Source organism: Impatiens glandulifera, chromosome 4 (genome assembly GCF_907164915.1).
Source record: "Impatiens glandulifera chromosome 4, dImpGla2.1, whole genome shotgun sequence".
Classification (NCBI taxonomy): Eukaryota; Viridiplantae; Streptophyta; class Magnoliopsida; order Ericales; family Balsaminaceae; genus Impatiens; species Impatiens glandulifera.
In genome coordinates this window covers 54,625,079-54,697,167 of record NC_061865.1, presented here as the reverse complement: position 1 = coordinate 54,697,167, position 72,089 = coordinate 54,625,079, and the positions used below count along the sequence as shown (strand labels likewise).

General features: G+C 30.1%; 4 protein-coding genes across 5 annotated transcripts; all 4 read right to left on the bottom strand.

Moving 5' to 3' along the window:
• Positions 1-29,157: 29,157 nt before the first annotated feature.
• Positions 29,158-32,781, bottom strand: LOC124934208 (probable magnesium transporter NIPA6). Of its 2 annotated transcripts, none has more exons than XM_047474701.1 (9): positions 32,447-32,781; positions 31,992-32,048; positions 31,819-31,909; positions 31,582-31,742; positions 30,706-30,833; positions 30,478-30,615; positions 30,298-30,390; positions 30,079-30,193; positions 29,158-29,468 (listed from the first exon to the last, which is right to left on the bottom strand). In XM_047474701.1, exons 1-9 carry the CDS (start codon positions 32,568-32,570, stop codon positions 29,389-29,391), a joined length of 987 nt encoding a protein of 328 aa, XP_047330657.1. In that variant the 5' UTR covers positions 32,571-32,781; the 3' UTR covers positions 29,158-29,388. The 2 variants fall into 2 exon arrangements, with proteins under 2 accessions (XP_047330657.1, XP_047330656.1); XM_047474700.1 differs by having other exon boundaries at positions 29,158-29,474; positions 32,447-32,780.
• An 8,324-nt stretch (positions 32,782-41,105) lies between these two features.
• LOC124936068 (peptidyl-prolyl cis-trans isomerase) lies at positions 41,106-41,824 on the bottom strand. Its single transcript, XM_047476524.1, has one exon. The coding sequence runs from the start codon at positions 41,791-41,793 to the stop codon at positions 41,278-41,280; it is 516 nt and encodes a 171-aa protein (XP_047332480.1). The 5' UTR covers positions 41,794-41,824; the 3' UTR covers positions 41,106-41,277.
• A 1,385-nt stretch (positions 41,825-43,209) lies between these two features.
• Positions 43,210-62,602, bottom strand: LOC124937067. Its single transcript, XM_047477578.1, has 32 exons — positions 62,295-62,602; positions 62,038-62,211; positions 61,483-61,578; positions 61,216-61,285; positions 60,865-60,998; positions 60,147-60,287; positions 59,916-60,073; positions 58,917-59,085; positions 58,740-58,838; positions 58,502-58,579; positions 58,357-58,416; positions 58,107-58,264; positions 56,384-56,585; positions 55,697-55,816; positions 55,496-55,581; positions 55,284-55,394; positions 54,567-54,665; positions 52,809-52,894; positions 51,805-51,953; positions 51,208-51,351; positions 51,013-51,120; positions 50,785-50,895; positions 49,682-49,789; positions 49,476-49,586; positions 48,929-49,095; positions 48,386-48,839; positions 47,405-47,512; positions 47,191-47,249; positions 46,673-47,057; positions 44,432-45,928; positions 43,632-43,839; positions 43,210-43,528 (listed from the first exon to the last, which is right to left on the bottom strand). The coding sequence occupies exons 1-32, from the start codon at positions 62,430-62,432 to the stop codon at positions 43,425-43,427; spliced, it is 5,892 nt and encodes a 1,963-aa protein (XP_047333534.1). The 5' UTR covers positions 62,433-62,602; the 3' UTR covers positions 43,210-43,424.
• Positions 62,603-65,417: 2,815 nt separating this feature from the next.
• On the bottom strand, positions 65,418-69,047 carry LOC124936299 (translocon-associated protein subunit alpha-like). The gene is made up of 8 exons (XM_047476788.1): positions 68,851-69,047; positions 68,078-68,248; positions 67,925-67,975; positions 67,551-67,639; positions 66,720-66,797; positions 66,439-66,642; positions 66,221-66,292; positions 65,418-65,755 (listed from the first exon to the last, which is right to left on the bottom strand). The coding sequence occupies exons 1-8, from the start codon at positions 68,909-68,911 to the stop codon at positions 65,705-65,707; spliced, it is 777 nt and encodes a 258-aa protein (XP_047332744.1). The 5' UTR covers positions 68,912-69,047; the 3' UTR covers positions 65,418-65,704.
• Between the last annotated feature and the right edge of the window lie 3,042 nt (positions 69,048-72,089).

Genomic DNA, 72,089 nt, shown 5'->3' with positions numbered 1-72,089 from the left:
TTGGACTTACAACATTTAGAATTATGTGTCACTATTAAACTTTTAATTATAAAGACATGTAATACGTTCTTGACAAAAATCCATTTCTGTTATGGAAAAACTTTATTTTGTACAAACCTGAGAATGCAGAGACCCAAATTGTGAGGCTCGAAATAAGATGTCTCAAATTGCATTTGGCCCAATAAGAAGCCCATATTGTGAGATTCAAAAATAGAGGTCTCAAATTGCATTTGACCATAATATTTTTATTGGGAACTCTAAATTGACCCTAAAAAAGCCACGTGATTGGAAAAATGTGTGGAATTCAAATTTTCGAGCAATTTTTGAAAAGGCAGACTAATAAGACTATCTCAAACCCAAAAAATTTATTTACAAACTTAAAAGAATATTCTTAGAAAGTTCCTTTTTCACACTAAGCCACGTGACTGGAAAAATGTGTGGAATTCAAGTTTTTTAGCAATTTTCGAAAAGGCATGACTAATTAGACTATCTCCAACCCAAAAAAATTATTTACAAACTTAAAAGAATATTCTTAGAAGGTTTCTTTTTTACACTAATCATTTAACCTTATTAATATTATCTATATATTTGTCAACTTTATATATATATATATATATATATATATATATATATATATATATATATATATATATATATATATATATATATATAATCCTAATCTTTTCTCATTCATTTAATAAAATTAGGATACAATTAATTTTATATATTAATAATTCATACACAACAAGATAATTCAATAATAAATTTAAACAAACATTATTAATAACCTATATGATGATATCCTTTTATGTCGGGTTTATATAAAAAAAACTTGAGGACCCAATTATTGGAATTAGTCAAACAAATGACCGATTATGATCTTTTATTGAAGAAACTTTCAATAGAGAAATACTAGAGCATTGGGAGTTTCGTTCTAAAAGATTATGCAAGCCCGACTGGAGACTATAAAAAAAAGCAGGAAGAAGACTTCATGCATGCATAAAACAAATTGAGAATATGCATCAAAGAGGTGCTTCAAAGGAAGATAATGTGAGTATTAACATATTTCGGGACCCGTTTTTTTTTTGGGACACGAATTTTTTTTGTTGATAAAAAAATTAAGATTATAAATATTTAAAATATATATACATTGAAATTGTGTCAATCCCTATCAATATTATTAATGTTAATAAAAAAGTATAACATGAAATCTTTTTAAAATTTCTTAATAATCATAACAGAGAGTATGGTGAAAAAGATGTAGCCATAGGGTTGTGTGATACCGTCCAAAAGTGCTTTCAAACTTTCTTGAACAAGGGGTTTACAAAGGGAGGAAGATGTCATGTAAGGAGTATCACCCATCCCTTCCCTATTATATCGTGTGATTGTATTTCTAACTGATTGCTCCAATCTTTCTCTATTGAAAGTTTCTTCAATACGGACAATAATCGATCATTTGCTTAATTAATTTCAATAATTCGGTCCTCATAAATTTCGATATAAACCTGACATAAGAAGATATCCTCATCTATTTATTAATAATGTTTGTTTTAATATAATATGTTTGTTTATTTAAATGTATTATTTAATAATTTTGTTGTGTACAAATCATTAATATATATAATTAATTTTATCTTAATTTTATTAAATAATTGAGAAAAGATTGGGATTAAATATGTAATATTGATAAATATATAGATAATATTAATAAGGTTAAATGGTTAGTGTAAAAAACAAATATTTTAAAAATATTTTTTTAAGTTTTAAACGTTTACTGTACTTTTTTGGTTTGAGAATGAATAATTGGGTTGGAGATAGTCTTATTGGTCATGCCCTTTTGAAAATTGCTAAAATATTTGAATTCCATACATTTTTCCAGTCATGTGTCTTTTTTCCGGGTCAATTCAAAGTTCCCAATAAAATTATTATGGTTTGAAGTTCTAAAAAAAATTAAATTAGTTTAATTTGATTAATTTTTAATTAATTCACGCTTAAGAGACAAAAAGTCACGGGTTCAATTCCATCTAAAAGCACTTTAAGTTTAAACAGTGATATTTCTTCTTTAATTCAATTTTTTTTAATTAATTCACTAGATTCAAAATATTTCTAGTGAAAGCTCAAAAGTGAAATAAAATGAATTTTATTGAAATTAAAATTAAAAATGCAAATAAAATAGCTCAAGGCCAAGATTCCTAACCGGGATGATGGAGCTCTTTCGAAAAAAATTGCAAAAGAATTAAGCAAGAATTAGAATGAGAAGATTGATGAGACAAACTCGGTATTCTTTCCCGAAAAAATATTTGGGGATTCAATACGAGCTTCTATGGTTTTTAGGGTTATGAGAATGTTGAGAGTCATTATCCTTACAAGGCTCCTATATGGTATTTATGTCCCTATAAGAAAAAAGTGGCCAAATTCTAACCCTAGGCGGATCACTAAAATATTCTAAAAATGCACCGATTAATAAAAAACGAATTAGGGCATCTCCAACGGGCACTCATAATTAAAGAGTTTTGCATGCCCTTTTTTCCTCCATCCTTCCGACAAAAAGAAATGCATAATACGTTTATACCCCTCTCTCCCCTCCGGCCAAACGCATATATGCCTATACAATATTCATTTCACCGTTTTGACCATTTTTTCAAAATGGCCCTTAAACTATATATATATATATATATATATATATATATATATATATATATATATTTTTTGATTTCTTTATATGCAAATTGATCCTTCAACTTATTTTATGAATCTTCCAAGTTAAGAGAAAAGGAGGAGATACTAAGGGATGTTGTCCAACTAAATTTGGAGTTGGATTTTCTGATTCGGAAGAGGCATAGTTGAAAATTTGATTTCTCCTACTACTTGTGAAACAATTTTAAATTTTTAAAAAAATTTAACAATGTTTCACACATGAACGAACTTTCAACCTGTTTTGAATTTATAATCTTTCGTGAACAACACTTTAGATTTGAGCATATGTGAAGTTCAAATAATTAAATACAATATGCATAAGTAATAGTATATTAAACAGATGAATGATAAAATCAGCGGAAAAAAATCGGGTCCCGAAAAAAAATCGAATCCCGAAATTTATTAATATTCACAATATCTTCATTTGAAACACCTCTTTGATGCATATTCTCAATTTGTTTTATGCATGTATGAAATCTCTTTGCTGCTATTTTGATAATATCCAGTCGGGCTTGCATAGATCTTTTAGTACGAATCTCTTAATGCTCCAGTCTTTCTCTATTGAAAACTTCTTCAATACGAGAGCATAATCGGTAATTTGTTTGATTAATTCCAATAATTATTTTCTCAATAATTTCATATAAACCCGACATAAGAGGATATCCTCGTCTAGGTTATTAATAATGTTTGTTTTAATATAATATGTTTGTTTATTTAAATGTATTATTGAATTATTTTGTTGGGTATGAATTATTAATATATATAATTAATTTTATCTTAATTGTACTAATTGAATGAGAAAAGATTGGGGGTTAAATATGTAAAATTGATAAATATATAGATAATATTAATAAGGTTAAAGGGTTAGTATAAGAAAGGAATATTCTAAGAATATTCTTTTAAGTTTGGAAATAATTTTTTGGGTTGAAGATGAATTACTGTTTAATGTGACGTTTATTGCATTTTGGGTTTCAGAATAAATTTTTTGATTAGAGATAATCTTATTAGTCATGCCTTTTTAAAAATTGCTAAAATATTTGAATTCCACACATTTTTTCGGTCATGTGGCTTTTTTTCGAATCAATTCAGAGTTCTCAATTAAAGTATTATGGTTTGAAGTTCTAAAAAAAATGAGTAGTGTGCAAAACAAAAATATGACTTGCATTAAAAAATAAAATAATTATAATGATAAAAAAAAATAGGCTATAGTAATTGTGTTGAGTTTCTCACATCTGAGCATTGTATCTTCAATGATCGATATAAATGATTATAAGTGAGAGTATAACTTAAATTTTCTTAATTGATTAATATTGTTCAAAAGTATCATGTCCAAATAAATGTATATATATATAAGGTAGAAATAACAAGGTTGGACTCCTTATTGGGGCTTATGCATCTTCTTTTCAATCTCATAATTTGGAGCTTCTTATTGGAGGTCAATTGAAATTTGAGATCTTTATTTTTGAACCTCATAATTTGAGTTTCTTATTAGGGCCAATTGTAATTTGGGATATTTTATTTTGAGCTTCACAATTTAGGACTCTACATTGTTAAGTTTGTACAAAATGAGGTTTTGCCATAACGGAAATGTATGTTTGTCAAAAATATATTACGTGGCCCTTTTAATTAAAAATTTAATAGTAACATAAAATTCTGAATGTTATAAGTCCGACTCAACTTAATTTCATCGCTAAGTAAAGAAGTGGATAGTTAGTGTAGGGTGAGGGTGGTTGAGCGTCACGAGATGATAGGTAGAGGAGTCAAACTAGGGATGAAGTTTAATTTGAGTTGAGATGAATGTAAGATTTGTTTGTTGAAAGATGAATTAAAATTTATTTTAAAAAAATATGTGGCATTTAGAAGTACATGTCACCATTAACATTTTTTTAAGAAGTTCATGTGTGTTATGAAAAAATCTTATTTTGTACAAACTTGACAATGTGGTGCTCCAATTTATGAGATTCGAAAGAAAATGTCCCAAATTGTGAAGTTTGAAAAAGTTATCCCAAATTGCAATTGGTCCCAATAAAGAGCTATAATTTATTATTTTAGCCTATATCATTCAATTTGGATTTGAAAACTTTTAGATTATTAAGATTTTAAAAATTTCATGTTATACTTTTTTATTAACATCAATAATATTGAAAGGGATTCACACAATTTCAAAAAATATATATATTTTAAATATTTATAATCTTACTTTTTCTATCAACGTTAATGATATTTTTTATTATAAATAATATTATATTAGGTTTATATCTAATCTTCACCTATAAATAGTTGAATTCATCTTATATTAATTTACAAGTACAAAGAAGTAAAAAAATCCTAGAGAAGGAGAATATTTGGTCATGGCAATTTCACAAATAAGATCTTCTTTCTTCATTCTCTGTCTATTGTGCATTTGTGTTGGTTCAGTGTACAGCATAACAGAGTATGGTGAAAAAGATGTAGCCATAGGGTTGTGTGATACCGTCCAGAACTGCTTTCAAACTTGCTTGAACAAGGGGTTTACAAAGGGTGGAAGATGTCATGTCAGGAGTATCACCCATCCCTTCCCTATTATATCGTGTGATTGTATTTCTAACTAATTGCTCCAGTCTTTCTTTATTGAAAGTTTACTTCAATACGAGACAATAATCGATCATTTGCTTGATTAATTTCAATAATTGGGTGCTCAAAAATTTCAATATAAACGATATCCTCATCTATTTATTAATAATGTTTGTTTTAATATAATATGTTTGTTTATTTAAATGTATTATTAAATTATTTTGTTGTGTATGAATTATTAATATATATATTTAATTTTATCTTCATTTTATTAAATGAATAAAAAAAAATTAGGATTAAATATGTAAAATTGATAAATATATAGATAATATTAATAAGGTTAAATGGTTAATGTTCAAAATAAATATTCTTAAAATATTCTTTTAAGTTTTACTGCATATTTTGAGTTTTGAGTTTGAGAATGAATATTTGGATTGGAGATATTCTTATTGGTCATGCCCTTTTGAAAATTGCTAAAATATTTGAATTCCATACGATTTTTCCAGTCATGTGTCTATTTTTGGGTCAATTCAAAGTTCCCAATAAAATATTATGGTTTGAAGTTCTAAAAAAAATAGTAGTGTGCAAAATAAAGACATGACTTGCATTAAAAAATAAAATAATTATAATGATAAAAAATATCTTAGACTAAAGATTAAATATCTTCATTAACTATTTGTTTCCTTGCTTCCTCATTGACGGGTCTTCTCTGTCATCTTCTCCGTCATATGTTCTTCTTACATCTTACATGTATTTTCTTCTTCATCTATGAGATCCCAAAATGAATCTATTTGTATTTATAGTCCACCCAAACCAAGGTCATTGATAACAAAATCAACTTGCTCAAATTTCTCATTATTTGTTAATTTTCCAGGAAGGCGGAGCAAGGCTGCGTAGGTTAATGTTTCTAGAATCGTAAGATGGAGATAGAGAACATCGTCCTGCAAAACGAATTCGATCTTCCATTTCATTGATCCGTTGAAAGGGCGTTTGTTGTAGGTAATAGTACCGGAGATTTTTCCGGCGAGGTAACGGCCGGAAAGGGCAGTGAGGAGTGTTGTTTTGCCGCTGCCAGATGGGCCAAGCATAGCCATGAGTTTGCCTGGTTTGACCATTCCTGTGAACCCGTTGAGTACGGTCTTGGTGGATTTCGGTGACCACGAATCTTGAAACTGTAGAGAAATTGTAAATTAGTTTTGAAAATGTTTGAATTAGAGAAATAGTAAAGTAAAGATTGTACCTTTAGGGTGATTGGGCGAAGGGATGTTTTTAGAATTGGATGATCTAAATTGAGATTGGTTGTTTTTGGTAAAGGGGATATTGGGTTTGCATGGATGAAGTAGGTTCCATTGTCGGTCGGATGGGTGATGATATTGTTGAATGGGATAATTAATATTAAATAATAATAAAGAAAGAAATAAAAGATTTAGGTTAAATAATAATAAAAAAATAAAAAAAAATCAAATTAATGTTAAATAGTTAACGACATTAATGGAAGTATTAAATATAATTAAACAAGGAAATGAGAGTTCTATAAATGATAAAATATTAGGAGAGTCCTAAATTTGAAAAATCGCTCGAACCACAGTCTCAAATTTATCATTATTCCCAAATATATTATATACTAAGAAAATTATCATAAAAACATGAATAATATAAAAATATTCACTTAAATATAAATTACTGTAAAACTGAAATTATACAAATCTGGTAAGAAAATGAATTTCAATCTAAGCCGATAGAATACGACCTTCTGTTTTAGCTTACAAATTATAGAGACAAATGGCTAGTGAGAAAAAATTCAATTTTTTCGAATTATGATTGTGAGTATTTTTGATTGGGACATATTTTTTATTTAAGCTAAATAAATTATATATATAATAACTGAATTTAATTAATCGTTTTTCTCGAGAATCTACGGGTTCAATTAATATGATTTTATTATATATATTTTTATGTCATATTTTTTCGTTATTTTTAATTTTTTTTTATAATTTTGAATATAATGAACCATTTAAATATATATTATTTAAGTATGGACTCACAACTTTGACTCAATGGGCTCATTTAATGTATTAGTTTTTATGTTTTTTCAAGATTTTATCCCCCAAAACTAATCAATCATTCTTTCGTCCATCATTTAAACATCTAATCATCATTTTATATATTTAAATACCAAAATTATCATTTAATTATAATTTATCTTTAAAAATAAAGAATATTTTTTACTTTTAATCATAAAAAACTGCTTTTTTTTTTAATTTAATCAAATATGATTTTTAGGAAAAAAATACCACTGCATCAAATAAGCCCTATATTGTGAATGATATGTTTCTTCCCAAGGACTATTGGTATTGTCACGCTTGTATGGGATTAATTATTAAGTTTTCCTATGATTTGTTATTTCATGAAATAATTTTGATTTTGTTAAACAAAATAATAGCAATAATGGAAGCTTAAGAGACTAGTGATGAATGTCAGAGACTAAGATGTCACAAGTTTATTTCTATATAAAAATGCTTTGAATAGAAGGGAAAGACGGTGAGGTATCACGTTAGTTTTCCTTAATTAAAATATAAATAATTAAATATTAAAAAAATATTCTACACGAATTGTGTTGGTTTCTCACATCTGAACATTGCACCTTCAATGATCTATATAAACTATTATAAGTGATAGTAAAACTTAAATTGCTTAATTAATTAATATTGCTCAAAAGTATCATATTCAAATAATTATATATATATATATATATATATATATATATATATATATATATATGCCAAAATAACAAAGTTGTACTCCTTATTGAGGCTTATTGTAAGTTGAGACATCTCCTTTTGAATCTCACAATTTGGAGCTTTTTATTGGAGGTTAATTGCAATTTGAGACCTCTATTTTTGAACCTCACAATTTGGGCTTCTTATTGAGTCAATTGCAATTTGGGACATCTTATTTCGAGCCTCGCAATTTGGGGCTCTACATTGTCAAGTTTGTACAAAATATGGTTTTTCCTTAACATAAATGGATGTTTGTCAAAAATATATTATGTGATCTTTATAATTAAAAATTTAATAGTGACACATAATTCTAAATATCATAGGTCCGACTCAACTTCATTTCATCGTAAGTAAAGAGAATGAGTCAAACTATGGTGTGAAAGTGATGAAGTTTAATTTGAGTTGGGATGGATGTAAGATTTTTTGTTTTCATTTTTTTGTTCAAAAATGAATTAAAGATTATTTTATAAAATAAGTGGCATTTAGAAGTATATGTCACTATTAACATTTTTTTTTAAGACGTTCATGTCCATTATGACAAAATCTCATTTTGTACAAACAGACAATGCGGAGCCCTATTTATAAGGTTTGGAAGAAGAGGTCCCAAATTGTGAGGTTCGAAAGAAAATGTTTCAAATTGTGAAGTTTGAAAAAAGATATCCCAAATTTCATTTGGTCCCAATAAAGATTTGTAATTTGTTATTTCGGCCTATATAAATATAAATATATTAACTAGTTAAAAGTAGGATTTGAAAAAATGTGACATAGATTGAGATTGAAATCTTTAGATTATTAAGAAATTTTTAAAAGATTTCATGTTATACTTTTTTTATTAACATTAATAATATTGACAGGGATTCACACAATTTCAATGTATATATATTTTAAATATTTATAATCTTACTTTTTCTATCAACAAAAAAATTCGTGTCCCGAAAAAAAACAGGGTCCCAAAATATGTTAATATTCACAATATCTTCATTTGAAGCACCGCTTTATGCATATTCTCAATTTGTTTTATGAATACATGATGTCTTCTTCCTGCTTTTTTTTATAGTGTCCAGTCGGGCTTGTATAAATCTTTTAGAACGAAACTTCCAATGCTCTAGTATTTCTCTATTGAAAGTTTCTTCAATACAAGATCATAATCGATCATTTGTTTGATTAATTCCAATAATTGGGTCCTCAATTTTTTTTATATAAACCCGACATAAAAGGATATCTCATATAGGTTATTAATAATGTTTGTTTTAATATAATATGTTTGTTTGTTTAAATGTATTATTGAATTATCTTGTTGTGTGAATTATTAATATATAAAATTAATTGTATCTTAATTTTATTAAATGAATGAGAAAAGATTATGATTATATATATATATATATATATATATATATATATATATATATATATATAAAGTTGATAAATATATAGATAATATTAATAAGGTTAATTGATTAGTGTGAAAAATGAACCTTCTAAGAATATTCTTTTAAGTTTGTAAATAATTTTTTTGGATCGAAGATAAATTATTGTTTAATGTGATGTTTACTATATTTTGGGTTTGAGAATAAATTTTTGGGTTGGAGATAGTCTTATTAGTCATGTTTTTTTGAAAATTGCTAAAAAATTTGAATTCCACATATTTTTTCACTCATGTGGCTTTTTTCGGGTCAATTTAGAGTTCCCAATAAAAATATTATGGTTTGAATTTTTTTTTTTAAAAAAAAGAATAGTGTGCAAAACGAAGATACGACTTGCATTAAAAAATAAAATAATTATAATAATAAAAAGATGTTATACAACAATTGTGTTAGGTTTCTCACATCTGAGCATTGCACCTTCAATGATCAATATAAAGTATTATAAGTGAGAATAGAACATAAATTGCTTAATTAATTAATATTGTTCAAAAGTATCATATCAAAATAAATTTATATATATAAGGTCAAAATAACAAAATTGGACTCTTTATTGGGGCTTATTACAAGTTGAGACATCTTCTTTTGAATATCACAATTTGGAGCTTCTTATTGGAGGTCAATTGCAATTTGAGACTTCTTTTTTTAATCTCACAATATGGACTTCTTATTGGGGCCAAATGCAATTTGAGACATCTTATTTCGAGCCTCATAATTTGAGTATTTGCATTGCCATGTTTGTACAAAATGAGGTTTTTCCATAACAGTAATGGATGTTTGTCAAGAATATATTACGTGTCTTTATAATTAAAAGTTTAATAGTGACACATAATTTTAAATGTCATAAGTCTAACTCAACTTCATTTCATCACTAGGTAAAGAAGAGGAGAGTTAGTATAGGGTGAGGGTAGTTGAGCGTCACGAGAAGGGTAGAGGAATCAAACTAGGGTGAAGAGATGAAGTTTAATTTGAGTTGAGATGGATGTAAGATTTTTTGTTTTCATTTTTTTGTTCAAAAATGAATTAAAATTTATTTTATAAAAGATGTGGCATTTAGAAGTACATGTCACTATTAACATTTTTTAAGACGTTCATGCCCGTTATGACAAAATCTTATTTTGTACAAACTTGACAACGTGGTGCCCCAATTTATGAGATTTGAAAGAAGAGGTCCCCAATTGTGATGTTCGAAAGAAAATGTCCCAAATTATGAAGTTTGAAAAGGATATTTCAAATTGCAATTGGTCCCAATAAAGAGGCTTAATTTATTATTTTAGCCTATATCATTAAATTTGAATTCCAAAAAATGTGACATAGATTGAGATTTGAAAACTTTTAGATTATTAAGAAATTTTAAAAAATTTCATGTTATATTTTTTTATTAACATCAATAATATTGAAAGGGATTCACACAATTTCAAAAAATATATATATTTTAAATATTTATAATCTTCCTTTTTCTATCAACAATAATGATATTTTTTATAAATAATATATATTAGGGTTTATATCTAATCTTCACCTATAAATAGTTGAATTCATCTTATATTAATTTACAAATACAAAGAAGTAAAAAATTCCTAGAGAAAGAGAATATTTGGTCATGTCAATTTCACAAATAAGATCTTCTTTCATCATTCTTTGTCTATTGTGCATTTGTGTTGGTTATGTGTACAGCATAACAGAGTATGGTGAAAAAGATGTAGCCATAGGGTTATGTGATACCGTCCAGAACTGCTTTCAAACTTGCTTGAACAAGGGGTTTACAAAGGGTGGAAGATGTCATGTCAGGAGTATCACCCATCCCTTCCCTATTATATCGTGTGATTGTATTTCTAACTAATTGCTCTAGTCTTTCTCTAATGAAAGTTTCTTCAATGTTTGATTAATTCCAATAATTGGGTCCTCAAAACTTTCGATATAAACCCGACATATGAGGATATCCTCATCTATTTATTAATAATGTTTGTTTTAATATAATATATTTATTTATTTAAATGTATTATTGAATTATTTTGTTGTGTATGAATTATTAATATATATTTAATTTTATCAAGGTTAAGTGGTTAATGTTCAAAATAAATATTTTTAAAATATTTTTTTAAGTTTTACACGTTTACTGCATTTTTTTAGTTTAAGAATGAATATTTGGGTTGAAGATAGTCTTATTGGTCATGCCCTTTTGAAAATTGCTAAAATATTTGAATTCCATACGATTTTTTCAGTCATGTGTCTTTTTTCGGGTGAATTCAAAGTTCCCATTAAAATATTATGGTTTGAAGTTCTAAAAAAAATGAGTAATGTGCAAAACAAAGACATGACTTGCATTAAAAAATAAAATAATTATAATGATAAAAAAATATCTTAGACTAAAGATAAAAAAAAACATAACATTTATTATTTAATTTGGGATTTTACGATTTTTTGAAATATAATATTCATCTAAGGATTATCAATTCTTGGATTAAAAAAAAATTAATATTATTTTCTCTCTTTTTATTTGAATTTGACATTAATAAATAGTTGAATTTCAAGATTTTTAACCTTGAAATATATTATATACTAAAAAAATTATCATAAAAACATGAATAATATAAAAATGATTCACATAAATACAAATTACTATAAAATTGAAATTATATAAATCTAGTGAGAAAATGAATTTTAATCTAAGCCGATAGATACGGCCTTCTGTTTTAGCTTACAAATTATAAAGACCAAATGGCTAGTGAGAAAAAATTCATTTTTTTTAAATTATGACTGTGACTATTTTTTATTGGGACATATTTTTTATTTAAGCTAAATAAATTATATATATAATAAATGAATTTTAATTAATCGTTTTTCAGAATCTGCGAGTTCAATTAATATGATTTTATTATATTTATTTTTATATCATGTTTTTTCGTTATTTTTAAACATTTTTTTTATTATTTTGAATATAATGAATTATTTAAATATATATTATTTAAGTATAAAGGACTCACAACTTTGACTCAATGGGCTCATTTAATGTATTAGTTTTTATATTTTTTCAAGATTTTATCCCAAAAACTAATCAATCATTCTTTAGTCGTCATTTTAAACATCTAATCATCATTTTATATATTTAAATACCAAAATTATCATTTAATTATAATTTATCTTTAAAAATAAAGAATTTTTTTATTTTTAATTATAAAAATCTGTATTTTTTAATTTAATCAAATATGATTTTTAGGAAAAAAATACCACTGCATCAAATAAGCCCTATATTGTAAATGATGTATTTCTTCCGAAGGACTATTGGTATTGTCACGCTTGTATGGGATGAATTATTAAGTTTTCCTATGATTTGTTATTTCATGAAATAATTTTGATTTTGTTAAACAAAATAATAATAATAATGGAAGCATAAAAGACTAGTGATGAAAGTCGGTTTGAGAGACTAAGATGTCACAAGTTTATTTCTATATAAAAACGCTTTAAATAGAAGGGAAAGACTGTGGGTGTGTCACACTAGTTTTCCTTAATTAAAATAAAAAAATTAAATATTAAAAAAATATTCTACACGATTTGTGTTGGTTTCTCACATCTGAACATTACACCTTCAATGATCTATATAAACTATTATAAGTGATAGGAGAATTTAAATTGCTTAACTAATTAATGTTGCTCAAAAGTATCATATTCAAATAACTATATATATATATATATATATATATATATATATATATATATATATGCCAAAATAACAAAGTTTGACTCTTTATTGGGGCTTATTGCAAGTTGAGACATTTTCTTTTGAATCTCTCAATTTGGAGCTTTTTATTGGAGATCAATTACAATTTGAGACCTCTATTTTTGAACCTCACAATTTGGGCTTCTTATTGCAATTTGGGACATCTTATTTCGAGTCTCACAATTTGGGGCTCTGCATTGTCAAGTTTGTACAAAATAGGGATTTTCCTTAACATAAATGGATGTTTTTCAAAATTGTATTACGTGACACATAATTCTAAATATCATAAGTCCGACTCAACTTCATTTCATCGCAGGTAAAGAGAATGAGAGTTATGTAGGGTGAGGGTAGTTGAGCATCACGAGGTGAAGGGTAGATGAGTCAAACTAGGGTGAAATTGATGAAGTTTAATTTGAGTTGTGATGGATGTAAGATTTTTTGTTTTCATTTTTTTGTTCAAAAATGAATTAAAATTATTTTAAAAAATAAGTGGCATTTAGAAATATATGTCACTATTAACAATCAATTTTTTAAGACGTCCATGTCTATGTTCATTATGACAAATTCTCATTTTGTACAAACAGACAATGTGAAGCCTCATTTATGAGGTTCGGAAGAAGAGATCTCAAATTGTGAGGTTCGAAAGAAAATGTTCCAAATTGTGAAGTTTGAAAAAAGATATCCCAAATTGGGATTGGTCCAAATAAAGAGTTATAATTTGTTATTTCGGCCTATATAAATATAAATATAAATATATTAACTAGTTAAAAGTAGGATTTGAAAAAATGTGACATAGATTGAGATTGAAAACTTTATGTTATGCTGTACACAGAACCAACACAAATGCACAATAGACAAAGAATGAAGAAAGAAGATCTTATTTGTGAAATTGCCATGACCAAATATTCTCTTTCTCTAGGATTTTTTTACTTCTTTGTATTGGTAAATTAATATAAGATGAATTCAACTATTTATAGGTGAAGATTAGATATAAACCTAATATATATTATTTATAAGAAATATCACTATTGTTGATAGAAAAAGGAAGATTATAAATATTTAAAATATATATATTTTTTGAAATTGTGTGAACCCCTTTCAATATTATTGATGTTAATAAAAAAGTATAACATGAAGTTTTTTTAAAATTTCTTAATAATCTAAAAGTTTTCAAATCTCAATCTATGTCACATTTTTTCAAATTCAAATTTAATGATATAGGCTAAAATAATATATTATGGCTTTTTATTGAACCAATTGCAATTTGGAATATCTTTTAAATATCACAATTTGGGACATTTTCTTTCGAACCTCACAATTTGGGACCTCTTCTTTCGAAACTCATAAATTGGGGCACCACATTTTCAAATTTGTACAAAATAAAATTTTGTCATAACGTCTTACAAAATGTTAATAGTGACATGTACTTCTAAATGCCACATCTTTTATAAAATAAATTTTAATTCATTTTTGAACAAAAAATGAAAATAAAAAATCTTACATCCATCTTAACTCAAATTAAACTTCATCTCTTCACCCTACTTTGACTCCTCTATCCTTCATCTCGTGACGCTCAGCTACCCTCACCCTATACTAACTATCCTCTTCTTTACATAGCGATGAAATGAAGTTGAGTTGGACTTATAACATTTAGAATTATGTGTCACTATTAAACTTTTAATTATAAAGACACGTAATACATTCTTTTCTGTTTTGGAAAAACCTCATTTTGTACAAACCTGACAATGTAGAGACCCAAATTGTAAGGCTCGAAATAAGATGTCTCAAATTGCATTTCGCCCCAATAAGAAGCCCATATTGTGAGATTCAAAAATAGAGGTCTCAAATGCAATTGACTTCCAATAAGAAGCTCCAAATTGTGATATTCAAAAGAAGATGTCTCAATTTGTAATAAGTCCCCAATAAGGAGTCCAACTTTGTTACTTCGACCTTATATATATAAATTTATTTTGACATGATACTTTTGAACAATATTAATTAATTAAGCAATTTAAGTTCTATTCTCACTTATAATAGTTTATACTGATCATTGAAGGTGCAATGCTCAGATGTGAGAAACCTAACACAATTGTTGTAGAACATTTTTTTATTATTATAATTATTTTATTTTTTAATGCATGTCATGTCTTCGTTTTGCACACTACTCTTTTTTTAGAAATTTAAGCCATAATATTTTTATTGGGAACTCTAAATTGACCCGAAAAAAAGCCACATGATTGGAAAAATGTGTTGAATTCAAATTTTTTTAGCAATTTTCAAAAAGGCATGACTAATAAGACTTTTTCCAACCCAAAAATTTATTCTTAAACCCAAAATGTAGTAAACATCACATTAAACAATAATTCATCTCCAATCCAAAAAATTTATTTACAAACTTAAAAGAATATTCTTAGTAGGTTCTTTTTACACACTAATCATTTCACCTTATTAATATTATCTATATATTTATCAACTTTATATATATATATATATATAATCCTAATATTTTCTCATTCATTTAATAAAATTAAGATATAATTAATTTTATAAATTAATAATTCATACACAACAAGATAATTCAATAATACATTTAAACAAACATATTATATTAAAACAAACATCATTAATAACCTATATGAGGATATCCTTTTATGTCGGGTTTATATAAAAAAAAATTGAGGACCCAATTATTGGAATTAATCAAACAAATGACCGATTATGATCAATAGAGAAATACTAGAGCATTTGGAGTTTCGTTCTAAAAGATTTATGCAAGCTAGACTAGACACTATAAAAAAAGCAGGAAGAAGACTTCATGCATACATAAAACAAATTGAGAATATGCATCAAAGCGGTGCTTCAAATGAAGATATTGTGAGTATAAACATATTTTGGGACCCGATTTTTTTTCGGGACACGAATTTTTTTGTTTATAGAAAAAGTAAGATTATAAATATTTAAAATATATATATACATTGAAATTGTGTGAATCCCTATCAATATTATTAATGTTAATAAAAAAAAGTATAACATGAAATCTTTTTAAAATTTCTTAATAATCTAAAGTTTTCAATCTCAATCTATGTCACATTTTTTCAAATCCTACTTTTAACTAGTTAATATATTTATATTTATAAAGGCCGAAATAACAAATTATAACTCTTTATTTGGACCAATTGCAATTTGGGATATCTTTTTTCAAACTTCACAATTTGAAACATTTTTTTTCGAACCTCACAATTTGGGATCTCTTCTTCCAAACCTCATAAATGGGGCTCCGTATTGTCTGTTTGTACAAAATGAGAATTTGTCATAATGGACATGGACGTCTTAAAAAAATGTTAATAGTGACATATACTTCTAAATGCCATTTATTTTTTAAAATAATTTTTAATTCATTTTTGAACAAAAAAAATGAAAACAAAAAATCTTACATCCATCCCAACTCAAATTAAACTTCATCAATTTCACCCTAGTTTGACTCATCCACCCTTCACCTCGTGATGCTCAACTAACCTCACCCTACATAACTCTCCTCCTCTTTACCTACGATGAAATGAAGTTGAGTCGGACTTTTAATATTTAGAATTATGTGTCACTATTAAATTTTTAATTATAACGGTCACGTAATACAATTTTGACAAACATCCATTTATGTTAAGAAAAATCCCTATTTTGTACAAACTTAACAATGCAGAGCCCCAAATTGTGAGGCTCGAAATAAGATGTCCCAAATTGCAATAAGAAGCCCAAATTGTAAGGTTCAAAAATAGAGGTCTCAAATTGCAATTGATCTCCAATAAGAAGCTCCAAAATATGAGATTTAAAAGAAGAAAATATGAGATTTAAAAGACGATGTCTTAACTTGTAATAAGCCTCAATAAGGAGTCAAACTTTGTTATTTTGGCATATATATATATATATATATATATATATATATATATATATATATATATATATATATATATATATATATATAATTATTTGATACTTTTGAGCCATATTAATTAGTTAAGCAATTTAAGTTCTACTATCACTTATAATAGTTTATATAGATCAATGAAGGTGCAATGTTCAGATGTAAGAAACCAACACAAATCGTGTAGAATATTTTTTTAATATTTAATTATTTTATATTATAATTAAGAAAAATTAGTGTGACACCCCTACAGTCTTTCCCTTCTATTCAAAGCGTTTTTATATAGAAATAAACTTGTGACATCTTAGTCTTTCAAACCGACTTTCATCACTAGTCTCTTAAGTTTCCATTATTGTTATTATTTTGTTTAACAAAATCAAAATTATTTCATGAGATAACAAATCATAGGAAAACTTAATAATTCATCCCATACAAGTCGTGACAATACCAATAGTCCTTGGGAAGAAACACATCATTCACAATATAAGGGCTTATTTGATGCAGTGGTATTTTTTTCCTAAAAATCATATTTGGTTAAATTATAAAAAACAGATTTTATTGATTAAAAGTAAAAAATATTCTTTATTTTTAAAGATAAATTATAATTAAATAATAATTTTGGTATTTAAATATATAAAATGATGATTAGATGTTTAAAATGATGGACAAAAGAATGATCGATTAGTTTTGGGGATAAAATCTTGAAAAAACATAAAAACTAATACATTAAATGAGCCCATTGAGTCAAAGTTGTGAGTCCATACTTAAATAATATATATTAAAATGGTTCATTATTCAAAATTATAAAAAAAAAATAAAAATAACGAAGAAACATGACATAAAAATATATATAATAAAATCATATTAATTGAACTCCTAGATACTCGAGAAAAACGATTAATTAATTTCAGTTATTATATATATCAATTTTATAGTAATTTGTATTTATGTGAATCATTTTTATATTATTCATGTTTTTATGATAACTTTCTTAGTATATAATATATTTAGAGGTTAAAAATTTTGAAATTCAACTATTTTTTAATGTCAAATTCAAATCAAAAGAGAGAAAATAATATTAAATCTTTTTTTAATTTTTTTTTTATCTTTAGTCTAAGATATTTTTTTATCACTATAATTATTTTATTTTTTAATGCAAGTCATGTCTTTGTTTTGCACACTACTCATTTTTTTTTTAGAACTCAAATATTTTAGCAATTTTGAAAAGGACATGACCATAAGACTATCTTCAACCTAAATATTCATTCTCAAACCAAAAAAAAATGTAATAAACGTGTAAAACTTAAAAGAATATTTTTAGAATATATATTTTTTACCCTAACTATTTAACTTTATTAATATTATCTATATATTTATAAATTTTACATATTTAACCCCAATCTTTTTCTTATTCATTTAATAAAATAAGATAAAATTAAATATATATATTAATAATTCATACACAACAAAATAATTCAATAATACATTTAAATAAATAAATATATTATATTAAAACAAACATTATTAATAAATAGATGAGGATATCCTCTTATGTCGAGTTTATATTGAAATTTTTGAGCACCCAATTATTGAAATTAATCAAGCAAATGATCGATTATTGTCTCGTATTGAAGTAAACTTTCAATAAAGAAAGACTGGAGCAATTAGTTAGAAATACAATCACACGATATAATAGGGAAGGGATGGGTGATACTCCTGACATGACATCTTCCACCCTTTGTAAACCCCTTGTTCAAGCAAGTTTGAAAGCAGTTCTGGACGGTATCACACAACCCTATGGCTACATCTTTTTCACCATACTCTGTTATGCTGTACACTGAACCAACACAAATGCACAATAGACAGAGAATGAAGAAAGAAGATCTTATTTGTGAAATTGCCATGACCAAATATTCTCCTTCTCTAGGATTTTTTTACTTCTTTGTACTTGTAAATTAATATAAGATGAATTCAACTATTTATAGGTGAAGATTAGATATAAACCTAATATAATATTATTTATAAAAAAAAATATCATTAACGTTGATAGAAAAAGTAAGATTATAAATATTTAAAATATATATATTTTTTGAAATTGTGTGAATCCCTTTCAATATTATTGATGTTAATAAAAAAGCTTAACATTAAATTTTTAAAATTTCTTAATAATCTAAAAGTTTTCAAATCTCAATCTATGTCACATTTTTTCAAATCCAAATTGAATTATATAAGCTAAAATAATAAATTATAGCTCTTTATTGGACCAATGGCAATATGGGATAATTTTTTCAAACTTCACAATTTGGGACATTTTCTTTCGAATCTCATAAATTGGAGTACCACATTGTCAAGTTTGTACAAAATAATATTTTTTTTCATAACACACATGAACTTCTTAAAAAAAATATTATTTGTGACATGTACTTCTAAATGCCACATATTTTTTAAACTAAATTTTAATTCATTTTTCAACAAAAAAAAATCTTACATTCATCTCAACTCAAATTAAATTTAATCCCTAGTTTGACTCCTCTACTTATCATCTCGTGACGCTCAACCACCCTCACCCTACACTAACTCTCCTCTTCTTTACATAGCGATGAAATTAAGTTGAGTCGGACTTATAACATTCAGAATTTTGTGTCACTATTAAATTTTTAATTAAAAGAATTTTGTGTCACTATTAAAATTTTAATTAAAAGGACCACGTAATATATTTTTGACAAACATCTATTTCTGCTATGGCAAAACCACATAAATTGTACAAACTTGACAATGTAGAACCCTAAATTGTGAAGCTCAAGATAAAATATCCTAAATTGCAATTGGCCCTAATAAGAAACTCAAATGATGAGGTTCAAAAATAAAGGTCTCAAATTTCAATTTACCTCCAATAAGAAGCTCCAAATTATGAGACTCAAAAGAATATGTATAAGCCCCAATAAGGAGTCCAACCTTGTTATTTTGACCTTATATATATACATTTATTTGGACATGATACTTTTAAACAATATTAATCAATTAAGCAAATTTAAGTTATACTCTCACTTATAATAATTTATACCGATCATTGAAGGTACAATGCTCAGATGTGAGAAACTCAACACAATTACTGTAGCATATTTTTTTTATCATTATAATTATTTTATTTTTTAATGCAAGTCATATTTTTGTTTTGCACTCTACTCATTTTTTTTTTTAGAACTTCAAACCATAATACTTTAATTGAGAACTCTGAATTGATTCGAAAAAAAAGCCACATGACTGAAAAAATATGTGGAATTCAAATATTTTAGCAATTTTTAAAAAGACATGATGACTAATAAGATTATCTCTAATCAAAAAAATCATTCTGAAACCCAAAATGCAATAAATATTTAATAACAGTAATTTATCTTCAACCCAAAATTTTATTTCCAAACTTAAAAGAATATTTTTAGAATATTCCTTTCTTACACTAACCATTTAACCTTATTAATATTATCTATATATTTATCAACTTTACATATTTAACCCCAATCTTTTCTCATTCAATTAGTAAAATTAAGATGAAATTAATTATATATATTAATAATTCATACATAACAAAATAATTCAATAATACATTTAAATAAACAAACATATTATATTAAAACAAACATTATTAATAATCTAGATGAGGATATCCTCTTATGTCGGGTTTATATGAAATTTTTGAGAAAACAATTATTGGAATTAATCAAACAAATGACCGATTAAGCTCTCGTATTGAAGAAGTTTTCAATAGAGAAAGACGGGAGCATTGAGAGATTCGTACTAAAAGATCTATGCAAGCCCAACTAGATATTATCAAAATAGCAGCAAAGATATTTCATACATGCATAAAACAAATTAAGAATATGCATCAAAGCAGTGTTTCAAATGAAGATATTGTGAGTATTAATAAATTTTGGGATTCGATTTTTTTTTCGGTTTGTATTTAATTATTTGAACTTCACATATGCTCAAAGTTAAAGTGTTGTTCACGAAAGATTATAAATTCAAAACAGGTTGAAAGTTCGATCATGTGTGAAACATTGTAAAAAAATTTAAAAATTTAAAGATTGTTTCACAAGTAGTAGGAGAAATCAAATTTTCAACTATGACTCTTTCGAATCAGAAAATCCAACTCCAAATTCTGTTGGACAATATCCCTTAGTATCTCCTCCTTTTCTCTTAACTTGGAAGATTCATAAAATAAGTTGAATGATCAATTTGCATATAAAGAAATTAAAAATTATATATATATAGTTTAAGGGCCATTTTGAAAAAATGGCCAAATGAATAGTGTATAGGCATATATGTGTTTGGCCGGAGGAGAGAGAGGGGGTATAAACGTATTATGCATTTATTTTTGTCGGACGGATGGAGGAAATAAGGACACGCAAAACTCATTAATTATGAGTGCCCGTTGGAGATGCCCTAATTCGTTTTTTATTCATTGGTGCATTTTTAGAATATTCTAGTGATCCACCTAGGGTTAGAATTTGGCCACTTTTTTCTTGTAGGAACATAAATACCATATATGAGCCTTGTAAAGATAATGACTCTCAACATTCTCATACCCCTAAAAACCATAGAAGCTCGTATTGAATCCCCCAAATATTTTTTCGCGAAAGAATACCGAGTTTGTCTCATCAATCTTCTCATTCTAGTTCTTGCTTAATTCTTTTGCAATTTATTTCCCAAAGAGCTCCATCATCCGGTTAGGAATCTTGGCCTTGAGCTATACCTTGAGCTATTTTATTTGCATTTTTAATTTTAATTTCAATAAAATTCATTTTACTTCACTTTTGAGCTTTCACTTGAAATATTGTGAATACAGTGAATTAATTTTAAAAAATTGAATTAAAGAAGAAATATCACCGCTTAAACTCAAAGCGCTTCTAGATGGAATTGAACTCGTGACTTTTTGTCTCTTAAGTGTGAATTAATTAAAAATTAAACAAACTAAACTAATTTAATTTTTTTTATAAATTTACAAAATCCCTTAATTTAACTTCAATAAAAAGGTAGAAATTGAAAAAAAAAAAAATTTATTTGTTAAAATTATGTTCTTGAACCTTTTCTTAAGAATTGTGCAAAAACATTTATAATGTTGTATACTAAATAAATTACGAGCTTAGATCACCTAAAAACATTGTTTAGATTGAAATAAAAAAAAATTAAAAAAATAAAAAAATAAAAAATGCATGAAATTAATTTTCATAAAAGATAAAAAAATAATAATAATAATTTCTTGATAATGGCATGTTTGGCCGAAAAACATAATTTTCTCAATTTTACGGAGTCATAACTCCTAAATTATGTTTCATAAAATTAAGAAATCGATATATTTGTGAGCACAAAATAATTTACTACCGTCTTTTTATCATGAATTTATGAACGTTTTTTAGATGTTGTGTTTGTATGTACCATTATCTTATGATTTCATTATTGCTCGTACAATATATTGTTCTTATTAACCATCCTTAATACTAGGGTTGGCACGATAACCAAAAAAAACTCAAACTAAGATGTAAAGCGGAATTAAATTTTTAAAGGGCCAAAAATATCGTTGTATAGTTTGTCTAACTAGAAGAACGTTGCGAGACATAGCGTCGATACTCATGTAACCAAGCATCGAATCCATTAATCTCTTTTTCTAATTTTGCGAGAAAAATTAAGTAACGACCGGGGCTCACCTCCACCATCAACAAGAACATGCCGGAACTGCCCGATATACCCGAAATTTTTTAAAATATAAAACTGTTTGCGACAATATTTCTGAAATGGTAAATTGCTACGTACTCCAATGGATCCAAAGAGTAAGATTCTAACTACATCGTGCCTTGTCATCAACCATAAGTCTCTAATTTACCATGAAGAAGCTTAAACCAACAAAGGGTATTTTGGAATTGAAGCTAGAATATAAGAATTGGGTTAGGGGTTTTAACTATTAGGTCTAGAATGTCATTTGATAGGATCCTAGATTGCTTAGGGATAGCGAGGAGCCAAGGAGAGTTTTCATCATTATTACCTTCAAGCTTAGAGTGTTTGAGGTTTTTATGTTTTAGTAAATTCTAAATTACAAAACATAAAAATTTAGACACACTCCTTCTAACTCTTATTTGGAATAAAAAATTTAGATATATATATTCATTCATTTGAATGTTCATACTTCAGTTTGTTTGTTGTGTTTGAATGTTCTAGACACACTCTAAAATATCATCATTCTTGTCGAAACAATAATTTATAATTGTGAAGTTAACTTAATAAAAATATCTTCATAAAGAGACCCAAATAATATTATTTATTGTTCTCATCACAAATACATAAATGATTGACATCAATTTATTTATCTTATTTAGACATAAAAATAGTACAATTAGTTAGGAACACAATCACACGATATAAAAGGGAGGCGAAAACGCCTGACATAACATTTTCCACCCTTTGTAAACCCCTTGTTCAAGCAATTTTGAAAGCACTTCTGGACGGTATCACACTCCCCTATGGTTACATCTTTTTCACCATACTCTGTTATGCGGTACATGGAACCAACACAAATGGACAATAGACAAAGAATGAAGAAAAAAGATCTTATTTGTGAAATTGTCATGACCAAATATTCTCTTTCTCTAGGAATTTTTTACTTCTTTTTATTTGTAAATTAATATAATATGAATTCAACTCTTTATTGGTGAAGATTAGATATAAACCCTAATATAATATTATTTATAAGAAATATCATTATTGTTGATAGAAAAAGGAAGATTATAAATATATATATTTTTTGAAATTGTGTGAATCCCTATAAATATTATTAATGTTTATAAAAAAGTATAACATGAAATTTTTAAATTCTTAATAATCTAAAAGTTTTCAAATCTCAATCTATGTCACATTTTTTCGAATCCTAATTGAATGACATGAATGACATGTTAGGATTAACTAATTAATATCTCCATATTTATATTTATATTTATATTTATATTTATATATGTCGAAATAACAAATTATGGCTCTTTATTGGAGACCAATGGCAATTTGGGATATTTTATTTCAAACTTCACAATTTGGGACATTTTCTTTCGAACCTCACAATTTGGGACCTCTTCTTTCGAACCTCATAAAATGGGACTCCAAATTGTCAGGTTTGTACAAAATGAGATTTTGTTATAGCGGACATGGACGTCTTAAAAAATAAAAGGGCCACGTAATATATTTCTGATAAACATTCATTTTCGTTAGGCAAAATCTCATTTTGTACAAACCTGACAATGTAGAGCCCCAAATTGTGAGTCTCAAAATAAAATGTCCCAAATTACAATTGACCCCAATAAGAAACCCAAATTGTGAGGTTCAAAAATAAAGGTCTCAAATTACAATTGACCTTTAATAAGAAGCTCCAAATTATGAGATTCAAAAGAAGATGTCTCAACTTGCAATAAGCCTCCAATAAGGAGTCCAACCTTGTTATTTAGACCTTATATATATATATATATATTTGGACATGATACTTTTGAACAATATTAATCAATTAAGCAATTTAAGTTCTACTCTCACTTTTAATAGTTTATATCGATCATTGAAGGTAAAATGCTCAGAAGTGAGAAACCCAACACAATTGCTGTAGGATAATTTTTTCTTATCATTATAATTATTTTATCTTTTAATGCAAATCATGTCTTCATTTTGCACACTAATTTTTTTTTAGAATTTCAAACCATAATATTTTTATTGGGAACTTTGAATTGACCCAGAAAAAAGACACATGACTTGAAAAACAGTATGGAATTCAAATATTTTAGCAATTTTCAAAAGTGCATGACCAATAAGACTATCTTCAACCCAAATATTCATTCTCAAACTCAAAAAATATAGTAAACGTGTAAACAGTAATTCATCTGCATTTCAAAAATTATTTCTAAAATTTAAAAGAATATTTATTTTTTACACTAACCATTTAACATTATTAATATTATCTATATATTTATCAATTTTACATATTTAACCCCCAATCTTTTCTCATTCATTTAATAATATTAAAATAAAATTAAGTATATATATTAATAGTTCATACACAACAAAATAATTCAATAATACATTTAAATAAATAAATATATTATATTAAAACAAATATTATTAATAAATAAATTATTAATAAATAGACGAAATATCCTCTTATGTCGGGTTTATATCGAAATTTTTGAGGACCCAATTATTGGAATTAATCAAACAAATGATCGGTTATGGCCTTGTATTGAAGAAGCTTTCAATAGAGAAAGACTAGAGCAATTAGTTAGAAATACAATCACACGATATAGTAGGGATGTCCAATGCAAAACTCCTGACATTACATCTTCCACCCTTTGTAAACCCCTTTTTCAAGCAAGTTTGAAAGCAGTTCTTGACGGTATTGAAGGTATCACACTTTCCTATGGTTACATCTTTTTCATCATACTCAATTATGCTGTACACATAACCAACACAAATGCACAATAGACAAAGAATGATGAAAGAAGATCTTATTTGTGAAATTGCCATGACCAAATATTCTCTTTCTCTAGGAATTTTTTACTTCTTTGTATTTGTAAATTAATATAATATGAATTCAACTATTTATAGGTGAAGATTAGATATAAACCCTAATATAATATTATTTATAAGAAATATCATTAATATTAATGTACATAGAAAAAGTAAGATTATAAATATTTTTAAAAAAAAAATGTTTTGAAATTGTGTGAATGCTTATCAATATTAAAAAAAAGTAATTTAAAAGTTTTCAAATCTCAATCAATTCACTTTTTTTAAAATCTTAATTGAATGACATGATACTTTTCACTAGTTAATATATTCATATATATCTATATTTACATGGATATATATCCATTTATATTTATATAGGTCAAAATAACAAATTATAACTCCTTATTGGGACCAATTGCAATTTAAGATATCTTATTTCAAACTTCACAATTTGCGACATCTTCTTTCGAACCTCATATATTGGGTTCCACATTGTCAGATTTGTACAAAATGAGATTTTGTCATAATGGACATGGACGTCTATCAAAAAAAAATGTTAACAGTGACTTGTACTTCTAAATGCTACTTATTTTTTAAAACAAATTTTAATTCATTAAAAATAAATAAATAAATAAAATTCCTACATTCATCCCAACTCAAATTAAACTTCATCTCTTTCACCCTAGTTTGACTCATCTACCCTTTACCTCGTGACGTTCAACTACCCTCACCCTACACTAACTCTCTTCCTCTTCACCTAGCGATGAAATAAAGTTAAGTCGGACTTATGACATTAAGAATTATGTGTCACAGTTAAATTTTTAATTATAAAGGTCACGTAATACATTTTTTGACAAACATTCATTATAGTAAAACCTTATTTTGTACAAATTTGACAATACAGAGCCCCAAATTGTGAGACTCAAAATAAGAGGTCCCAAATTGCAATTGACTCTAATAAGGAGCTCAAATTGTAAGGTTCAAAAGAAGAGATTTCAAATTGCAATTGACTTCCAATAAGAAATCCCAAATTATGAGACTCAAAAGAAGAGGTCCCAAATTGCAATTACCCTCAATTAAGAGCCTAACTTTATTATTTCGGCATATATATATATATATATATATATATATATATATATATATATATATAATTATTTGGACATATACTTTTTTAACAATATTAATGAATTAAGTGATTTAAGTGCAACTCACTTATAATAGTTTATATCGATCATTGAAGGTTTAATGCATAGAGGTGAGACACACCCAACACAATTCGTGTAGAATATTTTTTATCATTATTATTATTGTTATTATTTTATTTTTTTAATTAAGGAGGGCTAGTGTGTTACTCGATAGTCATGTCCCTTGCTTCTATTCAAAATATTTTTAGACAGAATTGAACATGTGACATCTTAGTCTCTTAATCCGACTCTTATCACCGGTCTCTTAAACTTCCATTATTATTATTTTTGTTTTTAACAAAATAATTTATTTTTTGAATAACAAATCATAGGAAAACTTAATAATTCATCCCATATAGTGAGTGTGACAATACCCATACAGTGGTTGTTGTTTTTTTTTTTTTCCTAAAATCATTTTGATTAAATTTAAACAGTTTTTTTTATGATTAAAAGTCAAAAATATTCTTTATTTTTAAAATAAATTAATTCTATATAATTAAATTATAATTTTAGTATTTAAATATATAAAAAGGATCATTGGATAGTTGATTAGCTTTTAGAATAAAATCTTGAAAAAAAAACTAATACATCGAATCCAATGACAATTTGAAACTGCACCGCGAAAACGAACCGAATTATCCTGTTTGGGACAGTTTTTCCCCGAAACCGAACGGGAATGGGACGGAGATGGTATTTGTGTCTCATACCCCGCCCCGCCCCGATCACACCCCGATTACACCCCGATTATGCCCCAAACACTATAAATATAATTAAATATATTAAATCACTAATATATTTATTTATTCATTATATTTTATAAAAGTATTAAATTTATTTCTTTATAATAATATAAAATTTTATTATATTACAATATATATTATATTAAAAAATATGTTTATATAATTTATTTTTTAAAATATTTTATTAACGGTGCCCCGCGGGTATTTCTCGAAACTGAATAAAATCGAACGGGGCGGGGATGGTATTAAAAAATTCCCCAAAATAAAAACGGGACGGAGATGGTAATGCATTCCCCGCTCCGAACCGTCCCATTGCCATCCAGAGCAGATAGACTATATATATATATATATATATATATATATATATATATATATATATATATATATATATATATATAATGCCAAAATAACAAAGTGGATCTCTTTATTGAAGGCTAATTGAAATTTGGGACCTCTTTTTTTGAATCTCACAATTTGGAGCTTCTTATTAGAGGTAAATTACAATTTGAAACATCATCTTTCGAACCTCACTATTTGGGACTCCTTATTGGGATCAAATACAATTTAAGACTTATTTTTTCGAACCTCATAATTTGGGGGTTTGTATTATAAGTTTGTACAAAATGAAGTTTTTCCCACGTTACGTCAAATAAATATATTACGTAGTCTTTATAATTAAAAAATTAATATTACATTTTTTTTACGGATATGGAAAAATCTCATTTCTACAAACCTAACAATACGGAACCTGAAATTGTAAGATTCGAAAGAAAATGTCTTAAATTGTAATTACCCCTAATAATGAGTCTCAATTTGTGAAATTCGAAAGAAAAAAAAATGTCCCAAATTACAATTAATTGTGAAGTTCGAAAAAAAATATCTCAAATTGCAATTGACCTCACTAAAGAGACATAATTTGTTATTTTAGCCTATATTTAAATGGTTTATCTATATTCCAAATGATAAAAAATCGTTTAAAAAAACGAAAAAGTATGATATAAAAATAATAATAATAATAATAATATAATACAATCATATTATCTAATAGATCCAATAGATTATTGAACTTGTAAATTCTCGAGAAGAACAGTTAATTATCAACTTCACCGGCTAACCGAAATAAATATCAAAAACATCATAATAATATAATTATAAATGATATGAATCGGACGACAACGATGGTTAAAACAGATAGTTCACCAACAAATAATTGAGATTGTAACTCAAATATGTAGGTTTGTCATTTCAAACTTTCCAACAACTATCTAAATATTCAAGTATCACTCAATTAATCACAATAATACTGTAAAAAAATTTAAATACTAGTCACCCCAAGACAATGTAAAAGTACTGATCAACCTTGCTTCTCCTTACACATAAGAACACAACCTTCCTTCTCCTTACACATAAGAGCACGATAACATTTGTGTTGTGATTTTGTTTTGATATTTTCATTTGAAGCCAACAATGATTATGATCACTTAGGTTTGCAATGATATCATTTATTTTGGATGTAAGATATCAATATAGTGTTTTTGTTTTTGATTGCAATTCGAATTTGGGATTGTTTGAAAGAAAGAAAAATAATCATAAAAATGCTTCTTCATCATTTTCAAAAGTATACATAACTCAGAGAGCCAAAGAAAGGGGAAAAAAGAAAGAAAAAAAATAGACTACATAAAGAAATGAAAGAATTGTTATGTGCAGATTCTATCACAAAAGAATACAAAAGTCTTCACCCAACCGCCTCATTGTCGATTTCAGATACAGCTAGGATGATGATATCTTGAAACATTGTCGATTTCAGATACAGCTAGGATCATGATATGTTGAAACTTCCATTATTGATTCTCAGGATCTTCCAATATAATATAATGCATATCATCAATACTCTTTACTGATTCTCCATTGTACCATGTAACTGTCCCTTCACAAACACATTCATTATATGGGTCAGTTAGTGGATTTCTCGGAGCTCTGCCAATTAAATTGATTGAGTGTGTTTGCGGGTTATATTTTTAACCCAAAGTTGTAACAAAACAGCGTTCTCAATATAAAAAAAATGTTCACTACGGTTCAATTCTCATTGGGAGTCATGATTGAGAAACATCGTGTTAGCTTCACTCGGGAATAAAAACCGAAAACACACGAAAAATATTTGTACCCTAATACCCGATCTATCTTATCAGTTTGCATATACAGTCGGATTCAAATTTCGATTTTATAATCATTTTCTAAACAAAAATCACTCGGGTTCATTTCTCACTAGAGGTCGTGACCGTAAAAGATCGTGTTAACTTCTAAACACCGGCACAAAAAAATATATTTTTTACCCAAATACCCTATTCATCTGATCAGTTCGCATATAAAGTCCGACTCGAATTTCTATTTTATAATCCATCACATTTTTTTTGAAAGGTTGAAACGGGTTAAGTAGCTCCACTTAGAAAGCAAACACTATAATCACTGAGTTAAAAAACTTATATAACAATAATAAATTCAGCTATTTCAAAAGAAAGATGTATAAATACCTGCCATAGATGGTTCTTGTTCTCTATTAATATGAAGAATTATTGTACCCGAAAGCACAGTAATAAAACCGCAAATCTCTGAAGCTATGTTGCTAGCATTCTGCCCCGACCAATCCTGTACACGAGTAACACGAGAGAACTTATATATCTTCGCATTTTAACATCACCCTTAAATTTCCAAAAACAAAAACAGTATTTAATCAAATGTTTCTTTTAAACCTTGTACATAATTATGCTTGCTACGATGGTAAGTGTAGTGAACATGACATAGTATATTGGAGAAACAATGGCAGCATTAAATGTATCCAATGCCTGTCACATAATAATAATAATAATCAAACAAAATATTAGAAATTTATGGACAATATAAAATTGGGTAATTTGATCATAACAACAAACCTTATTAAGGTAATTCAACTGTGTGACCACACAAACTGAAGCAACTGTAACGAAAAACCAAGTCTGAGGGTACGCGATCTGACTTATTCCTTCAAGCGTGAGTTTTATTGCAATACCTATTGCCTTTATACTTACAACCTGCGATATTGAATGAAAAGCTTAATTTCATTTAAAATGAATCAAATGATAAAAGAAAACACGTGAAATCTAATATGATGTTAGATTTACCGTTAGTGAGCCCATCAATGAACAAATTCCCAAGTAGATCAGAATATTTGTCTGTCCATACCGAGATTCAAAGTGTAAAATGAGAACTAAGACTATTGATACAGCTGCGGCGGCATATATGAGAAATGCTGTAGGACAAAGAGGTTAAATGAGTAATTTATCTATGTAGAGTTCATTTGAAGTCTATTTCATAACTATTACTTAAAATTAGAATCACTTAAAACTAAGCTACAGAAAACGAGCTATATATTTTTCTAGCTTAATTCAGTAAGCTAAAATTCACTAAAATCCGGAAGTTGGTTAAGTGAAATTACTAAACTAGACTGGAAGAATATGCCACACGGGTGTATTCTTTCTCTAGCTGCCTCCCTAATAGCATCTTCTTCCTCCAAACCGCCATATAATATATATTTTTTTAAAATTGCAGATAAATTATGATCTATGTGACTTTTAACGAGGTGGTCGAGCTCAAACCAAGAATGATTCAATCAAAACCACACAAAATTGAGAAATGTCATTTGGAAACATGCTTTTGGTGTATTGAAAGCCGACCCATTTGGAACCACTTTCTGGAGCTGAATGTGTGTCTGAGTCTGGATTTGAACGAGTAAATGACCAAATTTATCTCAACATTTAATCAATATTTGGGACAGATACTTAGACAAAACAAAAAGTGTTTACAAGAAAATTTAACATCAAAAATTAATTTTAGATATTTATCTAATCAACCTAGTTACAATTACAAAACACTTAAAATTCATATATTTTCATTTGGTTGATTCAAAATTCATATATTTACTTAAGTCATCCTAAAAGGAACAGTATTTCCAACACTTAATTTCTGTTTTATCAAACAAAAGTAAGCAAAATAGAGACCTGGTTCTGTCGCTAGGTTCCAGACTTCCTGAAGAGAACTAGGCGTGTGTTCTTGTGGTGCATGGAGTACAATCACAACCGAGCCAACTATGCAGCATACACATCCTATTACACCCATCCTCCTAAGTTGTTCTTTCAACATAAAATGTGCCAAAAAAGCACTGATATTCCAAAAGAAGTCAGCCCCAAATTATATCACATTCATACAACTAACTTAAAAAAGAATCTCCATAATACCTTATAATGATACTCAAAGCACCTAGAGGTGTCACGAGTACAGCTGGTGCATAAACATAAGCAACAAAGTTCGCAGCTTCTCCAACTATCACTGAATAAACCCCAAAACATCAAATTGAATATCAACAATAGGTTTAGTTATTAGCTTTGCATTAGTAGAGAAGGGTACTCACTTGTTATCATGCCTGTCCACCAAAGTGGTTGTAATAAATAAGTGTAACCACCACCCCCTTGAATAACACAGTGAAAGTCATACACATCAGTATTTCAAATAATTCAGCAAATTGAAACAAATAAGTGAAGCAACAAAGAAACAAATCAATCAAAATCAAGAAAATGATGAAGGAACTCCAAAAATTCAATTAATTTACTGAATCATATCACAATGATCCTGAATTTCGAAATCAGATTTCCCTGGCTAATTACGAAGACTAAAAGAAACAACAATCAGTTAAACTAATCCATCATAAACATTCGCTTGATTTCATATCATTCCACAAACTAGACAAAAAGTTCATCATGAAATTATCGTGCAATCCAAGCTAACATCACTTTCACGCTTAAGTTCAAGATCCAGCTATCAGTTATTACAAATTCAACACACATAAAATCAAATTCATAATCTCACCAGCACGAAGACCACAAGCTGCAGCACGTTGAAGACCTTTCTTCTTAAGAATAAAGCTCGTACCTATGAATAAACTCGAAGAAACCGCTAGAATTAGCCCTAACGTATTATCAGAGATCGTCATACGATATCACGCTTTCCAAAAACAACAAATCAGTCAACTTATACGTATCGATTCAGCTTTTCTTCCGTTTTCTTTCACCGGAAATCAAAATCATTGATGAAAGCGCGGGAAGACGAAATTCAGACGAATTAAGAGAGAGAAAGATAGAGAGAGAAAGGGATCTTGTATGAAGACGAGATTCGTCGATGTTCAAAGTTGAAATAGTGAGAAAGGTCTCTCCTTTTGTTCAATTTGTCCCGTCCTCTTTAAGAAGATGAATGAGGAATTATTGGATGTTACGCAGATCACTGAGATATATATGGACTTGTAAGTTTTAAATTTGTTTGATGTCTTAAGTCTAATTTGGACGGCTTGTTTGGGAAATATTATTCAAACCCCAACAATACAAGTTAATAATATTTTAAATTTAATAATTGAGATTAATTGAAGTATTTTGACATAAGAGATTAGATTAAATAGTTACTCTTTTTTGATTAATTCTTTTACAAATATTTTTATATAAAATGAAATTAAAAATATTAATTATTTTATTTTCAAAATTTTGAGATATTTTAAATGTAAATTGAATAAGACACCTTTAATCTTTTAAGACTTTTCTCACTTCACTATCAAGTTTAAACATTTAATAATATATATTTTATAATTTAGAAATAAATTTTGATTTTTTTACGAGTTCACACTTTAATTAAAGATATTTTTAATGATAGCGTAAGTAGAAGTGTTTAAAATTTGGTATGAACTGAATATGTGACCGAATTCGATTTCACTTAGTTTGAATTTATTTTTGTTTTTTATTTCAACTCGAAAACCAAACATAATTCACTTTTTATTATTTATTTTAATTATATATTATATAATTTAATTTTTTATTCTAGTTTAACGACAATAAGAGGTAGATACTAATCCTAAATTCCTGAGTTCTTACCTGTCAGTAAAAAGTAATGTGTCTGATTAAATGATTACGTGGATTTACGGGTTACATACTTAATCCGTTGTCCCATTTTTTTATATTATATAATTTATTTTTCTGTTAAATTTTTTTAATTATTTTGATAACTTAATTGAAAAGAATAAACTTCGAATTCGAATTTTGTTTTGAATTCGAATAATTTGAATTTAAAATTTATTTGACAATAAAAGTAAAAAAAATATTTTTGTCAAAATTTGAATCGGTTCAGTTTCGGAATTAGCTTAAAAATTAAAATTCGAAAATCCAAACCTAGAAACTTGAATAACTCAAAAATCGAACCGATAAATACCCTAATGCTGCATAATTATATTATTATTTTTTTAGAACATGGATTCCATTATTTCTTATAAAAACGACTAATTCTTTTAGATTTAACATATAACCCGCAAACAAACTCACAAACTCAAACTCAGTCAATTTAACTAAACCAGGGAAACATAAAATATGTAGTTGGATAAGTTTGAATTCAGGACATTGAGATGTTAAAGATATTCAATTTATTTTGCAAATAATTATTTTTAGTTGAACCTAATTAATTAGGTTAAACATGTAATAAATTATTGAATTTGTCTAAAAACATTAATAAAAAAATGGATTTTTTAATTAATGTTGATATATAATTTGTAAAGTTGAGTAAGATTTGATTAGATGTTTATAATATTTATATACAACAACCTAATTTAAAACTAAAACTTGAAACGTGGTTCATCATTTATGAGTAAACAAACAAGGGCGTCAATTTTCAGGGGCCAATACTTGTTGACTAACTAAAATAATAATGTTTGGATTTAATAAATAATTTAAACATATTTAAAAAAGTGTGTCATGATAAGCAAACAGTTTCAAGAAAATGCAGGCTGTCAATGATGATTAATAAGGCACGTCTCTCTTGACTGTTACATGTTAATCTTAGGTCACCCATATTATATATATTATTAGCTTGTAACCAAAACCAAACAGTTAAACACACATAAAACATAGGCTATAAGTGACAAGATCTTCACTTAGATTATATTAGTGGAGTTTAGACACGGAATTAGGAATTGGAGTTGAGATGAACTTAAAAAAAATTAGGTAAGTTTTAAAAAAATAATGAGAAAATTATGAATAAAACGATTGTGGATAAAGGTAAGTTTGTCTTTATTTTTTAAATTAGACAAAAATAAATAGTGTATTAAATTAAAAAAATTTAAATTATGAGGTAATATCACAATTTTACTGTGATAAAAAAAAAATTTAGGAGTGACTTTTACTAAATAGATCCGTCCTGGGGCACATTTAAATTTTACGCATAATTTTTTTTAATTTAAAAGTTAACACGACCGAATATAATAATAAGTTTCACTTCAATTTAAAACTTTTTAGGTGAGAATCAAATCCGTAATATTTAATCTTTTAAATGGGGAATTTGAGCAGATGACCATAAAAATAGGGTGAAATGCGGAAAGTGAGGGTGAATAATTTAAATAGCGCTGGTGACCCTCTTTTTTTTAATGACAATTGTACCCTTGCGTAACGCAACTCCATTTGCGTGACGCAACCGGATTTTTATTTTTTTTATTTTTTCAATTTTTTTTCGTCTCGCGGTTGCGTGACGCAACTGGGGTTGCGTGACGCGGTTGCGTAACGCAACTGGGGTTGCGTGACGCGGTTACGTAACGCAACTGGGGTTGCGTGACGCAACTGGGGCATTTTCGTCCAAAAAATTTCATAATTAAATTTTTTTGAAAAATAAAAAAATAAAAAATTGTGTCACGCAACTGGGGCATTTTCATCCAAAAACAGTAAAAGGGGTCACCAGCCCTCACTTTCCGCATTTCATCCTATTTTTTGGGTCCTCTACTCAAATTTCCTCTTTAAAATGGATCAATTCTCAATTAAACTATTGAGTTACATTTGAACTTAAAGATGAGTTTGAATGAAAAATATGAATTCTTTAGGTTTGGATTTCAAAAAACTTAAAATGTAGGCCTAATCCATATTAAACCAAATTCAAAATGTCTACCTAATGTCACGGGCTAAAATTCGACCCGTGCGGCACTAAGCTAAATCGACCCTGATTCTAGCTTAGAAAGCCTTTCTAAACACAATGCAAGAAGAACTCAAACGCAAGAAAGAACTTAGAGAGAGAAAACTCTTGAGAATAAGAATATATTGAAAGAATGCTTGATAATTACAATGGAATACCTTCAGGGTATTTATAGGACTTACACGTAGTAAATTAGGAATTACGTCTAATTACAATTTAATTACACTAATTTAGGATATTCCTTCCATAATAAGAATATCCCTACCTATTTTAAAATATCCCTTGTAATCTCTTCCTTAATTAGAATATATAGTATAATCCTTTCCTTGATTAGAATATATCTTCCAATCCCTTCCTTAATTAGATTATCTTCCAATCTCTTCCTTGATTAGAAGATTCGCTGGGCCCACGTAGGTAACTGGGCCTCTCCTTGGCTAAAAGGATTAGCGCACTATCAGGCCAAGTCTTTAATGAGCCTCGACATCCCCCGGGATTGGGCCGTGACATACTCCCCCACCTTAGTCGTGGCCGTCCTCGGTTCGACCTTGGCATGATACTCTTCAACCTCTTCCTTGAAACATTCCCCACACGGTCCCTCGTATCTATGCACAAGTCTCTTGAGCACAGATTACATAGACTGGCATTCTGTAATATCATGGAAGTACACCTCGTGGCTCGATGTTTGCACCCCATAAAAATGGGACGTGACATACTCCCCCACCTAAGTCGTGGTCGTCCTCGGCACGACCTTAGACCGGTGCATGGTGATCTTCTATCTGGCGTCCCCTGAGCGCTCTTCCTCCCCTTTGCACGTCACGGCATTGGGTGCACTTATGGTCGCTAGCCTTAATCGATATAAGACGTTTCCCACACATCTTTCGATTGAACACGGTCCCTTGAATCTGCGCACAAGCCCCTTGAGCACTGACCGCATAGACTTCAACAGTTGCGGGGGCAACTTCCCCTTTTCCATCGTCCCCTTTCATGACTGCACACCCTCTTAGATCTGCCCCTCTCTTCATATTCCCGGTGTCTCCCTCTGAATATGTCCGAGCACGATCAGCTTCCTTTCCCACAGACTTGGTGCGAGTGAAGGCAGACTGACTTTGGACCACGTTGCCTGTGGCCAAACCTTGTGGATCTGATGGTTGTGTGATGTCTTTGGCCTTGAGCCCCTCGAAGGCTTCGACACACGCTATCTGAACTTCCTCGGGTACTTCTTCTTTTCCCTTGGACCCGTCCCCATCACCCATCTTGGCAAAAGTGGCAAATATCTCTTTACCACGTTTGCGACCTCAAACGAATCGCATCGCCGAGAATCTGCTTATTCCCTCTGATTCTCTCCTTGTTGGAATCACGCTAGTCTTCCCGTGATCCAAAATGATTAAGGAATCGGAATAAGGCATTATGCAAGCGCGTACCTGATCGCACCATTCGAGTCCCAACACTACGTCGTAGTCTTCCATTGGGACCAAAGTAAATGAGACTGTCCCATTCCAGCCTCCGATCCTGGTGTGCACTCTCCTAGCCTCCCCATTTACCGGCTTGGCTACATCGAAGGACTTCACCGTCCCTCTTGTTGGGCTGATCCGCAGACCCAACACTTTGGCTACTCCTTCTCGCATGAAGTTGTGCGTAGCCCCTGTGTCTACTAGTGCCTTGATGCGCTTTCCCCCGATCCAAGCTTCCACAAACAAAGAGCCCCTTCTTGTTCCCTTGTCCGGCTTCGCAACACTAGTCTTCACAGCATTGAGCAGTTTTAAGGATCCTATTTGAGTCTCTTCTTCCTCATCAGAGGACTCAGTTCCTTTAATTGCTGCAACCTTTTCCCCCTTAAACGGGCACATAAACTTTATGTGATTATGGGCACCACAAATATAACAGGCTCTTGGCTTCTCCGACTCGTCGGCTTGCCTCCCTGAGTTTTTATGTGCATGCCCCTTCTTAGATGAACGGTCTCCCCCACATTTCTCCTGGTCCTGTGGGCGGTCTCCTCCACCTTCTTCTCCATCATCCCTGATGAACTTCGGCCTGTCCACAGACACTTTGAGCTCTATCAGTCTTTCTGCAACCGCTATTGCCTCGGAAACGTTCCGCACTTTGGCCCTTTGCAGCTCCAACTGTGCCCAAGTCTTGAGGCCATTAACAAACGCAAACAGTGTCTCCTGTTCCGTTAGACTAGGTAACTCGAGCATCAACTCCTGGAATTCCTTCACATACTCCTTGATGGTTCCTTTGTGCACAAGTTGACTCAACATTTTCCTTGCCTCGTACTCGGCATTCTCTGGGAAGAATTGGCGTTTGAACTCGGTCTTGAAGTCTTCCCACGTTTCCATCCTCAAGGTCCCTCGTTCAATATCTCCTTCTCGCCTCCTCCACCACAGCAACGCCATCTCTTGTAGGAAGAAAGGTGCCGTCTCCAACTTGTCACGATCATCAAGTATGCTTGATGCCCGAAAGTACCTCTCCATGTTCCAAAGGAAGTCCTCCACTTCCCTTGCACTCCTCGAGCCTTTGAATGGAGTTGGCTTAGGAACATCCATCCGTTGAGGTGTCGCACCTCTATGTTCCCCTCCATTCCTCGCAATCCGCCTTTCCATCGATTCTAGCCTCCCCAAGATCTCCCTCTTGAGGGTCTCGACCATCGCATGGACTTCTCCCCGGATTGGATCAAGCACCTTCTGGCAGATGTCATTAACCTCCCCTCGAACCAATCCTAGCACTTCGTCACGAATGCTACGATTCGAACCGTTAATGATCCCCATTAACTCATTCTCCAACTTTTCAGCACTCTCGTCTAACATCGTCACCTTCTCGGCCACCGCGCTAAACACTTCGAGAGCTTCTTGGTGATCGCTCATGCCTTCTTCAAGCCGGGTCACCCGCGCTTCCATGGCAGCACCTCTCTCGACGGACATATCCCTCTTGGATCCCTTGTCCTTATGTTGGCCGGTCGGAACCTTAGTGACGGTAGTTCGTGAATCCATTTCTTGCAGCTTGAATGCGGAAATTCAACCTTGCTCTGATACCACTTGTCACGGGCTAAAATTCGACCCGTGCGGCACTAAGCTAAATCGACCCTGATTCTAGCTTAGAAAGCCTTTCTAAACACAATGCAAGAAGAACTCAAACGCAAGAAAGAACTTAGAGAGAGAAAACTCTTGAGAATAAGAATATATTGAAAGAATGCTTGATAATTACAATGGAATACCTTCAGGGTATTTATAGGACTTACACGTAGTAAATTAGGAATTACGTCTAATTACAATTTAATTACACTAATTTAGGATATTCCTTCCATAACAAGAATATCCCTACCTATTTTAGAATATCCCTTGTAATCTCTTCCTTAATTAGAATATATAGTATAATCCTTTCTTTGATTAGAATATATCTTCCAATCCCTTCCTTAATTAGATTATCTTCCAATCTCTTCCTTGATTAGAAGATTCGCTGGGCCCACGTAGGTAACTGGGCCTCTCCTTGGCTAAAAGGATTAGCGCACTATCAAGCCAAGTCTTTAATTAGCCTCGACATCCCCCGGGATTGGGCCGTGACATACTCCCCCACCTTAGTCGTGGCCGTCCTCGGTTCGACCTTGGCATGATACTCTTCAACCTCTTCCTTGAAACATTCCCCACACGGTCCCTCGTATCTATGCACAAGTCCCTTGAGCACAGATTACATAGACTGGCATTCTGTAATATCATGGAAGTACACCTCGTGGCTCGATGTTTGCACCCCATAAAAATGGGACGTGACACTAAGCTACTCAATTTGGGTTTGAATTAGATTGTGATTAAAGTAATGATGTTATTTGCTCAACTATAGGCATAAATTTATATGTATAAATTGAAAAATAAAATTATTTCATTAAATTCATTTGAGCTTAACAACAATTTATATGTTATGGCAAAAAAAAATAACAATTATAATCCAGTTATTCAACACTACCACCTAAAAAAGGTTTGATGCAAACAATCAAAGGACCTCAAATCATAATATAAATGTCATAATATATTAAATCAGGATAGATCAAGTGTCAGAAGTGATTCTAAGAAAACAAATATCATAGGTTTGATTATTAATTAGAACGACTCCAGTTAAAATAATTGTCTCGGCTCGACTATGGAGGTGATGTTAACCTATTACATTAAAAAAAAAAATTAATAATAATAATAATAAAAAATTAATGTACTTTGTTTTTAAGAAAGAATATTTTGAATTTAGGACATTTTATTTTGTACTTATTTTAATGTTCAATTTTTTTCCAAAAGATTTTATTATGGTTAAGATTTTTTTTTTTTGGATTATAGGTTTGGGCCAAATGTTTTTTTTTTTTAAGTTAGTTTGGATTGTGACAACACTTCACAATAATTAAAAGGCCCATTAATATTGTGTATTTTAACATTAAAGTATTGACTAATTTTAAAATTTTGATTTTCTTATATCCTCCCTTTTGTAATGATAAAATTTAACAGATAAAACTTAAAAAATGATTTATTTGGTTAATTTTACCATGAGCTAATGCCAAAATGCTACTTTGAGAGGATTTCAACCCTCCAACATTTTAAAGACTTACACAAAATTAAAAAAAAAATCAATGTAAAAATTGTAAGGACAATGAAAGAACAAAAAAAATACTTATTAATAATCCAAAACATATAGGAAGATTGAGGAGGTAAGGAGGGATATTGTAACAAATGGTAGTTTTCATGACAACAGGGAGAAGAATACTCATTTGTGAGCAAAATTGGAGTTTATGCAAAAATTGAAACCTACGAACACTGAGACTTTTGAAACGGTAAAACTGAATTTCCTCATCTTCCTAGCTCGTCGTCGCATTTCTACCAAATAAATGAACTAATAACCTCTACAACTACTTTTTCTCATCTACACATAAATCAACTAAAAACTCAGAAATATCACAGGTCAGTTTTGTTGGTAGGTGGTTCAGTTGTTAGAAGGCTCCAGTTTAAGCTATTTCAAACGGTCGGTTTCTTGGATGATCAGTTTAATTCGTTTCTGTCTGTTTGTGGGCAGTTCGGTCGGTTCTTACCAGCCTAACACATAATTTTTCAATCAAACAGTTAACTATTACACCATTTAAAATTTTGTGATACGAAAATTAAATAACTTAATTTATATTAAAAAAAATTAAAAATATTTTCAAAAGTTTTAAAAGATGAAGTTATATATAAAGAAGTATTGTAAGTTCATTCATTTTTATGTTAAATTTAAAATATAAAATAGTATTATTAAGATGAATCATATTTTCAAGTTTATCCATAACTCAATTTAATATTCATTTACTAAGTTTTATTATATATATTATTATTATTATTATTATATATATATATTATTCATTTTTCATACTTTTTAATTTAAAAATTAAACATAGTTCTCAACTTCACAGTTCTCAACATAGAAAGTAAAGGATATTTATATACAAAAATAATAATAATCGAATAAAAGAAATCAAAATAACACTAATAGGAATCTTCTTATTTAAAGAAAGATAAAGAAAGGAATATCCAAAGTTCATGCAAAATTAAATAATAATAATTAATGAAACCTTACAAATCCATTCAATACCTTCTAGAAATTTGAAACCAGTTTGCATGATAATCATAAGATTTCATAACAAACCCTAAAACAATAATTCCAAAAACTTTTCTTCATCAAGCTTTCAAAAACGCAATAATTATTCAAACCTGACCACAATCAGCAATAGTAACAGTCTTCGCCGTCCTTCCCGAACTAGATCCAACTTTTTCAATCGCTTTAACAACATCCATTCCATCAATAATCTGACCAAATACAACATGTTTACCATCAAGCCATTCAGTTTTCGCAGTACAAATAAAGAATTGAGATCCATTAGTTCCCGGTCCAGCATTCGCCATAGATAAAACACCAGGTCCTGTATGTTTCTTAACAAAATTCTCATCAGCAAACTTAGCTCCATAGATCGATTCACCACCAGTTCCATTTCCAGCAGTGAAATCTCCTCCTTGACACATGAATCCAGGTATCACTCGATGAAACGACGATCCTTTGTAATGCAATGGCTTACCGGATTTCCCCATTCCTTTCTCTCCTGTACATAAAGCACGGAAATTATCAGCTGTTCTTGGTGTTGTATCGGCGTATAGCTCCATTATGATCCTTCCCGCCGGTGAATCGCCGATTTGCATGTCAAAGAAGACCTTAGGGTTTGCCATTTCTCTTTTTCTCTCTCTAGATTCAGTTATTACAGTGTGAATAATGATGATGAAGAAGGGGATGAAGGGGTTTATATAGGGATGGGAAATGAGATCTAGACGGTGGAAATGTAAACACGTGTCGATATATAAGATACATGGATTTGATGAAGTTAGTTTAACTAAGGAGTGTGGTTAAAAGTTAACTATAGTTAAGAGTCAGAATTGGATCACGTTATATATGCCTTATTTTATGCGGTATCATTCTTATTTTTTTTTGGATATGTGTGATGTGACCTTAACTTTAGCAAAATATTATATTAATTTTTTAAAAATAATTATTTTTAATTGAATTAGTCAATAAAAAATTAATAAAGTTAATTATTTGAAAAGAAAGAAATGCAATTATTTGGGGTGTTTGATTAATTCAGTAAACTAATTATTTCATTAAAGTTTAGATATTAAGGATAATTTAAATTAGATAATATATATTTTCTAGAACTACTTTTTTTTTAATAAATATAAATTAAATATTATTATCTATAATTTTTTCTTCTCAATTTATATTTATAACAATTTAATCTAATCATTTATTATAAAGACCCAAATAAATCAATTTTTTTTTTTAAATTAAGAAGCTAGATTTTTTTATATTAAACAAAATCATTTCCAAGAAAAGGAAAAAAATCTATAAAAATTTAATATATTTTTAAATTTTTATAAATTTTTTAATTGCATGTTAATATTAATATAATAAAAACATCAGTTAAAGTGACAAAAGTATTATTTTGTTAAGTTAGGACATGAATGTAGTTAAACTTTCTTGCCAATATAGTAATAATTTTAAGGCTTATATTACAAGTATATATTATATGACAATCTAAAAAAAGTGGTAATTTAATAAATAAATATTTATAATAGTGTCAAAAATATTTTTCACTATCAAATCATTGTTTGTTCACAAATTAATTCAAGAAAAAGCTTGTAAAACAAGTTGAGTAGATTCAAACTTGTAATGAGGGTAGAGAATACATTTATCAACACCCGGTTGTAATTTAAGGATTTTTACCATCATTCTCTTCCCATTACCATCATTCTCTTCCCATTCGATTTCGAGAAATTCCCGCAGAACATCGTTTATATTTTATACCATATTCTCAAAAACAAATAATTTTTTTATATAATCAAATTATATTAACAGATTTTTTAATAATATATTAAAAATTTATATTATGAAAAAGAAATAAACTTAAAATTCTTATAAAATATAATGAATAAATAAATATATTTAATTGTATATTTTAATGTTCGATAAATAATCAGAGTGAAATTGGGGCAATTTGGTTCAGTTACCGCAGAATGGTTTCAAATTTCCATCACTATCGATACATCTTTGGTTTGAGAAACAGACACATTTTTTTTCTACAAACTGTTAAATGAAACTCAAAGAGGCTTTACCTAATACCATATATATATATGTAAGAAATGAAATAGGGACATTTTTAATTTAGGCAATACAAAAAGTTGGTCACATACTCACATTTATCTACCTAGAAGACAATATTATAATAAATGTTAGCACAATTGTAAGGATCATATTCAAATATTCGTTGTGAGCAAAACCGAGAAGTGAATTGTTTCGTTTTGTATCTCTATGAATAGGCGGCTTCATTCTGTAGTAATCCAGGATATAGAAACGACAATATGTTTTTCAACGACCTCACGGGCTCTTTTAGACACGCATGACCTTCTGCCCCTGAGAAATCATACAGAATTCAATAATGAAGCAATAGCGGAAAATAAACCATCTTATCTTACATTTTCAGGATATGATAAGATTATTAATAACTTATTAGTACCTTTCAACAATCTCTTTACTGACTTGGAGATATCGTCTACTCGTCCAAGAACAGGCCTTATACCGCAAATTTGGAGAACACAAAACTCAAGGTTTAGTGACATTTCCGTTATCTGCAGCAGCATTATGCATAAGCCATGTATCTTAAAAGGAATCTGCTTTGATCTGCTGTTTTCGCATAGTTCAGCAACTATCGTCATTCCTTGATCCTGTGAATATTAAAGATTCAAGACCAAAGGCATAATAAGATGATTAAAATATATAATAAAACACATCGCGTCTATTGCAAGAACAAGTACAAACAATTGCAGCTTGATCTCCACTAGGGATGAAATCGCAAAGTAAAAAGAAAATAGACAAAATAAGCCGTTAAAATCTCTACACTAAACACAAAGATCACATCTACTGAAAAAAATAAGTACAACCAATTACAACTTGGGATAAGGAAAAAGCAAATGACCTAGCCATTAAATTCTACAATACATTTTAGTTAGCGAGAAAAAAATATGTTTGAAACCATTCGTAATAAAGATCTTCAAGATTTTTATTCTATTTTATGACAAAATCTACAAAATATCATAATTTAATCATTTAAAAAAAACTGCACACATTCTTTTTCTGATTAAAAGGTATTTAAACAATGCCAAAAACCAAGTGGAATATCAGAAACCACGATATCACCAAAAACCTGTTTGTGTTTGCCCATTTACACAAATTGTGGGCAAGGTTCAACAAAATTGAGAGGAATACATGAAAAAAAACACAAGGGATTTTATAAAAGAAACTGCATAAATATTTTACCTGTAAACCATGTAAGATTTCAGGCATTGGTAACTCAGGAAAATGAGCAAGATCAACAAAGCCCACTTCCTCCGCTCTTCTAACAGCCCCTTCTGCTTCTAAACACAAAAACTCCAAAAGAAGAAACGCCAGATGATATATCTCTACTGCTACAGTATCGGAAAATTCTGTTTGAGGAAACCTCGCCCCATCATTCTTAGTTACAAGCGCAATTGCTTTACAAGAAGAAGATACATCCGAAAAAGTAGTCTCCAATCCACAACAACCAATTGGAGTTAGTCCAAACCAGCCACTTCTATTTCCAACAAACGACGGCCTTTTATACCAATCCAACTCCTCTTTCAAAACGGGACGACACAAAAAATACGCACCCTTTTCGGGTGACTCTCTTCCACGGCTAACAAAACCAAGCAAGTGAATAACTCTTTCCCTCAAATCCGAACCCATTTCCTTCACAGCCTTTGCCCAAGAATTCCCGTGCTTCGATAACTCACATATCAAGGCAATCGTATACTCTGTTTCCCTAAGAGAATGAAGAGATGTTCGAACTTTCCGTGTTCGCACTTCTGTTTTACCATGATCATAATGTAATTCCGGTGCAGATAGATAGTAAGAAATCAGGTTAACTTTTTCCAAGACAAAATTTGCCAACACATATTCAACCGTATCAGAACAAAAACGACTATCCCCTAAAGATTGTATCATTGCAGTAATTACAGCTAAACAAAGCCCCCATAAATGCCATGCTTCATTGGTGTTTTCACAGCTAGAAATAATCCTTCCATCTGATAAATCAGAAAACAACTCTCTTATACATGGGAGGAAAGTAGCTGTAAGAAGCATCTCAGCTCCTTCTCTCACACGAGCAAGAGTCAAAAGGAATTTCAGAATCCTCGTCACATAAGGAATAGAGCTCTTATCTTGAACCTTCAAAATGAAATGACGTAATGGAAGATTTTTCTGTATAATAGGAAACCATGTCTTGGGCGTGAGAAGACCTCCCAGTATTAAGTCAATAATGGTAAGGGAGAGAATACCATGTTCAGCAGGTTCAGTGCAGTTACAGAGAATTGGCAACAGGCTAAGACTAATATTAGACTGATCAGATAAGACTTCAATAGATTCTATCGCTAATGGCTCATCTGATTCTGAATTACTGCAGCTAGATTTAATCAAGGAAAGGAGGAGGAGAAGAAGAAGTTTTCTTGTTTCGTTGGCAGCAGTTATGTAAGACGTTAAGTTGCTTAACGTTTTGAGGCCGGAACCTAGAGATTTTAGGATATGAACACGGTTGGGTATAGAGAAGCTAGCGTTTCTGGAAAGATAAAGCAGTAGTTCTGCTTGAGCTGCAAGGAAATCAACAACATCTTCGGGAGGATTGGGAGTTAGAAGAGATAAGGAGTCTATTGTATCTTGTAGACATTGGCTCACATTGTCTATGCAAGACATGATTAATTGTTTCGGAATGACCCCATTGTCTTTGGCCTTCTCATTTGACTGCATTATCAAATAAACACAAATTCAAGGTCATGTCAGAAAGACTATATTTGGTTGTATCTATAGGACCATAACCGGGCCAATGACATACAAATCAGGAAATTGATTATTACATTTCATCAATAACCTCAGTAAAGTTTGTTTGATAAACAAATTGATTTAATCACTTACGACCTTGTTATCTTCAAATTGATGTAGGTTATTGAAAATTAGGTTATTTGAGTAAAAATACATTAGGGATAAAATACATAATGAAAAAAAAAATTAAATAGAGGGTATTTGGTTGATGATTTGAATGATGTGATTCATGAGTATATTATTATTGGAGTGGGTTATATGTAATTAACTTTCAAATAACCCACATCAAACAAGGCCCCACTTATTCCAATCTGCAAAAATCACTTTTATCACGTGACATTAATTTGACCCCGGATTTGATTTATTCAAATATTTATTTTTCAATCACTTCCAGTTATAATCAAAATCAACTTCTCCCCAAAACAAACAAGCTCAAAAGTTTTTAGTGAACATAATTCTGCTTAATACTGTAATCTGATTTGAATTGGCCAATTAAACCACTATGAATTATGCAATAATGTCATCCATAACCCTAATCCATGACACTTATATCAATATAGTCTAAAAATCAGTATATTCTCAGAGTGAGATGGGGTAATATATCCAACGGGTAAACCTAAAAATGAAAGCATGTATAGATAAAATCGTGAGAAGGGTAAAACTTACATCGTATCCAATCATGGATAAGAATGTTATGAGTGACTTCAAAGCACAAAGCTTGGAGCTAGCAAGCAACACCATATGATTCACATCCTGTAAGGAGGAAAACATTTTCTCTGCAACCGGTTTCGATGATTTCCACTTTGAATAATCCCACATATCCAAACCCAAGTCAACTCGTAAACGAGACAAGTTGTACACATACACATCCTTGGTTTGTGCAAAGAAGTCTTCATTGTATTTATGCTTGTATATTTGCAGAAATTTTGATTCCATGAGATACTGCAAAAGAACTTTAAATGACCCAGGACCAATTTCACGTCCCTCAAGAACACCCTGGATGTGATAATAAAGGTCACTAAGTATTAAACTGTGCAATTCCTTTCCTTCGCTGAAATAGAGATGGAAAAAGAAAGTTAATATATAATGTTTGGTAGGAAGTTATATAAATGCATTGCACCACATATCATATCATAAATTAAAAGTACCAATGACTAGAATGCATTGACCAACATAGCACAGACCTGTAGCCCTGCTGCATATATTGAGCAACTAGTTCTTTAAAGGCTGCCATATCAGTCAACTGTTGAGGGAAAACCACATGTGCAAATTAGACAAAACTTATCAAGCAGATCCAGGTTAGACATTCTGAAAAGAAACTTAATCCTTTGTAGAAACTGCAATAAAGAAACCAGTGCCATTTTTTTCTCTATGAAGATATAAGAAAACATAACATACCTTACGTTCCAAGACACGAATCTTCTCAAATAATGAGACAGATAGACTGCCTGCATCACCATCTTTTACGTTTTCCATTACATGCACACATAATAAACTAGCAGCAACCTGTAAAGTTTATTGGCAAGTCCCTCCAAGATTATGAATGAACAATAACTATAGCTATTCAAACTTTTTCTTTCAATTTTAAAAACAGTAGTAATATAATGTGTATGTTATACATGATAGATATGCTGCAAATCATACCCACAGATAAATTGCAGACAAATTATTTACACATACAAGAGAATAAAAAGGTATAATCCAAAATGTCTTATCTGAGTGACTCATTCATATTACTGTCGTCCAAAAAACCGACTTCTTTCATACAACAAACAACCAGCAACGAAAAACATAGTAGGTTAGGAAATCATCCATGTAGTAGACTACATAGTAGGTTTTTTCCTCGGTTTTTTGTTTAAACATATTAACTAGACTTTACGTGATGAACTTGGACTATTCAATCTGATGTGTATTTTCTTGAATAAACAATAAAGACAAATGTACAACTAAAGGAGATTTTGGGCAGTGGATAAAATAATATTTTGTTGGACATTTTGTGAAGGAAAAAAGTACTCCGCTAGACCAAAGTGCGCAGGCAATGGAGAGTAGCATTTAAGTCCTTTTGAATCCTGAATTATATGCAGCCAAAATCTATCAAGTGTGGTATGAAAGTTTCTCTATTCCTTGATAACAAAGGCCTGAACTATAGAAAATAAAATATACCGTAGGACACGCTTTTAAAGTGAACCACCAATAGAGCAAAAAACAAAAGAGACAAGTCCCATGATTTAACACTGCTCACCAACTATGGCTACTTCTATCTCCATAGAAACAGCATAACAGCAGAAGGATCAATCAAATTGGTCATTTTATCCAGCTCACAACAATGTAACATAGTAAGTGATGCAAAGGTATATGAAAGCTAGATATCATCCTTACCTTGGCATGGTGATGTTTATCCTTGTCATTCTCACGCGATGAATAAGAATTTATCAAAACACCAACAGAACCTTTGCTAAAGCTAGCAAGGAAACTTTTCAGATCAAAAGAACTTGTTTTACCACCATCAGTTTTCTTTATATCTCTTGATTTAATATTTTGTTTGGCAAGTACTTCAGCATGTGATAACTTCTTCTGAAGGAACAATTCATATGACAATATTTGCATAGTTCCTGACTGACATTGATACCTATATGCCACTTTCTCAGCATCCAGATGACTTTCATTTTCCGAGAGATTGTGTTCTGTAGTAGCTATTTTTGTGATACAATTGGATAACTGCTTCCAGAAGTTCTCCGAGTTCCTCATTATGTCCAAGATCATAGAAAATGTCGAACCTGCTTGCCATAGTACCTTGAGGAGGTTTATCACGGTGAGCAGCATGGAAGGATTGCTGATCATAGAAACAAATGTAAAATAATTGCAGGCAAGACATGGAAGATTAAGTCAATAAAACTTGAGAATGCGTAAACATGGCAATACCTATCAAAAAGATCAGTTGACTTCATAACATATTGCATAACTACTTCAATTATATTCACTTCAGATATTAATGACTTTGTGCCAGCCTCATTTAAATTTGTCTGGTCATTAGCATGATTTAACTCTGTTCCTTCCTTGGAGCCAACTACAGCAACAAGAAAAGCAGGCTGCAAAAGCAATAACACGGAAAATTAACACTGCAGTACAGACACCACAATAACATATAGAAGAAAACAGTTAAGCAGAGCAGAATAAGTAAATACATTCCCTACAGATGCGGGAGAACCAAAATTAAATAATAAGATGTGAACAAAACTTGTGCACTCAATAAACATGTCTAGTTCCTGTTGCTCCAAGTTCCAAATAAAAGCAAAATACAACCTAAAGAATAAGATTTTGTAAATTATTGTACAATTGAAATATTTACGCTGAAATAGATAACAAAAGTAATGCAACACAGAATTGATTCATTCAGGAAATAGATGCATCTAATTGAAAATCAGAAGTAGAAGATAAATCTAAATTTGTATGCTCAAAGTAAAGAAACCTGATGAGATGCTATAGCTGTGAGAACTCTAAATGTAGAAGCAACGAGTTCTTGATTTCGTTGAGAATGATCGGATAAGATATTGAAAATTGAATCCCTAAAGTAGGCAATCTGAGAAAGAGATTTGACAAAATACAAGGAAAAGGAAATTAGAAGAGCCAATAGAATTGATCTAAAACCAGTTATATACAGCATAGAAGGCATACCTGCTTCTCATCCAGGCCAAAGCAAGAATTCTCAGTTACAGTTAGCTGCGAATAATCGGCTAGAACAAACAATCTCGAAAGTACTTTTGCAGCACCAATTTGTATGTTCTGCCAGGGCATCAAGAAACTGCTAGTAAGGAGATTATCCATAAAATAAGAAAAACAGGGCAAGCATGAAACAGAACTAAGGAGGGCTAACAAAACTGTGGGTTGCCAAAATACATTAATGGAAAAAAAATCACTTCAAATTACAAGCAGATAAAACCAGGAACAATCCAGAGAAATGCAAGCTAACATACCTTCTGATTGAAATCTCCATTACAATTTATGGATACACACATAATATTATAAAACAGGGATAGTGAAGTCCAACTAATGTTGTTTCTTTAACTTATTTTACTCAAGAAGAATTTTCCATAATCATACTAGTATTATATATGCAGAACAGACATTAGTTTCAAATCTATCCATAAGAAAAACAGTAACAATTTTATAACATAGTATGTACGAGCATCATTCTGATATTTCTGAATCTGCTGTATAGAATAAATAGCCTATTTGAAAGAAACAACTGCTACTTATCATGTTTTTGTTAATAAATACTCAGATCATTAAGTCAAACATGGTAAAAAAACACACATTACAGAAAACTAGAATGTGACCTCCAAAGTAAGAATGTATCCCAGGTTCATTTAGTCTACAATGTTTGCAGATTCATCAGTCACTTGATGTTAATAGTTGTGAAAGTTTTATGTTATATCAAGTTCAGAATGAGCATCAAAAAGTACATACTCTTCCACACAAATCCAATGAAAATAAGAAATTGTCTGCACAATATAATTTGGCAAACAGCATGAGTGATTATGCAATAGAAGAACATGTGTGATTATTTATGCAATAGAAGAACTGAGGAAAGGAATTAAATGATTCCTTGATATGTGAATAATCTTTACATATCCTCTCAACATGCCCATCTTATAAATTCAAATAAAATTTAAGACAATTTCTCCTATTTCATCAACATTTAAGTTACAAATTCTCCATAGCAATATGCGAAGAAGAAACTAATAATACAGTGTAGTGAAGTTAGAATGATCCCCTACCGGATTGTGGAAATATGACATCAATGATATCGTTGCAGTAGAAACAGGCATGGGTTTTGTTGAAGATGACACCAAAGCTTGATGGAATACAGAAAAGCTAGGAGGGAGATCCTGAAAGTACAGATTAACTGCATAATTAACTTGTCCAAGAGATATACTTACATTAAACAAACTTTCCAGATTGAGCAGTATCACAAGAACAAACAACTAAAACTGTTATGTATGTACCTTGAATATGTCGGATAGCATGCAGAAAAGAATGTCCAGAGAAGTACATATTGCAAGCTCTAATCCTTCAACCTCCATTGGTTCATACAGACGGTTGACATAAAGTTTCTGCAAGGAAAACCAACTTTAACGTGAAAAACACAATGATCGGGCATGGACAAGATTCATTAGAAATAATAGTTACAACATTATGACCTCCAATGCCTGTGTGGTAGTACTTGAGACTCGAAATAAGGAATTGTGGATTGAAGAATCAGTGAGCAAGACATTACGAACAAGCACGGCAAGCTTTTGCATGTAAGGGACTGATTCAACACATTTCTTTACTACATCAAGCACCTGCAATAATTGTACAATAAAGATAATTTATAACAGATCAAATTCATTACAAATAACAGTAGCTAGGTAATATGAACTCAGTATTTACAATCCAGCTTAGTGATCATGAATTTGTGCAAGTGTTTTGTGATTAAGTAGCTTCAGGAATTGGTCAATCAACACTCCTTAAGTCAGACTAGAGGAATGTGATCTCGAAATGTGCCTAGGTAAATCATCTTTCTCCAAGAAGATTCATGAAGAGTAAGAAGTTAAGTCTTCCATTGCTTTGAGTTACAAATGTTGGAACATCCTCGATTCCCCATGCTACCAATTTGTGTTTATGTGTTGGGGGAGGGTGTTTCCTTTTTTTATGCTCATACTGGGAAAGAATCATGGAAAACTTAAAACCTATAAAACTTCACAATAAATTTAAAAGAAAACAATTAAGGAAAAAATAAAGGCAAACCACGGTACCTTCAATGTCACCTTCCAACGAGCTTGCTTCACCCTGTACTTCCAGTGCTCATGATTAACCAACACATATTGGAGAGAGAAAATAACAAGAGAGAGAATTATGTCATTTTCTGCTCCGGTCTCAACAAGCTGCATGGTGAAGTCCAACACTGTAGAGCATGTTAAAATATAAATATCAGAGTTAAAACATAAAGCATATGCATATCAATAGCAACAACAATAATCAATCTGCCACACTTTACTCGAGCGAAAGAATGAATGAACTATGTAGCACAATACAACTTCAATGGAGATACCTAATCATCATTTCAATCTTCATAAAACATAGACTAGGATGCTTGTATTTCAAAAGGGGAGAAAGAAACCACTGCTTACATCATAATATCATGGAGAAATGGACGATGGATAAAATACAATGTCCAAAAAGCTACAAAATTAATTGTATACCTAATTATGTATACCAAAAAGATATAGGAACAAACAAACTTCCAAATCAAATAAACTCAAGTTGCCAGATCAGGATTAACAAGCAGGCCAGGTATACATCCCTGCTGCACGACAGCAAGCCCAAAATCCAAGAAAAATGCACCATAATTTTCATGAGATCAGAGTGCTCCAACATCAAACAGACCCTTTTGGGCTGGCTGATGCTTTCTAAAAATTAAACAGCTGACATCTTTCAGAGATCTAAACAAGAAGAAAATCACTCCAAGAATTAGATTCCTCAGACCTGGGACCATTTAACATGTTCCTTTCACCTATTTTGAGATTTCATAGTTTGTTCAGAATTTCCTCCTTATTACATATTCAACCTTTGCCTAATATTTAATGTCTAGCACTAATAACATTTGCACATCGCATGAATGAAAATACCCGTGAATGACATAAACCACACATAAAAGAGATATCACCACTGAGTACAGAATAAATACAGAAACCAATAAGAAAAGAATGAGTACAGAAACCACTAGATTACCCCCACCCTCAACACACAAAATAATTACCTGAAAGTGTTAAGGGGCAACCATCATTATGTTCACAGTCAATTAGAAGCATGTTTACAAGCTTTCCAGGAAGCATCCATGATCCCCTGAAATTTCCTCATGAAAGTAAGAAGATGTAACAATATAACAACAAACCAACAGAATTCTAGAAGTTTAAGATATCCCGCATTCAATGAAGAATTGTATATTTGCTTGTGATGAACTTAAATTTAAAATTATATACTGAGCCTGTTTAATTACTCGTTTTTTTATTTTATTAAAATCCAAATAAAACTACATTTGGCAAGAAAACAAAATCTTTTAAGTTACATATACTAAACAAAAATTTATGTCACAAACTTTTGGGTTATAAAACAGACACAATTTTGGACCCTCGTGCAAGAGACATGTGGGCCCTCTTGCAGAACTTGCTCAACATTCAATGGGATGTCCTCCCAAAGTTTCTGACTTTTGGGAGAAATGGATCAACTGGGGCAAGAGCAATAATATTGCAGATGACTGGAAGTTCATCCCCCTCATCTGGTGGTAGACGATCTGGAAAGAAAGGAACCAAAGAACCTTCCAAGAGAGAGTTTTGGCACCAAACGAATTAAAGGGTTTATGCTCCATACGTTTGCCTCTATTCGGAAGAGGGGGTTTTGTACAGGATGGAAATTTTTGACCTTATCGGCATCTAGCTCCTAGTTTGTCTTTCGCTTTGTTTTGTTTTCTGATTTCTTTTTTCCCTCCCCCATTTGTAACCATTGAACACTTCTTGGGCTCTTTTTTTCTATGAATGTTGACATTTTTCAAAAATAAATAGCCACAATTTTAATTTTCAAATGAACTGTGATCTCATTCAACCATACTTTGGGGAATAAAAGTTTACCTTTTAAAAAAAATCAACTTTGGGGATTTTCCAATAGATTGTGATTGTGCAACAAAAATTGTGATAAAATATAACTTTCCAAATAGACTCATTGAAGAACCACGTGTAATTATATCATGAGAACTTGATTGATTTAACTATCCTACCCTATCTTTATGTAGTTTTTATAAATATTGGAATCAAGTCTTTCAATAAGATCACATCTCCTACATAAAATGTTTCTATGCTTAGAATATAACATGAAATAAAACTCATAGATTTCATGAGTTTGATGATTGCCTCTAAAACATCAGTCAAAGTAAACCTCATTTTGTATGTAAGCATTATCCAGATTACACGATAATTGTTGATTTAGAGGACTATTAATATTATGTTCACATATGTGAGTTTTAATTGAAAAATACTAGAGAAACGTATGTACCTGTTAAGGTTAGTAGGGTTAGGGTTATTAGTTAGAGCATAAATAGTCGAGAAGTCCCTAAACTTTACTTTGTCATTTAAATTAGGATGCCAATTTTTCCACCTCACTAATTTGTTAAAGCTAATATGAGATGTGGCATATCAATGAGTATAAATAGATATGCTCAACTATAGGAAAATCTATCAAATGAAGAATGAAGATTTGTCTTGGTCCCTTACCTCCCATTCTCTCTTGACTCTCATCTCTAAATCTATAAACCCTAAATCTATTACACGATATTATCTTTCTCATCTAAGCCCTTTATTCTAAAAATAAAGTGTAACAGTACCCTTAATTAGAATTTAGAAATCAGGGTGTTAGGAATGAGCCTACTACAGACTCAAACAGTTGAAACTAGGCATAATGTTACACATCTACGAATTATCAGAGTAAAGCATAGGAATTTTACATAAGAACCAAGTCAATTTACCTAGAGAGCCCATCATTGTGAATACTCAATGGATTCAACCTCAAGTCTACATCAAATATATTTGCATGTAGAACCATTTCAAGAATGCAAGAGGGATAGCTGCAATACAAAAAGAAGGACGAGGTAAAGATAAGAAAACTGGAAAAACATCTAAGTACAAACAGAAATATAACATCCATAATAACAATGAAGCAATATGTGTGCCTCAAATGGCACAGATTATTAAAGCAACATATATCTGGTGTATAAACTATTTAGTTGTCCAAGAATGGTCCTAATCAGAGCAGGGAACAGACTTAAAGCTAGAATCTGATAAATAAGACATGAAGGTGCAAGTCCATGGTCAATTTAATAAAGGATTAAGTGTCTATCTCAAAAGGCATGGATATTAACTGATGTCTTATTTTATGGTAGGCTTAGAAATAGGGCCACTAATTAATAGTTGCTAATAGTGATGGATTTAGAGTACTTTTTACCCTACATGATGTATCAAACTTTACATTTTGATAACATGTCAGCCTCTACCTTGAAATTAATAACGACTTTTATTAAAAAGAGCGCAAGATGCGTTCAACCGTTAAAGGGGAAGGGACCCTTGAAATTAATAATTATAATTCAGATACTAGGAAAGGTAAGAAGTAAGTACACTCATGATGCAGATATTCAAAGCAGCAAGAAAGAAAAAATCATCATTTTGACTAGCAAAGAATGAAATACCATTTTAACATTCTTGCCAGTATACCAATGCTCATTGACATCATTAATGGACCATTGTGACTAGAGGATGTTTTTTTTATGAAACTGCAAATAGTTGCAGCCACATTTACCCTGCATGAAAAAAAGAGCTATCATCTAACAAAATACCAGACCCTTAAAAATAAGACACAGAAATTGCATAGATTTGGAAGCAATAATTGGTTCAAGTTTACCATAAGTTAGCTTCTGTGTGCCCATCCAAACCAGGATTTTTAACATGCAGTGAGCCACCAGTGCCCATCAAACTATAGCATGCAGCCTAAGGAGAAAACGAGATACAGATGTAAACATAAGAGAAAAGGAACTAAGATGAAAGCTCATCATACTAAGTCAAGAAACATCTCCAGTAACTAATCAAAATCATAGACCATTACCATGTTAAATGATACAATTCGACTAAGTAATTCAAGAATGACAAGGTCCTCTCCAGAGCTATCAAGATACAAACTCTGAGCCAAGCGCCAGATCAACAATACCATCCCAGATTGCACATACTGCGGAAAAAAGGATAAATAGGTCCAAGGAGAATGAGCAAACAGATCAAAGAAAAATAATTTACCATATATTTGTAAGTACGTACTAAACGTAAACAAACAGTTACTGTAAGTCAAACATATTCTAACAAACTGCATCTTCAAGGCCTACGATCACATTAAGCATGGTAATTGATGGAAAATCACTTGTATGATCAGTGGCCACATACTTTACCACTAACCTACTCCTTTATACAAGGTTAATTGTTCAAAATAAAAGGAGACAGGAACTATCTTTTAAACATAGTTGCCCTCATGGATATGAACCCAATGTAAAACTATATTCATATTTTGAAACCCAAACTAGTCATTGTAGCAAACATACAGTATATAACATGTGATAAAAGAATTCCATTATAGCAAGTTGCACAACAATCATAATAGATAGAACTAATAGCTACATTTGAACAATAAGAAATGAGTATTCACTACTCACCACAAATTACGTGAAGCAAACTATACAAAAAGTACAAAAGGTAAAATATATCTCCACCCAAACAAAAAGTAAAGAGGATGAAATCCATTTACCTCCCACCGGACAAGAGCAGTATTTCCATCTATCATCCTTACAATATGACCACGTGTTTTACAGGGAACAAGCAAACCTTCAACTTTAGGTATGGGCAACAGAAGATTGGTTTGAACAATCAGTGAAACTTCGTCAATGAAGGACCCATTACTTAGTTGAAACAAAGATGACACACCAACAGACTTGTTGAGAAAATTGTACCTGTAAATATATAAAATTTCAGAAATGTAAAATAGCAAACAATTGAATAATTATAATAATGTCATCGAATGGTGACCATGCTTTCCCGACATATCTCAACAAATCAATTCATTTCAAACTATCAAAGGAACTAATTATACAATGTCGCCATCTTTTGAACTAAATAGATTGAATAGGGATCAGGGCCGGCCCTGAGATTTTGGGGCCCTATGCAAATTTAAATTTTGGGGCCCCCTAAAAGAGTAAAAAAAAAAATTTTAATTTAAATTAATAAAATAAAATATAAATAATTAATATATTATAATACGAGACTAAAAAGGAGATATAAAAATTATTTTTATAATATATATTTAATATTAAACGAGAAAAAAGAGGAAAAAATAATATTAATAATATTATATTATTAGATATAAAAAAATGGGGGCCCTATAAAAGTGGGGGGCCCTATGCAAGTGCATTGGTTGCCTTACCTCAGGGCCGGCCCTGATAGGGATCTGGCAACAACATTGTGGACGACTGGAAACCAGAAAGAGAGAAGCAGAAGAGTCTTCGATGGGAAAGGCTACGAATTTGATAGACTCAAATTATTCATGATGCACGTGTTCGCTTCAATCTAGAAAAGAGGGATATGCATGGGATGATAATTTTTTGAACTTATTGACATTTAGCTTGATGTCACCTGTTTCTTTTTCTTTTTTTGGCCTCCCCCCAAACCCCACTCCCTTTGAAACGATTAAACGCAACTTGCTATCTTTTTTAGTGAAAAGTTTGTCCTTTTTAAAATAAAAAAAAATCTGAATCCCTGATAGATTAGAAGCTTCATTGAACAAGTAAAGAAACTCAAATCATTTCCATCTATCTCCTTTTAAAGCTTCATTTAGTAGATAGTCTCTTGATTAAAACCTGTTTAGTTAAATGGTAATGTAGGAAGAGCAAGAACAAGGCAAGGACAGTGTTCTCTTTTTTATGTTTATCTGTAGGAGAGAGATTAAGGTAAATTTAGCAGCACCCTTTGGGATTGTTGAAGTTCCAAGTTAATGTTCTTTTCCTGGGCTCTTCAAGTAAATAATTTGTTGATATTAAAGGGGAAGACAATAAAACTTGTCTTTCCCTCAAGCGCCCAGAACACTGATTTGTGCAATCCATGGTGAACATACACATTAACTTGTGTTCTCTTCCCTCCTTAATATCAGTTTTTACAAATGAATTGCTTATATGTGAACTATCATTCTCCAATATTCTTCACTTTGTACCCAGGGAACCAACATATTACAGTAACAATCAAGATTTGCTTCATGATAAGCTAAATTCAATCATACAAGGAACCTAGGCACCCAACTACACCAAAGGCAAAACCAGCATGGTTGTGGCATCCAGCCATAAAGCAGGGGTTCAAGTATTAAAATGCAATTGCCACGTGAATCTAACACATGCCTTGTAGGTCCAACTACTATTACCTACAACTCCAATAAGATTAAACATAAACAAATAACCGGGTAAAAGAAAGGCACTTCAACTTACACACATTCTGCAGGCCAAGCACCTTCACACAGGGCTGATAACACACGCACAAGTTCGGCCATCCTAAATGGGAACTCACCCTCTAGGGTGCAAAGAAGACACCGAATGGGACCATCAATGAAACTGTCCTTGTCCCAAAATTGAGTGCAAAGTGACTCCTGGATCATTCATAGGAAATCAAATCAATCAACTGAAAGGAAGCCAGTAGGGACTAAGCCTGGAAACCTCTGTACATCAATAAACCACAAACCTCTCCTTGATAAATTTTGCAGATGATACTCAGTATCAATTGAAGCGTATTATCCTCCAACTGCAATAGTTAAACAGCATGCTACCTTAGAAAGCACAATGAAATGAATTGACAAATTAAATAATCAAAAGTGCCACACAATTACCTGGAGACTGATTTCATAAGACGCAATAAATGATGAGACAAATGTTCGCAAAACACTTCGATAACCTGCAACTGGACTCTAATGAATAAAGCAAATGTCAAGCTTCCAACAAAGGCTATATAGTTGGCAAAATAGAAGCATATAATGAAGGTGTGGTCTTGAGAAAAGAACCCAATAACATTCAAGATATATGGGAACTAATAATGACAGAGTAACAAGTATTAGCCAAGAAACTCACATCAGAACCATTCATTATTTCACTTTCAAGAATTTCAAGAAAATAATTTAAGGATCCAACTTCAAATGCTTGACGAAGATAGCCAAGATGATCAATTTCCTGCAACAATATTAGGCATGTAAATACCAAATGTAATAAACATTTCAGCCAAATATAGCATATCATTGAAGATCATACCATCAGTATACTGTTTTCCTCTTTTCTGGGAAGTGATAACACGAGACAAAGGAACACCGCCCAAGTTAGAATTAAGGGACCCGCTTCCCTTGTTTCAAAAGCACTTAGAGCAGAAATGTGTGCATCCATTTCTTGGATATCTCTCAAGGAAAAGGTGATCGAACCCTCACTGAAATGGATTAGGAAGTCATATTGTAAGTTCTGATAATAGAAAAAAAAAACTAGGTAAGTATTTTATGAAGGTTCTACAATACAATACCTAAGATAAATGACCTGCAAGGTATCTAGTCAATCTTTTTATATCAAAGGACAAACAAAGGTTGGATACTAAAGTTTTTGTTATTTCTAGACCTACATGTCGGATGATAGAGGTACTAGACCATAAGGAACTCTCAAGAAAATTCAGACTTCTCATAGGACAATAAACAGGTATTTGGGATCATCTAAAAACATTAATTCTTTCTTGTCACTTTTGTGCCCAAGCATTTAGCATGTTCTACTTGCAAGACTTATCCTATGAGTAATGAAAAAAGATCCTAACATTTTTTATGAAGGGACTGATCACAGTGATTACTCAAACTGCAAGGTCCAGAAGTTTGTAATACAAGGATTTTAATTCAAATTATGTACTAGTGCTCAATATTCAAGCAACCTGCTGATTTAGCAGGTGAACAAATATTTTAGTCCCCCAGAATGAGTTGGAGCTGTGTTGCATGATTTTAAAAAAAATTGTGTTGGGAATTGGTTTCATATTTCAAACATAGTTAAAAGCTCAAACTACATAAGTATTTTGATGAAAAATTCCTTTCTTAGTAGTCATTGATAGAAAATTGTAATCCACTATAGACATTTTTCAAAGTAACAATTTAGTATAATGAAAGGGAAAACCTCACATGAACAACAAGTTCTTGCAGCAGATTCTTTTTATGCATTCCAGTATCCATAACCATAACAGAAACCATAAAGAAATGCAAGAACAGAATAAACAGTCCTGATCACCTAAAAGGCTTTTCATCATGAATCATTTGGAGGAGGCTTTCAAGGTCCAGAGTTTCCATTAGGATTAGTAGAAGTTGCAGTCTGAGATGATATATGGACCGAACTGCTTCAGATGATACTGCCAGCTTTTCTAAATTAGAAGACCCAGATATGGCTCCCTGTATTAAGGTTCAACTAGGTGAATGTAGTCCCAAAAAAGAATGTAAAGCCAGACATTGCAAGAACAATTACCTCATAAAGTTCACAGAACTGTTTCCATTGCTTGCCATTACAAACACTATAGGACTCGTAATATAAGAGGAAAATGATATCAAGGATCAAATTCTCTTCTATCAGCATCTCCTCGGCCCATAAGGTGAAAATATCAACATCCTATAAGAAACCATAATCAACTAAAGATATAATATAAGATTGAATGACATGGCAAATAAAATAATCGTTGATAATGCTAAAGATTACGGCCCATTTGCAGGAACTAATAACAAAGAGTAGGAAGTTTAGCTCCAAAATAGAAAACAAATCATGATTATAAATACATGATTGATATGGTCAAAACAATTCCAAGAATTCTGGACTCTACATTATCTTCTTGATCTTAGACTCCACAATATATTCAAACAAATCTTGTTTTGGATTTTACTCACTCAAAGGTTCCAATCAGCCAACATCTCTTTGTCCAGTTAACAAAATGTAGAAATTATATTCCATTCCCATTTATAATTTTTAGTGTGTTTTACAGTTTAACTAGGATCATCAACAGTATTGACTTCTATAACGTTCTCAACCTTCAGCATAGTCTACATACAATAAAGTGAAACAACAACAGGAAATAGATAAAGCAGTTCAGCAATAAGCACATACTTTTCCTGTCATGAACTATACAATTATAATCAATAAAATATAAAGTAAACTGCAATCAGGAAACATGACAATGCAATGGCAAGGTTACCATATTTTCTGGATAACCACGGGACATAAGATTCTGCAGGAGAGATAGTAACCGTTGTTCTAGACCCTTGGAAATAAGGTCTTGAGCTTCCTTCCTTGCAGAACTATCATCTTTGTAATCATCGTGAATATATACTGCACATTACATGCTAGCTTTAAATGGTAGCCAAAAATCAGATAATACAACAGTATAATTTCGGACATAAATTAGCAAACTCCATGAAACTCTAATTTTGTAGAGCTTACTAAAATATGTAAGTGAGAATTCCTTGATTCTGAATAAAAGGGATTGTGCAATCTGCATTAACTAAAGAATACTAGGAAGAAAAAGGTGAAAGTTTCATGAACTTACAAGCATGCATGAGAATCTGCCGAGGGCACTTCAACAAGCACTGTCGTTCAATGTAGTATTGAAGCATTGCCTTCAGAAGAATATCATAAAAATAAAGAAGACATTAAACACATCACATATAATAATCAGTATGTTATACTATTGTAAGTGGAATCATAAAAGCTCTTCTCCAATAAATTCATAATTGAATTTAGTCACATTTCTTTTTCGTTATGAAAACAGCCAACATTCAAAAGCAATAACAGATGGAAGAAAAATAGCACTTACAAAATTGAGGAGTTCGGGAACCATTTGATTTCCCGGAAGATTGTTTTGCTTTATGGACATATTGACAAGAATGTACGTCTGAATCTCATCTAAACACTGGAACAACAATAAAAACTTTGTTATTAACAAACATGGAATATCAATCTGGAGTGTATATTGCCCGCTTAAAGTTAAAACATTAATTACACACTCGAGGATGAAACCAAGTATCTAAATTGTGTCTATTATATCTATTATAAACACTATAAACCCATCCATATCATTGATAATCCATTTACCAGATAAACAAAAAATGGAATCTAGAGCTATCTCCACTTTTCCTGGACACCCCCTTTTCAAAGAGATTCTTTTATAATCTAATGACAAAAAACCCAAAAGAAATCAATGTTTGCGGTCCATACAAATCACTCAACATCTCCAGTATCTCAAAATATAATCATATCTAATTTAATTAAAGCTGCCAACAACCACCATAAGTATAGAGAGAAATAATGATTTCATGGACTAAAATTGAATCACCCACTATCAAACAAATGGAGGATAAGAATACCATACCAAAATTGAGCTGATTTTTAGAGTAGCCTCTCTTAGTTCAGGCAATATGATTAATTTATGCTCCCCAACATTAACCTGACGTGCATTCAAAGCATCTCTAGACTTTTGATTAGGCGGCTTGAAGAATGAAACAGTATCCAACAGCCACGCACGATTATCTCTCAACTTATTAATCTGTAAAACATCCAAACTCAGCCCGCTACCCAAAAAAAACAAAAACCATATTTGAACAAAGAATGTTCTTTTATTTCAATTACCAAGCTGGGTGGGAAGTCGGAAGACAAAGGAGAGTTCTCTAGTTCGGAAAGAAGTAGCTTGAATGAGTCCCACCATAGTGAAGAGTCTACAGACTTGACGCTAGTTGTCTGATCGAAGGAAGATGGTGTAGACGCCATTGGAGACAGTTTGAACTCCGAAAAGGGTATCGTAAACGAATGTTGAGGTGGAAAATCTTGGACAACCTAGAAATGGTGCGAGAGTTGGAGAGAGTCCGCTCTAGCTAGATCCCGCGCTTTACTAAACCTTCGAAATTAAGGTCATTCGAAAGCCCTTCATCTTTGGCAGTCGTCACTCGTTAGTAAAAGAAAAGGGTTTTGCTTGAATTTTTTTTATTTATTTTGAATATTGAAATCGTATTTAAAGTATTACAAGTTTGTTTATTTATTATTATTATTTAAACACAAATTTAATTTATATAGTGAATGGGTATGACAATGGGTAGATTGGGGAATTTTACTAAATGGCCTTAAAATGGTCTTATTTGAGTTTTCGACCAGCTGATATTTTTTTTTATTTTTTATTTTACGAAAATGTCCTCGTTACGAGACCAACTGGATGCCGTGTGAAAAGTGCACAATCGAGAGACGCAACCGATAATCGCGAAACGAAAAAAAAAAAATTTTAAAAATTGCATCTCGCGATTGTGGACGTCTCGCGACAGAGGCAAAATCGTCCAAAACTAAATAAATAAATAAATAAATAAAAAATGTGTCACCAGCGTATTTAATTTTATGCGTGGGTCAAAAAGTCAAAATAAAGTTATTTCGTCAAATTTCCCGTCAAATTTCCCGTGTGGATTAGGGCGCAATTACAATATAAAAATTATTATATTCTCTTTCTCAAATTTTTGAATTCGTATGGCGACACCTTATACCATATACTCTAAATAAAAAAAAATAAAAAAAATGTTTTATTAATATATTTAAATTTTATAATATTATAAAAAAATTATAATTTTATAAAATATAAAGAATAAATAAATATATTTATAATATTATATATTTAATTGTGTTTATTAAGGTTCAAAGATGGAACACAAATATTATCTTTATTTCATCTGACTAACTAACAAAAAAAAAAAAACAAAAAAAAAAAATCTTTAATTTTATAATTGTCATTCCTAGGTCTGGTTTCTATCCAGTTATTTAAATAACATGTGTTATTATGTAAACTAGCATGTATCCTGTGTAAATGTAAGATTAATAATATAAAAAATTGTGAAAAAAATATTACGGTAAAATTTTTATAGACAGGTCAACCCACAATCCGACCCAAATATCCATTTACTCTCACATATATCTAAATTAACCATAGCTCACGACCCGGCAATCCGAACACTTTAAAAATTAAGCATCATTATATATATATATTAGTTAGTTAAAAAGTTGAACTTATATTGTTAAAATGTCACACGTTTATCAAATTTTGGGTTAAATTTAAAATATAAAGTTTTATTAGCCTAGTTGGTTAAAATGGTGTACTTGTTTTGTTAGGTTGCAAGTTCGAACTATAGCATTTTTAATTTTATTTTTAACCGTTTTAAGTTTATGGGCGGGTCAACCCACAATCCGACCCAAGTATCCATTTACTCTTACATATATCCAAATTAACCACAGCTCTCGACCCGGCAATCCGGAAACTTTAAAAATTAAGCATCATTATATATATATATATATATATATTAGTTAGTTAAAAAGTTGAACTTATATTGTTAAAATGTCACGCGTTTATCAAATTTTGGGTTGAATTTAAAATATAAAGTGTTATTAGCCTAGTTGATTAAAATGTTGTATTTGTTTTTTGTTAGGTTTCAAGTTCGAATCATACCTATAACATTTTTAATTTTATTTTTAACCGTTTTAAGTTTATGGACGGGTCAACCCACAATCCGACCCAAATATCCATTTACTCTCACATATATCCAAATTAACTACAGCTCTCGACTCGACAATCCGGACACTTTAAAAATTAAGCATCATTATATATATATATATAGATAATTATTTGAGATTATTTATTTTATTAAAAAAAACTTAAATAGTATTAATATAATTTATTTATTTTAAATATAGAATATTTTAATATTTTGATTAATAAATTATTAACGGGATAAATGAAATATTAAAATAACCCATATCAAATCTGCACCAATGTAAGAGTCACAATTTAATGTTACAATAATAATTTTATTTTATTTTTAAGTAAAAATCCAACCATTAAGAAAACCACCAAAAATGTTAAAAAGAGTAATCTTGTAACTTTGTTTTATATTAAAAAAAAAATAGTTAAATATAATTTAACTATTTTAATATATATATATATAAGCGAAATGATTGGATATGAAATTTTAGAAAGAATAATTTACGAAAAAAATAATTTTCTCATTCTTTATCTTTTTTCCGGTTCATTCCTTCCTCATTTCTCTTTCAAATTTCCTCTATCTATAACTCTTTTTATATATATATATATATAATAATAAGGTATAAAAAAATTACCAAGTTTTTAAAATTTTATGTTATTAATATCTCATAAAAATAAATTAAAAGTTATTTATTGACAAGGTGAGATACAATTACACTCTTTTATATTTTGAAACATAAATATTTTTTTTATGATAATTCATTAGATAAATGAGTGTCAATAATTCTGAAAATCGGGTCAGGTTTCTAAATTTTTTTAAAAAAAAAACTTTGATGATAAATATACTTTCCTTTTTTTTAAAATTAAGTAACATACCAGGGTATTTCATTTATGTTTCTTTTATTTATCTACACAATATCCAAAATAAAATTCTCTAGTAGCTCAATCATTTGCCTTCACAACCATTTTATAAAATAATAATAATAATAATAATAATAATAAAACTTATAAGATGAGACACCTTTTAGGAAAAAAAATAAAGAATCATGACAAATATTATCAATTAAGACACGACCCTCTAACTAAAATCAATCACCAAATAAAATGTCATGAATGTGCTAAAACTATATATATCATAAGAAAATTACAATAAATTTATGAATTTGTTGACTAAATTAACTTGAAACTATTTTGTATCTAAATTCAAAAACATAAAAATAAAATAAATGTTACACAATGGAAACCACAAAGCCAAGCTAATTCAGATTAAAACAGTAAAGAATCAACAGTAATATCATCAGTAACAAAATTGTCTTTTAAGTTAAGAACTAGAAAAACTCAAATTCCTGCAGGTGCAAAAAGTATAAATATAAAACAGTATCCTCATTATACAGCAACTGTAAAAAAAAAGGCTACAAAGTGGCCCTACTTTCCACGAAAATCTCGTCATTCGCTTCTTCTACAGATGTCTATCTGATGTTGTGCTAAAAGAATAGAATCCGAGGGGAGGGACACATTATACGTGCACCTACTTCTTCTTCTTTGATTTGTTAATCAAAGACTGAGTGTAAGCAGTTCCCTGATAAAAAAAAAGAGATACTATTAGTCACTAAACCATCTTTGAATGTAAATCATTCAGAAAAGGACTAAATCAAATGTGTACATAACAAAGATGTTCTATTTCATTTGGTTTTCGCATCTAAGTGTGGATCTGGATTAGGTTTAGTTTGGTAACATGTTGTATATGTATTTAGTCCGACCCATATCCAAATTCACCTATAAAAAGGAGCCGACTATAGAATAGCTCAATTATCTATACAAAGTTGTGTGATTTTCGGTGTAATTCAGACAGACACGCCTTTCATACCACATATAACTGAATCGCTATCCAACAACTCATTGGCAGACTTGTTTCGAGCCAATTACAAAAGTGTTTTCAAATGAAACCTAAATTTTTCCCATCCCTGTTTCTAAAAGTTCGACTTCTTTTGGAGCATTCTTGTGGAAATTCATCACATTTACTTAACAATATGCAAGAGTATACCTGAAGCCATTCATCCATTGACGAATCAACAGTCTTAGTTCCAACTTCCACTTTTGATGCCCTTTTAGTTTTCTGAGAAGTAAAAACAATAGATCAATGAATTGCTCTAGAGCAGAAAGCAGTATATGCCTTCTATGGATAGGAAAAAACAATTTAGAAGCATAGGGATATTAAAAAAAATTAGAAAGTTGTAACTCCAAAAATAAATATTGATTTACCTTGGAAAGATTTTGTATCTGATTGCGGATCCACAATCCAAGAAATCCAATAAGGGCAATTCCAAGGGAAACAAGGAGAACAGATTCCATACTGAGAAAACCACCAGCTTCTTTAACTTCAATGGTACCTTTGTAAAATGTGCTCTGATATACCTGTTGGTCTATCTCATAAATGACGGTTCCTACAAGATCAAATGTTCCTGCCTGCAATAGTCAAACGAAATACAACTGTTAACAGATTCAATAGAAAATAAGTGAGATAATATTATAAGCATTTATACCTGCAAAAACTTGCTCACTGCAAATGCATATGGAAAGGCAGCTGAAGCTGAGGTAGGAATAGAGGCATTGTTGAAAGCCTACGACACAAATAAAAAAAAGAAGTTATAGATAACTCAATCAAACTACAAGAAGAATAATTGTGTAAGACTGGTAAAATACTAACCAAATAAATCTTAACTGAGTTTTTTTAATCATTTTGATCTATCTTTATATAATACTCAAGGAGGTGTTGAATCTTCACAATTTACTTACTAAACTGTTTTGGTAATAAAATGTCTCTTAATGTTTCATAATATCAGAATATAAGGTATGTTATTAATGCACCCATTTTGTTGTTTCCTATGGTTGCCAGAAGGATTACCAGTCATGTCTCTCACAATTAGGTTCCTAATAATATACTGTTTCTGTGGGTTTTATGATGTAGTTTCTACAAAGTAGTGAATAATATAAGATCTGTGATTGTGTTCATGTCCTAGCATGTAAACATATTGACTGTTATAGAATTTAGTTATCAAAGTGACAAAGAGAAAAGACTGCTAGAATAAACAACAAAACAATGTCAATATTTCCTTCAAAAGTTCTACTAGTTCTGAAACTCTGAAGGCTGCTAAAAAGAGATTTCACTTCTAAATGGTTATCATGGGATAGGAACCAACGGATTAACATATTCCAATAAATGCAACAGTAATCATTGGGCTTGACCAAGACATACATAAGGAAAATAGAGGTACGTGGCAAATTCCAAGCCGTTTGATAATATATGCTCCTCATCTTTAAGAGAATGAGCATATTAAACCCATGAAAGAAACATATAGTAACAAAATCACTACCTGAGTAGAGAGATTTTGGACCAAATAGGTGTGATCAAATGGTAGATAGACACTAGCCTTAATAGCTAGGACATTGACAGTAGATTCCCCTGCTCAATCAGACACAAATAAAAACGATCAAACTTTCTTCGCATTGGGATATCACAAAATACACTTATGAGAATAAGAATGGGTTAAAACCAATCAATTGAATTCAATCAGTAGTGAGCAGAACAATCTTATGTCTCACAATGTCATCACCCAAGCAAGGTGATTCTTAAATTTTTGTCGATAAAAATAAATCTCTGAAATGGCACTATGATAATAAAAAGAGGAAAGAATATGCATCTTAATTATGTAATGAGGTACAATACTACCATAGAATGAAATATTACCATAATTTTTCATTCCAACCAATAGTTCAGTCTCTTCTCCTGCAACTACCACTGCATAATTAAAGAAATCAGTTTTTATCATGAATCATGGAAGATAACTGAGGTGAGAAATGATAAACACAGAATATTGCTGAAAACATTCATAAGACTTACATTTTGAAGGATTATTGGGGAAAACACATACAGTATCCACCTCAGTGGCAGAACTAAAAGTAGTGTCTGCAGAATATTTGGCATTCTCCCCAACAACTTCACTATCGGCTCCTTCTACAATGGTTTCAGCATCTTTTGGAGTCTCTTCTGAACCTTGCTGACACCTCGCAACTATAAAGAAAAGATCAATGTTATCATCTGCCAGTTTTACTGGAATAATGGATCAATAGCTATGACTTGCATACAATCAAGGCTGACCCTTTGATTATCAGAAAGAACATCTAACCAAGAAACAGAAAAGGTCCACAAAGTACAGAACAAAACATCAACATGGATCCGACACTTGAGAATTACAGAACCTAGATCCAAACACATAAAATGTATATTTGTTAAAGAACAAACGTCACCCATATCACAAGAAGAAAATAACATATCGAGATTGCAGCAAAAGACACAAAATAGCATTAACCCTTTCTTTCCACCAATTTTGACTTCATTTTTACAAATCCCCAACAACCCAAAACAATTAAAACTCAGTAGATTACAATCAGTAAACACCATAGCTACAAAATTGATATCTCCAAAGAGAATCAGATACAGATTTGAAAGCAAATGTACCATACAATTGATCGAATCCGATTGAACCAAATCAGCTCACAATCAAAGATCTATACAAATCTAAGGCCATACATACATGCAACAACATTAATAGCTAAAATTCAACAATAACCCAAGTAACTGTTGGTGTATATTAACAGATCTAACATACAAACCTTGAAGAAACGGAGATGATACGAGGAGAAGAGCTAAGATGTAGAAAACTGTAAACTTCATTTTTCTTGAGAGAAAAGCGATTCAGAGATGGGTATGTAACGAATCCGATCGAATCGCGAGCCTGGCTGCTGCAATCGGAATTCACGCGACCTGCACTTCTACTGCAAGACTCGCCCTTTATAATGAAATTAAGGAAACACGTCGCGTTTGTCCAAGTCCACCTATACTTGAAGAGAGAGAAAGTAAAAGTTTATATAAGCCCTCAAACTATTAGTTAGTTTTTCATCATACCTTAAATTAATTTATTTATTTTATATAAACCTGGATATCAATTCTTAAATATTGCCTTTATTATTATTAGTATAAAGCATAAATGGAAAAACTATGATAGTTTTGATCAATATAACTCCCTTCAATTAAGGTATCAAAATCACTATGTATTATAAGTTTTTATATGAAACTCTAAAAAGACTGAGACTTAGATTCGTCAATGCAATTTTCTTTTCAAGGTTTTGAGACTATAACTATACCTTTTTCATTATTCAATAATCAAGAATGGCAGGATCAATAAGGAATTTTATAAGTTCATGATGACTTCATTTGGGGACTACATGCCAATGAGGAAAACAAGAGTGAAGTGGGAACATGTATAAAGGAAAGGTGATTTCAAATTGAACAATTGCATTAAATGAAGTTGTGTGCTCATCTTGAAACACCTATGGATTTTTTACAATAAGTAAGATTTATCTCGAGTTGTTTTAAGGATTTATCTCTAATTGTTTTAAAAAAATTATGCTTATGGACATGGATATGAATAGATGCCTACATTATAATAGTAGGCCCAAAATTAAGCCCAACAAGTCAATGGACTAATCAATGGGCTAAGTATGTCAATAACTTAAATAAATAAATAAATCTCTAAGACCATCTCTAATCAATATATCCCTCCTCAAACCCAAAATATAATAAATGTGACATCAAATCAAATAATAACATCTTTAACCCAAAAACTAAAAGAATATTTTATTTTACACCATTTTTTTAACTTTTTCAATAATTACCTATGTATTTATCAATTTTTACAAATTAAACCTTAATTTTTTTCAAACTCACACCAATTAAAAAAAATTATGATAAAATTAATTAAAGATCAATAATTTATACACATAAAAAATAAACTAAACATTATTAAATAAACACAATATTGATAATTTAAGTATTTTTTAAGAAATGCAATTATTGTATTTTTTTAGTTTTTTTTATCAATATTATTTATTATTACAAATTTATGATAGGTAAAAAATATTAATAAAAATATATGAAAAATATTAATATTAAATATATAAATAAATTCATACAAAACTAAATATAAAATTCAGTTAAATTAAAAGTTGAAAAGATAAATGAACACTTTAAAATAAATTATATAAAAAAATAAATATCTAAATAAAAATACCTGTAAAGTTGAAGGCCTTTTTATTTTTAGGTTAAATTTGGGTTTGAGGAACAATAACAACGCAAATATACGTGGTTTGGAGAGAGAAAATGATGTTATTCCTATTTTGAGTTTGAGCATGTAATAGGATTGGAGCGGAAAAGGGATTATGGGAATGGGTTTCCGAGTTTTGTTGGAGATGCTACAAGGCAATCCAAGTTTATGGGCGCTAGGGCTGCAAATGAGTCGAGTCGAGCTCAAGCTTGCTGAAGTTCGAGCTCGACTCGATTAAGTATTTATTAGCTCGACTCGAACTCGAGCTCGAACGAGTTTATAAATTTGAGCTCGAGTTCGACTCGACTATATTACATACAAGCTCAGCTCGACTCGAAAACTTGAACAAAAATTTAATTTTCAAGCTCTCGAACTCGATTCGAGCTCGAACCAAATTTATTTATAAAATTAAAATATCAAACTTTCATACATATTAGTAATTTAAAACATGATATTTCAAAATTAAAATATGAAACAATCATAACTATTGAAAATTATAAAATATAATAATTCAAAACATTAAATCACCATTATAATCAAAATTCTAAAACATAAAACTAAAAAATTAAAGTACAAAATTATTAATTTGTTTGAACATTCAATATATTAATCTTTTTAACTCGTGTTCTTCAATCATAGCACACATACAACTACATGCATTCAATAATATGAAAGGTTTAATCTTAAAAATAATTAATATAAAATATAAATGTTCAAACAAATAACTAAAATTTAACTTACTTTAAGAGGTAGATACCGAAAACAAAATTTCTTAATATGTGTTCTCTTTCTGAAAAAATGAAAAATTAATTAAATAAGTGATAAAAGGATATATAAGCATAAATATATATTAACTATTTTTATCCGTAAATAATTATATATTATAATATACTAATTATTATATCCATAATATTTATTTTTATTATATATAATATATTAACCTTTTTTTTTTATCTCTTTTCAATATAAAATATAAACTATAATATACTTTTATTATAAATAAAATATTAATCATTTTTATTTCTTTTTATATTAAACTAATTATTATATCTTAATATTATTTTTATTATATATAATATATTAATATTTTTTTTTATCTCTTTCAATATTATATACAATATACTTTTATTATATATAATTTATTAATTTTTTTATTTTCGTCTTTTTTTTATAACCAGTCTTTTTTTATAAAAAAAAGAGTGTTATTCTATATATTCATCCAACTTATGTATAGAATAATCTAAGTCTAAGTTTATCCTAATATACATGCATAAATTTCTATTAATACATGAAAAAAAAAGATGAACAAGACTTACCTTAAAGTCACCAATAAAATAGTTTTTTCCTTTCTTTGTTGCTAGATTTCCTTAAGGTAAAAAAAAAAATCAAAGTTAAATAAAAAACAAAAACAATAGTTATCATAAAAGTGAAAATAAATTTAATTACCTAAGTCTCTTCCCTTTTTTGAATGAGAAAATGAATAGATGAAGAGTGAAAAATATGTGAAGACTGAAGAATAAGAGATTAAGAGCTACAAAAATGGTGAAAATGGATGAAGAAAAAATTAAGAGTGAAAGAACGGTGAAGAGTGAGAGAAAGAAATGGTGAAGATTGTGAAGAGTGAGAAAAAGAAATGGTGAAGATGGTGAAGAGTGAAAGAAAGAAATGGTGAAGATGGTGAGGAGTGAGAGAAAGAAATGGTGAAGATGGAAGGGGCGATTAGATGAAGAAGATTAGAAAGAAGAATGA

Bases quoted from the DNA above. Each gene is read 5' to 3' on its own strand.
- LOC124934208 (XM_047474700.1), bottom strand. From the start codon at position 32,570: ATGACGATCTCTGATAATACGTTAGGGCTAATTCTAGCGGTTTCTTCG. The intron at 30,616-30,705 runs GTAAATCTAACA...TCAATATCGCAG, and splicing joins CATTGATGGGCTCACTAACG to GTTGTAAGTATAAAGGCAAT. The intron at 29,475-30,078 runs GTATTTATACAT...GTGTTTGTGAAG, and splicing joins ACAAGAACCATCTATGGCAG to GGACAGTTACATGGTACAAT.
- LOC124937067 (XM_047477578.1), bottom strand. From the start codon at position 62,432: ATGGCGTCTACACCATCTTCCTTCGATCAGACAACTAGCGTCAAGTCT. The intron at 58,580-58,739 runs GTGAGTTTCTTG...TTTATTCATTAG, and splicing joins AAATAATGAATGGTTCTGAT to AGTCCAGTTGCAGGTTATCG. The intron at 47,250-47,404 runs GTATGTTATGTT...TTCCCTCAACAG, and splicing joins TTCGTGTCTTGGAACGTAAG to TTGACTGATATGGCAGCCTT.
- LOC124936068 (XM_047476524.1), bottom strand. From the start codon at position 41,793: ATGGCAAACCCTAAGGTCTTCTTTGACATGCAAATCGGCGATTCACCG.
- LOC124936299 (XM_047476788.1), bottom strand. From the start codon at position 68,911: ATGAAGTTTACAGTTTTCTACATCTTAGCTCTTCTCCTCGTATCATCT. The intron at 68,249-68,850 runs GTTTGTATGTTA...TTTTCTTTATAG, and splicing joins ATCATCTCCGTTTCTTCAAG to TTGCGAGGTGTCAGCAAGGT. The intron at 67,976-68,077 runs GTAAGTCTTATG...TTAATTATGCAG, and splicing joins CCCCAATAATCCTTCAAAAT to TGGTAGTTGCAGGAGAAGAG.